Raw genomic sequence first — 61,337 nt, forward strand, 5'->3', positions numbered from 1 at the left:
TCATATCATAACAATCAATAAAACAATCAATCATGTTCTAGGGAATCGATTTCAATCTAGTGATTATGAGATGATCAATTTTAGGTTATACCAATTTTAGGGTTTATCAAGAACATTGGATTTCCATAATAATGGATTAGGGTTTTAGGGTTTGATCATTATGTTCTTAGATTAATCGGTATACCTATATTTTAGGGTTGAAACCGGACCACCAAAGAGAACGGATGAACCTCGAGCTGGATGCGAGCAGGAACGGGACGCGTCTGCTTCCTATCGGGTTCGCGAGCTGCTTCCTATCGGGTTCGCGAGCTGCTGGTCGGGATTGCGAGCTGGAGATGTCCGAGATGCAAGCTGAGGACAGATGTGATCATCTTAAGCTGAGATTGGATGAGTCTGAGACGGTAATGCTTGCTGGAACGAACGGTATGCGATCGGGTTAGGGTTTAGGTGCGATCGTCGGCAAGGTTAGGTTTTAGGTGGTTGGCGATTTAGGCTCAGGGAGTTTAGAGAATGTTCGTACTGATAACGTGTTGTAATTAGAAGATTGAAGACTGAATAGTTCTGTGTATTTCATTAATGAATAAGACATCCCTTATATAAGGGTTACAAGATAGAGATAAAAGGAAAGAGTACAAATCCTAATCCAACTAGATTTAGGATAACTACTAAATACATAAATGAAAAGATTACATATACAAGGAAAAAGAAATAGGGTTTCCTTTTCTCTAAAGCTTGTGGCCGCCTCTCTCTCTTCTCTAAGGCATGCGGCCGCCTCTCTCCCCTCTCTAGGGTTTCGGCTATGTCTCTTTCTTCTACGGTTTGGGCCGGTTATGGACCGGGCCGGTTATGGACATTCATCACTTGATTTATAAAAATTTCCAAATTTTCCCATAAGATAAACATTCCTCCACTATCTTTTTTTTTTCTCTTTTAAAACTATTAGCGGATAACAACAATTAGATCATCATGACTATAATCATAGTGTTGTGAAACAATAGGTTTAGAGCTGAATGATTATGTATTTCATTAATGAATATGTGTTCCCTTTATATAGGGGATTACAAGATAAGTAAAAGGAAAGTATCCAAAACCTAAACCAACTAGGATTTAGGAAAGACTACTAATACATAATATGGAAAGGTTACAAAGAAAGGAAATCCTAATCATACAAGGAAAAGGAAACACATGAATGTGTGGCCGCCTCTCTCTCTCTCCTCAATAGGCCGACTCTCTCTCTCTCCTGCGGATGGGCCGGTTTATGACCGGGCCGGTTATGGACATCCATCAATTGATTTATAACACTCCCCCTTGGTTGCCATAACCATACAGGGATTGTAATACGCTTAATGTTGCCTCATTAAAACCTTATCATGAAAAACCCAGTGGGACAAAAATATGATGAAGGAAAAATAGTACAACACGTACTACTTCCCCTGATGAGAACCTCAGTGGAGGTCTTTCAGCCTACGCATCCCAATCTGATGTGTGAGCTTCCTGAATGTACAGGTTAGAAGTGCCTTAGTAAATAAATCTGCCAAGTTATCACTAGACCGTACTTGGATCACTTTGACCTCTCCGCTCTTTTGCAAATCGTGGGTAAAGAAGAATTTAGGCAAAATATGTTTTGTCCTATCCCCTTTGATATAACCATCTTTGAGCTGAGCAATGCAAGCCGCATTGTCCTCGAAGATAATGGTCAGCTCTTTGCACTCGAACATCCCACAATCTGATCTGATATGTTGGGTCATCGACCTCAACCAAACGACCTCGCGGCTGGCCTCATGAATGGCCAATATTTCCGAGTGATTGTATGATGTGGCCACGATGGTCTATTTCATGGAACGCCATGATATGGTCGTACCTCCATGTGTAAAGACATATCCTGTCTGTGATCGAACTTGATTAGGATCTGATAGATATCCAGCATCAGCAAAGCCAACTAAACCATCCTTATTATGGTTAGTATAAAACAGACCCAAGTCTTTCGTTCCTTGTAGGTAACGAAGAACATGTTTGATCCCGTTCCAGTGCGTAAGGGTCGGACAGGAGCTGAACCTGGATAGTAGATTCACGGCAAAGGCTTTATCAGGCCGTGTATGAGTTGCCAAATACATCAAAGCTCCAATGGCACTGAGGTAAGGCATTTCGGAACCAAGGATATCCTCATCGTCCATCTTGGGACGGAATGGGTCAGTGTCCGGGCCGAGTGATCTCACGACCATGGGACTGGTCAGAGGATGGCAATCGGCCATGTTAAACCTCTTGGGTACTTTATCTGTATATGCCTTCTGATGCACAAGGATACCATCACTTATGTACTCAAGCTGTAATCCCAAACATAATTTTGTTTTCCCGAGATCTTTCATCTGAAATTCTTTCTTAAGGTATTCAACCGTTTGGGAAATCTCACCAGAGGTTCCAAGGATGTTCAGATCATCAACATACACAGCTATGATCACGAACCCTTGATTTTCGAATTTCTTTATGAAAATACATGGACTGATAGGGTCATTTCTATATCTCTCTTTTACTAGGTACTCACTGAGTCTATTGTACCACATCCGTCCGGATTGTTTCAGTCCATAAAGAGATTTTTCCAACTTAATACAATGTTGGTCTCGAGAACTCTCTTTGTTTTTCAATTTAATACCCTCTGGGACTTTCATATAAATGTCATTATCCAGTGGACCATAAAGGTATGCGGTTACAACATCCATTAACCGCAAATTCAGACCCTCTCTCACAGCCAGACTTATCAAAAATCTGAAGGTCGTAGCATCCACCACAGGGGAGTATGTCTCCTCATAATCTATTCCAGGTATCTGTGAGAATCCTTGTAAAACAAGCCGGGCTTTATACCTCACGACTTCTCCTTTCTCATTTCTCTTTCTCACAAAGACCCATTTGTATCCCACTGGTTTAATATCATGAGGTGTTCGGATTATTGGACCAAACACACCTCTCTTTCTCAGTGATTCTAACTCCACATTTATGGCTTCTTTCCACTTAAGCCAATCTGATCTTTTCATGCATGCATATATAGACGTGGGTTCTTGATCCTCGATATCCATAAGTTCAAGTGCTACTTCATAAGCAAATAAATCATCCATGTCGACATGTTTTCTGTTCCACTGTTTCCCAGACAAGACATAATTCATTGAGATCTCATTATTATCTGCACCATCAGTACCATGAATCTTGGCGTCCCAAGAATCATTGTTTGGCACATCAGGGCCGGCAACTTTGGTGGCATCAGGTCCGGCCATGTCTAAAGCCGGGTTGGTCGCGGCCACATCACGAGCTTGATCGGCCACGGCCGTGTCTGGTGTCTTATGAACCTCGGTTGCACCTTTCTTTATTTTCCGAGGGTTCTTATCTTTGGAACCTATTGGTCTACCACGTTTCACACGCTGGCTAGACTCTGTAGCAACTTGATTGTGTCACTCTTGAACATCAATTCTTATTGGTGCATTAGCAGCAGGTATGTATGACTTGGTCACACTTTTTAGGTCAGCAAAGGAATCTGGCAATTGATTAGCTAGCTTTTGTAAATGTATAATCTTTTGAACTTCAAGATCACACACTTGAGTTCGAGGATCTTGCCAAGAAATAGATGTTTGATTCCATGAAATTTCTTTTATCATTTTGCTGCTATCTCCCCCTAAGGTCGGATGTTCGGATTCATTAAAATGACAATCCGCATATATGGCCTTAACCAAATCACCCGTAGTTGGCTCAAGATATTTTAAAATCGTGGGAGAATCAAATCCGACATATATCGCCATCCTCCTTTGAGGTCCCATCTTTGTTCTCTGCGGTGGAACTATAGGAACATAAACGGCACAGCCGAATGTCTTAAGATGAGATACATCTGGCTCATGACCCGTAAGTAATTGTAATGGGGAATACTTATGTTCACTTGATGGCCTGATGCGTATGAGCTCGGCCGCGTGAAGGACCGCATGTCCCCACGCTGAGACCGGAAGTCTCGACCTCATGAGTAATGGTCGAGCTATGAGCTGTATGCGTTTTATAAATGACTCGGCAAAGCCTTTTTGTGTATGTACATGTGCCACGGAGTGTTCCACACTTACCCCCATGGACATACAATAGTCATTAAACGCTTGGGAGGTAAACTCACCAGCATTATCAAGACGTATAGTCTTTAATGGAAAATATGGAAAGTGTGCTCGTAATCGAATTATCTGAGCAAGCAACCTGGCAAAGGCCAAGTTCCTGGTCGATAGGAGACAGACATGCGACCATCTAGTGGACGCATCTATGAGGACCATGAAATATCTAAACGTTCCACAAGGTGGATGTATTGGTCCACAGATGTCTCCTTGAATTCTTTCCAGAAAGTTTATAGTCTCTTTAGTGACTTTAACTGGTGATGGCCTAGAAATGAGTTTCCCTTGGGAACAAGCAACACAAGATAGGTGCTTAGGGATGAATCGTTTCTCTTTAAGGGAATGGCCGTTCGAGTTCATAATCAGTTTACGCATCATGGACGACCCGGGATGACCCAGCCAGTCGTGCCAAAAAGTGAAGTTATCGGTTGTCTCTTTATTAAAAATGGCATTAGCTTCGATCATACTGACTTTAGTGTGGTAAAGACCAGTAGATAGTGCGGGGATGCACTATAAGACTTTCTTATTGCCATGGACGAGTTCAAAGATTTGAAGAGATTCTTTGTTTCCCTCGCCCTTGGTTTCAATATGAAATCCATTCATTCGAATGTCTTTAAAGCTTAATAGACTTCTCATAGAGTTGGGAGAATACAAGGCATTTGATATCTCAAGATGTGTACCCATATGCAACATGATACTAGCCTAGCCGTGCCCCTCTATGAGGCTGGCAATACCCGCAATGGTTGAGATGTTGGCGTTCTTAAGAGTTAGATTTATGAAGTATCTCTTATCTTTAAGAATCGTGTGGCTTGAGCCACTGTCCACAACGAGTACATCCTTGTTCTCGTTCATTTCTAAAACAAGATTCAAAAGGATGCAACTTAAAGACTTCATATATATAAGGAAAGCTTTTATTTTATTATATAGATCTTTAAAACAAGTTTAAAATAAAAGACAACAAAGAATTTAAAAACACCAAAACATAGAAATCAGATTATAATGTCGAAATCCCTTCAGTGTTCAAGACAATCCGAAGTTTCATAATCCATAAGATCGTCCTTGTCATGATCGAAGTCTTTTTCATTGTCTTGACAAACCATATGGGCTTCAGGATTCTTCCCCTTCAAACTCTCTTGATAAAGCTCAACAAGATGCTTTGGAGTTCTACAAGTCTTAGCCCAATGATTGTCCATTCCACATCTATGGCACACTGATTTACTTGATTTGGTCGAAAGTTGAGGCTTAAACGAAGATCCACGTCCACGACCATGGCCTCGTCCAAATAAGCCACGATCATGTCCATGATCTCGTCCATTCTGATTACCTCGTCTGCAGCCAGAGGAACCTCGGCCACGGCCACGTCCGTATCTACTTCCTCGACCACAGCCATAATAGTCGTTTCCTTGGACATGGTGGGACTCTTTATCGTCCTCAGTGTTGTGTGCTTCAGGTGCTGCTGCTGAGCTAACATGTCTCATCTCACTGTTTCTCATTAATAACTCATTATTTTGCTCAGCAAGCAAGAGACAAGAAATAAGATCAGCATAGGTCTTAAAACCTTTCTCTTTGTACTGTTGTTGTAACAGCACATTGCTTGTGTGGAAAGTGGAAAACGTTTTCTCAAGCATATCCTGATCCGTAATATTTTCACCACACAGTTTCAACTTTGAAACGATCTTAAACATGGCCGAGTTGTACTCGTCCACGGACTTATAGTCTTGGATTCTTAGATCCCTCCAATCAGACCGAGCCTTTGGTAGGATCACCGTTCTCTGGTGATCATATCTTGATTTCAATTCGTTCCAAAGCTCTAGTGGATTCTCAATGGTTAGGTATTGATCCTTGAGACTCTCAGCTAGATGGTGACGAATGATCAAGATGGCTCTATAACGATCTTTCTCATTTGAGTTGTTGTCCTCGGTGATACATTCACCGAGACCTTTGGATTTCAATATGATCTTGGTATCAAGTGCCCACTGAAGGTAATTGTCTCCAGAGACATTTAGGACAGCAAAATCCAAGTTATTGATTTTCGACATCTGAAATCATAGATAATATAGGTCTTTTAGAAATAAGGTTTTTAGTTTTAAAAACATTCAAGTAAAGCCTAATGGCCAAAGTATATGCCTTACGGCCAAGAAGAAGCCACACGACCAAGTATAAGCAACACGGCCAAGATTCAATTTAGGGTTAATGCATATAGTTTTACATGTAATTGCAATCCTAAAGCGGTTGGTTTCTATCAGTTCATGATTCAATCAAGACAAACAAACAAACCAATCGGCCAAGTAATAGAACAAGCCACACGGCTATTTAGTTCATTTCAACATCATCCCTAGAATTAGATCTAAGTTCAATTGCAATCAATCAGTAGTGATCAGGTTCGGATATGGATGCAACAAGGCCACACAGCCACGGATGATGATCTCGAACAATTTTAACCAAGAATGTATTAAGGCCACACGGCCACAATCTATTTCAAAGTGATAAAAACTAGATCATTAGGGTTTTAACCAAGTCAAGCAATTTAGATTCAGGTTTAAACAATCCTAATGAATATTTTCTAGGTGATCAAACAATTAAGTTTCAAATCAAAATTAAAACCGATTTTCCAATTTAGGGTTTTAGGGATTTCGAAACTTTGATCTTTGATCAAAGGGATTTGATTTGAGATTCAAAACCTTTAAGGTTATGATTTTAATTGATCAATGGATCAATCTCGATTTAGGGTGTAGGGGATCAGACTTATTCGAGCTCCGATTTACTCTTTTAGGGTTTGATCTATTATCTTAGGGTTTTATCTTAGAGATTAGTTTTTAGGGTTTCAATCTTTACAAACAATCCAAATTCAATTCTCATGTTCTTAGAATTAGGGTTACCTTTTGTTTGCAGATTGTAGAAACCGGACCACCAAGAGAACCTCGAACGGACGCGAGCTGGAACGAGTTGGAGTTGAAGTCGCGCGAGCTGATCGCTGCCGGGTCGCGAGCTGGCTGATCGGGGAACGTGAGCTGCAGCTGTCCGGGATGCAAGCTGAGAATGGATGGAGCTGAGGTTGTGTTCGTCTAGTATCAGAAACACCTTAGGGTTGAGGCTGATCGGATAAACACGAGCTTGAACGCTTGCAAGAACAGATTAGAGTTCGTCGGGTTAGGGTTCAAGGTCGCCGGCTAGGTTTTATGTTTAGGAGTTTTTCGATTAGGTTTTTAGGCTCAGGGTGTTTAGGGACTATCGTGCTGATAACGTGTTGTGAAACAATAGGTTTAGAGCTGAATGTTTATGTATTTCATTAATGAATAAGTGTTCCCTTTATATAGGGGATTACAAGATAAGTAAAAAGAAAATATCCAAAACCTAAACCAACTAGGATTTAGGAAAAACTACTAATACATAATATGGAAATGTTACAAAGAAAGAAAATCTTAATCATACAAGGAAAAGGAAACACATGAATGTGTGGCCGCCTCTCTCTCTCTCCTCAATAGGCCGACTCTCTCTCCTCTCTCTCCCCTCCGGATGGGCCGATTTATGATCGATTATGGACATCCATCAATTGATTTATACCACATATGCGATATTTATAAGATTTTTCAAGATTTATAGAATATTAGAGGGACGTGATTTCGTACTATAAAAGTAGAAACATTTATTGATTATATCAAGAGTATCTAAATAAATATAATATTAATATTTCACTAAGATTTGATTTTAATTAAATATATCAATCACAAAATGACAAGTATCGAGCAATATTTTACACTTTTGAGTGTTTTAAGTAATAATTAGTTTATACTTTCCTATTCTTTTTCTCCTTTTCAACAATTTTTCATTTTTATAAATAGCGCTATATATTTGTACATGATTTCTACATGCAGGGGGTGATTGGTAAGTGCTGTGAGTGCTTTCCACGTCTTATTTTTTTTCTACATCCACTTTAGTTTACCAATCATGCTTTATGAAAAAATTTAAAGCTACAACTATAAAAACTAAAATAGAAAACAAAATAGCTTTAAAAATCAATTTTTCTAGAGCTTTATATTTAATGCTCTGGAAATAATTAATCTACAGGTACAACAATAAAATATACAGCTATTATTCTAAACCCAAAAAATAAAAGCCACTTCACTTACTAATGATCCCGTAGATGTCTTTGTTTTGATGGAAGAAATTCGTTGAGTACGATGCAATTATGTGTTCTTTTGTTTTAATAACCTACCGTGAAGAGACACACTCTGATATAATCGTAAATATTTTAAATATAAAATTTACATTTTAATATTATATAATATATTTTTTATGTTTTTACTTGACATTACCAATATATAAAGATTTTTTTTATTCATTTTACTTTGTTATTAATTATTATTACATACTAATATGGTATTAATTTTGGTATAATAAATTCATAATCATAAATAATTAAATATAATACCTTCAAAATATATCTTTTTTAATTTCTACAATTTGCATACAAAATATTTTTTTTAAATTTATATAGTTATACTATAGAAAAGATATTTGTTCAAGATCATTTATATTCCTTGTTGTGTTTAAAAAAATATCCTTTAGTATCTATAAATTTTAGTATATAGCATGATTTATAAGTAAATATATTTTTATGTTTAAATAATTTAGACTTATTATTTTGGTAGATTTTATACAGGTTTTACGAATTTTTACCCGCCTTAATGGTGAATGATTTTTTTAATGATTTTTTTAAAAAAATAAGTTCATTTATCAGCTTAATAGAATTTTATATTTAGTTCATATATTCATTCTATTTTAATATAATATAGACTGTAATTAAAAGTTAATGGAAATAACATACAAATTTTATTTTTATTTTATAATAAAATCTTAATTAACATTAATTTGTAATAATACTATACTACTAATTACGAAATTAATTAATGCATTATTTTATAAAAATATTTAAAAATTTATTAAGATTTTGTTAGATATTTTACTCAACAGAATTTTTATAATTAAAAATAAAACTATGACATTTTTATAGGTGAAGTTGTTATATGTGTTGATTATATAAGATTTGTTATCTCAATGATGCCAAAATATCAATAGAAATAAATGAAATGATTTTTCTAGGGAAGGTCCATTTTAAAAAAAAAAATCGCACATGAAAAGAAGTTGTGACTTCTATTTTAATATAATAGATTCTATAACAGACGTTAGTTTCTCTCCAATGTATATTTCTATTTCTTCTTCTATATATGAATATTCTTAAAAGATCCTTTTTATTTTATTGTATAAGTAACAAATTTAACTTATAAATGTTGCAAATTAACTCATTTATTATAACTTTTGATTTTTTATAAAATTGCAATATTATTTAAATTAAACATTTTATTACAAAAGACATTAGAAAATAATAATAAAACAAAATAGACATTATCTAAACATCATCATTACTATATTTTTTTTATAAATGATCAATTAATGCATTTCAAAGTGAGAATGGGCTTCCTTATCTTTGATTTTGCTGAATCGACTTAGAAACTCTTGGAACCGGTTATCATACTTTCGATTGTCGTTGATTCACCAATCTTTATGTACTCATCAGGAAGACCGTATGCTAGCATCCGAAAAAGAGAACTTATGTTTTGAATAGATGATAATCCAAGTCTACTCATAGTATCCCTTCGTTGTGTGAAGTAGCTGTCACAACCTTCAACTTCATGAATGATGCGGAGGAATAAGGAACCAGACATACAATACCTCCTCCAAAACAAAATATCATTGTATTTTGGAGTTTCCGAAAAATAATCATTGAACAATCTATCATGGACATTTTCTCGATCGCGGTGGATAGTTTTCTTGTTGATTAAGAAGAAATTGTATAACTGAATTGTTATTACAAATAACAAGTTGCTCTGCTTCTTCTTCATGGTCAAAATTATTGAAAATTTCCATATTTTCATCATCTGAAGAGGATGATGAATGGTGAAAATTTGGCAAAGTAAAATTGAAATTCATTTCTGTAGATTAAAAATGACAAAACATACTAGTATACCATTATTTAATGTACAATTATTTAAATATAAATGATTTAAATAAACATTTGTTGGTTAGTTAAAAAAGTAACATAAAATATATATACAAAATTATATTGGAAATGTAAACTGAAACTTTTTTGAAATAAAAAAAACAACGCTAAAATGACACTTTTTGTAAAACAAATAGAGTAAATCTCTATCGAAATTATCATGTTAGGTGTCATGATACCCAAAACCCTTACTTCCAGAAGGACATTCAGTCAGGTTCACTCTTTCTATCACAAAATCATAATTTATACTGGCCATGGAGTGAGTATTCATCTACTCTTCCTCTCCCGGATTGATAGATAAGTGGAAACTTAATGCACACTGCGAAGACATTTATTCTTCAGGCTAGTCAGCTCAAAGGAACGGATAATATCGAAGCTATATCCAAACTAGCAACACAAAAAACTTATCTAGGTTGGTATACTTATATATCTTTCTCTACGTACTCCTAGTCTCAGCTTAAACTAAGGGTTGAACTTTGATGTTCTTTTTTAATCTTGGGGTAAAAGAAATTAACTTGGAAAACGTCTTTGTGGTGGAAACCAGGATAGCAAAAGATGTTTCTGCTTAAGCTGAAAGAGAAAAGGCAAATCCAGTGAGACTATAAGCAATAAAATGTATAATTTGTATTCGGTTTTCTTAGAAGAATGTGTTTTCGGACACTTAATATTTTTGTTTACCATCGCGGATTCACACCCAAGTTTTAGAGCCTCTAACACCTAACAGAATCATTACAACTCAGTTACATTCATTTATATACTAGCTTATAAAGACTATAAGTCCAAAAATATAACAAAAACCTGAAATATCCAAATTTATTTCATTCATCTACTTAATATTGGTTTCGTCAAACCATTTACAAAACAAAAATATCTGTGACTAAAGTGATAATCTGCTCTTCTTTGCCTTTGCAGTGTCATTTCCATTTACTTCTTCGTCAGCTTCACACTCTCCATTGCTCCCGACCTCTGAAGTACTATTATAGTCCACGAAGGTGATGGGACTTTGTCTTTTCCTCTGCTTTGTCTCTGCACTATCATTTCCATTTAGGTTTTCTTCAGCATTGCAGTCACCATTGATCCCAACCTCTGAAGGGACGACATCACTTATCACAGCAGGGAGGAATGCATTCGCTATTTGTACCATATATTTTTTTTTTCATGAGAGTTATAAACCAAAAAATGTCACAAAAGTTAAAGGGCAAATCTCCAAAATAGCACATTTCTAAGTTTATATCACAAAAATAACACTCAAAAACTAAAATGACCAAAATAGCACCTGTTTATCCTTTGAAAATTTTAATTTTTTTATTTTTCAAAATTTGAAATCTTATCCCCAAAACCTCATTTCTCAACTCTAAACCCTAAACCCTAAACTCTAAACCCTAAACCCTAAACCCTAAACCCTAAACCCTAAACTCTAAACCCTAAACCCTAAACCCTAAACTCTAAACCCCAAACCCTAAACCCTAAACTCTAAACCCTAAATCCTAAACTCTAAACCCTAAACTCTAAACCCTAAACCCTAAACTCTAAACCCTAAGTTTGTGACTTTTGATAAAACATTAAGTGCTATTTTTGTGACTTTTGACCTTGAGTGCTATTTGAGAACAAAAACTTGATTTAGTGCTATTTTTGTCTTTTTCTCAAAGTTAAATGTTATAAAGATTTATTTCATAGTATATACTTAGAAGGAGAGAGATTTGTAATTACCTTGTTCATGTATGACTGCTTTGAAAACCTTTTCCCCATCGAGTCCAGGGGCGGAGGCAGATAATTTTTTTGTTGGGGGCACGAGTAAAATTAGTCAATGGATCAAACGTATATTTGATCAAAACAATGGGGGCGTATTAATTTATTCACTAATTTACATGGAATTTTAAAAAGTTGTTGGGGGCAAATGCCCCCCTCTCATACAATGTGGCTCCGCCACTGATCGAGTCCCATCTCAATAGCCATGGACTTGGAACAACCAGCTCCAGAGTTACTCTAGCCACAGCCAAAGAAAGATGAAGAGGAAAGAGAAACATATGTCTAAAATATAAGATCCAACATTGTGATGAAACTGCAATAATAGTAAAAAAATCAAAACATTAGAATCTCAACTGTGTATTTGGAGCTAGTATCAATAACCAGGGAACTATCTCCATCTTGGTCCTGTAAAAAAATATTAAATCAAATTGATTGATAAGCTTATTAAGCATATAGTGCAAAAAGGAATAGAATTCAAGATGGATTCACACCATTTTTCTCTTCTTCCTCTCAGCACAATAACCTTCATTTGTTTCTTCTCCTGCTTCATTTGTCAGAAATTCAAAGAAAATCACAGGCGTAGTCACATCTGCGTCTTCAGCTTCACAATCTCCATAATCCATCCCACAATCATTTGTCAAAAGTTCAAAAAAAAGCCCAGACGAAGTCACATCAGCTTCATTTATTTCTTCGTTGGCCTCACAATCACTGCTGTTACCTTCATGTATTTCTTCTTTGGCTTCATTGTTCACTCCACATCTTTTTATAACCCATTTGCCGTCGCCCCAGACCGAAAATTCAAAGAAAAGCTCATGCGAAGTCACATCTTCTTCAAAGTAAAAGAAGTGCTTACAAATGTACAAATGCTCTGTTAAAGGGCTATATATATCACTGATTTTGCGTGTGTGCATGACCACGTGATTATGTTTGTCCCTTATCCCAAGATATATGGACACCTTATCAACATGTTTATCACGATATTTCTCCTCATCACCCCAATCCTCATCATCACTATATTCAAACAGCATCTCTACGTCATTCTCCTCATTCTCCACCAAAATATATGGCCAGCTTTCTATCACAGTGTCACTCTTACAACCCAGCAAAATGCAAGCCTTAATTTTCAAGAAAGAAGGGAAATGCCTTTGGTTGAACTTCAATATTAGGGAACCTCCATTAGCTTGATGAGTGAAGCAGATAGGTATTTCTTTGCCGGGCAAGACATGGGTGTAACAGCCAGATGACTGGATGATGAGATCTCTAGCATCTTTCTTCAGTTTCAAGCAGTTTGCGAAATTGAGTTTCATATAAAGTTTGCTGAAGGAGCAATCTAGCCTCTCTAGAGACTCACAATTTTCCACATTTAGATCTGATAAGGATTCTGGAAGCTGTGGGAGCGACACGAGCTTTTTGCATCCCTTTAGTATAAGTTGACGAAGACGATACTGCCTCATGATTGATGAAGGCACTTCTTCTATTGCAGCTCCGCTGAGAACAAGAGACCTTATGTTTGTGGACATCTCAGGAAAAACTTTTAAGGATGGGCAGCTACTAAGAACAAGACTATCCAAAGATTTCAAATTTTCAATAGAGGCTGGTACTTTCACTAAACTTGAGCATCCACTAAAATTTAAACCAGTGAGATTAATGGCGTTTCCAATATAGAAAGGTAGCTCCACCAGACTTGAACAACCCCTGAGATCTAAATATTGGAGATTAGTTGAATTTCCAATACAAGAAGGCAGCTTCATCAGATTTGAGCAATTTTTAAGATATAATCTTTGGAGATTAGCTGCTTTCTCAAAAGAAGAAGGAAGTTCCACCAGACTTGAGCAACCCGTAAGATTCATTTCTCGGAGATTAGTTACTTTTCCAATAGAAGAAGGAAGTTCCACAAGACTTGAGCAACCCCTAAGATTCATTTCTTGGAGATTAGTTACTTTTCCAATAGAAGAAGGAAGTTCCACCAGACTTGAGCAACCTCTAAGATCCAGTTTTTGGAGATTAGTTGCACTCCCAATAGAAGGTGGAAGTTTCAACAGATTCTTACATCCATCAAGATGTAATTCTTTGAGACTAATGGCAGTTGACAAATTAGGAAGCTCCTTCAAGTTTTTCGAAAAACTCAAACTCATCCGCTTGAGATTTCGAAGCGACTGTTCAAAGAAATAACACAAACACATATATATACACTTAATTAGCACTATAACACATGATAGCGTAGAAGAAAAATATCAGATTTTCGTGCTATTAGAGTATTTAATCAAATAAGAAAAACAGAGTGGCAAGGTCAGTCTGGTTTTCGTTAAGGTTAAACTGTTCAAAAAATAATAATGACAACTCTACAAAAGAAAAAGATCATAGATTCTAAATAAAATGGAAAACAATATACATAATTACTTACTTTAATTCCTTCCCACAACTTTTCAAGCTTGCTGTGCAACATGTTTAACTTCACAAGGAACTCCACGTTGACAGGAGAAGGCAAACATGTCATCGGATAATAATTCCAATCTAGTAATCGAATTTTTGGAGAAAGATAGCTCAGACCATGTGATAGACGCGCTTCTATTCTTACGAATTGGAGATTAGTCATTCCTTCAAACGCTCTCTCATTTATATTTAGTTTATCCCCATTCCCCATTTCAATATATATGCCTATGACACTTCTACGACCCTGGAAACGAAAAGAGAATTAAAAAATAAGTAGGGATGATTAGCATTTAGTTAGACAATCTCAAATGTATATTTCTATTTAAACAGATTAACTCTATAATAGATATGAAGTTTATTTCGATGTTTAGTCTCCAGCCATGCGTCATGGCGATACAAAGAGAGTGCTTTGTGTACGAAGGGAAAAACAATAGTGCAAAAAACATACATAGATTAGAAGTTTAGGAACCAAACACAACAACAGAGTACTCACCAGTGAAAAGAAAGAGGAGACTAAAACGTCAAACACCAAACCACGAATTCACGTGAATAGGGAGAAGAACAATAGCACATGGAACTCTAACTTTAAACTTAGGCTATGGTATATAAGACCAACTTAGGGTTTGCAATCTAACGGTTTAACAATTTAATTTTGACAAATCAGTTGTGTTTGAATTAAGATCAATAAGGCATCTCTCTAAGAGCTTTAAGCTTAGTAAGAAAGCGTAGAAAGCGGTCGGTTTGTGTATGCTGCCACGCTTTGAGGTGCTGAGGCGAGGAGAACATGGCCAGTCCTCGCCTTGTGCCATTGCTACAAAAGCTATTGCTTTTTAAAACTAAGGTTTTGACTCTAAATCAACATTATAATAGGACACTTTCAAGGCTCCTTAAGGTGTCCACGTGTGCACTTAGTGGGTCCCACCTTATTATTTTTTTTTCCCAAACCGCGTGGGCTAAATGAAATGGGCTTCGTGTTTGTTCATAGCTATTGAATGGGCTTAAGGGTTGCTCCTGCGTTTTGGTGAGAAGAAAGACCGACCCCTCGCCTTCTTCCAGATCCTTCACCTATGGTCGATTCCTCTTCGGTCTTATCGGATTAACTCGATCTTTATGGCTGTCTTAAGTTCCTCGGACGATAAAACGTCAACCTCTAACGCATCCAGAAGACCATATATATAGATTCTTCATGAAATCAGGTATCGCCCTCCTCGCTACTTTTTTCCTCCCCTTTGTCATCCTGTTTCTGAATTCGTAACGATAATGGCTTCATCCGCAACTCCAGTCGTTAACGCCGCCGCCGCCGCCGTCGGCAACCCCACGTTCGACTCTCTTCGTCTCGGAAGATCTGCTCAATCTGTTGTTGGTCGACTCATCCGGTTTTGGGATTCCCGGAACATTAGCAAGAATGGAGAGTTTATGGGGATAACAATTCTACTCCTCGATGAATTAGTAAGGATTGTTTCTGATCCAACTTTTTGCTTTTCGGATTGTTGTAATGAAAGACTATTAATCTTCTTTTATTTCTTACAGGACTCGGTGATTCACGGTTTCATTCCAGCTAATCGGGCCAACCATTACCGGTCCTCTTTGAAAACCGGTTCTATTGTCAGATTGGACCGTTTTGACGTGGCAAGGGTGGCTCACACGTATAAGATTACTGAGCATCAGTACGTCATCCGGTTCATTCCTTCAACGCGTGTTGTTGAGGTCCAAACGGATGCCCCTGTGATCAAGTTGGACAAGTTTATGGTTAGGCGTTACGAACAGCTTCAAGTGCTTGCGAACACCAGTTTAGAGCTACCAGGTCTTTTTTTTTCTCCGCGCAACTTTGAATTTCATCATAATGTTGATTGCTAAAGTAATTTTCTGATTCGCAGATGTTGTTGGTGAGATAAGATCTGTGCAGGGGTCCGATCTCAGAAACCAAACAGCCACAAGCAGGGTTGTTGTCCGCCTATTAATTGAACCGTACGTTGTTTTAGACATCCACTTAAACTTTTGTTATAGTCTCAAATTGTGTAGTCTGTTGGTCCACTTGAACTTTCGTTATAGTCTCAAATTGTGTAGTCTGTTGGTAGGAATTATAACTGTTTGGTTTTGTTTATATGTGTAGTTGAAACCGTATCCTTATTGTTTTCATAACAGGAACGTGACCGTGTTCATGTCTTTATGGGATGAGGCTGCATCAGCTTTTAGGGGTCTCTTGAAAGCTGGGGATAAATCACAGTCCGTGATGCTGGTGACCACAGTTAATCCTAAACTCTTTGGAGGTAAGAATCATCTGGTTTCTAATCCATATAATGTTTTTATATATTTTCCTCACAAGTTTATTCTCTGTTCAGGGAATCTGTATCTCAATTCCACACAAGGGACTAGGTTCTTCTTTGACACCAGTATCTCTGAAATAGCAGAGTTTGTTAGCAGGTAAGATAATCAAACTTAAATAGTAGCTAGCAAAATCTCAGCACGTCTTAATCATAACAACATGCTATATCCAGCATTGGATCTACACCACCTCAAGATTATACATGTGTCGACACGCTTGAAGGAGTCAAGAAGAAGGAGCTTGTGTCAATAGGGGATCTCAACACATTCATCTCGAACTCTAACGAACAGGTTGTTGTCTGCCTTTGTTTACTCCAATATATATATTCACTATTTTTTATACTTTCAATTGACTAAAATATTACTTGTGGGCAGACCCAAGAAGCTGATTTCCTCTGCAAAGCCCAGATTGTTGGTGTCATTCAGGAAAATGGGTGGTTCTTTGTGTCTTGCACTGGTTGCCACAAAAAATTGGAAAAACGTGGGACGTCATTGGACTGCAGCAGATGTGCAACTTCTGACGTGACTGGTGTTGTTAACTTTGTGTAGTCTTTAACATTTGGTTAAGCGGTTTCACGTAAATATCCATTTACCAGTCCATTACTCAACGTAAGGTTCCGTGTTGAGCTTGCTGTTGATGATGGCAAAGATAGCGCAACGTTTGTTGTCTTCGATAAGGAGATGAACAAGCTCACCAAACAGGAAGCTGCTGTGCTTGCCCTGGATGAGGTATCTCCTTCTTCCCTGGAACCATTTTGGTTTCTGTACGCATTTAGTGTAAGTCAATATAACTTGCGATAACTGGCCGCTTGCTGCAGGTTTCAAACGGTGGAGAGGAGTATCTCCCAAGTTGTCTTGAAGAGCTAGCCGGGAAGGAGTTTGTGTTTCAGATCCGTGTAACACCTTTCAACTTCACTCCCAATCACCGTACCTTCACCGTTGCCACCATCTCTGAAGATAGCGAGGTTGTCTAATTTAACTTATCACTATCTTTACTGACTGGACTCTTTTTAAAAATATCACTTTCATGTATCTCAGGCACACTCTGAGAACAGTGGAGTTGACACAGGATTGGAAGCTTCGTCTTCGGGCCCGTCTGTTTTGGGAGTCAAGATGAGTGAAGAATATGCATCAGGCAATCATCCAGGGAATGCAGACGCTCAGCAGAAACGCAAGCGTGGCCGTGAGTAATTGGGAAAACATATTCCTACAAACCCGTCATCAGTCTTATTTGTCTTTTTTAAAAAAACTTCTACTAGCTATGCTTCTCATTATGAGCTTTGATCTCTGTCGTTATCGTTTTGATTTCCATGGATATTTTCTTCTTTTCTGGATTATTAATGAATCTTTGACGGGTTAAATTTGATACATAAACCTAAGAGTACTGTTTCGTAAAAAAATTGATTTAATATAGAGAAAATTGGCGGTAAATCAGCCGGAATATGCTTAGTATGGATACATGAATCCGTTAGTTGGCCTAGCGGCAGTACTGAATGTTTCTCACACACGACTACCCGAGGTCGCCAGTTCGATACTCGGGGGTAGCGGGGTGGAACTGGGTTAGCTAAAAAACCCCTGCGTCAGGTGGGCTACGGCCAGTACTGAACGGGATACGGTTTCTGGCGAGGTGGCCCCTCGGGGTGAGCCCAGTCACTATAAAAAGTTCAACCTATACAGATTTGAGAACATCAGGTGGCCTAGCGGCAGTACTGAATGTTTCTCACACACGACTACCCGAGGTCGCCAGTTCGATACTCGGGGTTAGCGGGGTGGAACTGAGTTAGCTAAAAAACCCCTGCGTCAGGTGGGCTACGGCCAGTACTAAACGTGGGATACGGTTTCTGGCGAGGTGGCCCCTCGGGGTGAGCCCAGTCACTATAAAAAGTTCAACCTATACAGTTTCAACCGGGCCTCGTGGTCTGGTGGTATAGGAACCTCGGCTGAGGTGTCCGCCATCACGAGTTCGAGCCCCGGCCACAGCGGATTTAACATCCCTTCCGTTGGAGCGCTGGACCCCCTACGGGGGGATAGTTGGGAATGTGGCTGCCCAGATACCAGAGTTATAAAAAAAAAAAAAAAAAAAATCCGTTAGTTTGATCAAAGTTATATTTAATCTAGATTGCTACACCATGGATGCACACTTTTACGGTAACTTAATGCACTAAATAATTAATAAATCTTCACCATTAATATTATAGGTATAAGTATTTCTATAATAAGCATGTAAAGTAAACACTCCCATTACGTCGAAAAGGTCCACACAACATTTCCAAAACTTTCATGCAAAAATAAATTTACGACTCATTATATTAACTTTTTTCTTTCGAATAGTTAACCAACACTCAGATATGGCCTTTTCATTTGGACCTGAAAAACCGACCCAGCACTGACCCCCAAGAATCCAACCCGGAACCGAAACTAAAATTAACAAATACTGTTGGTCCAAATTTCTTTTTCACAACAGAACCAGACCTGAAACTACCGAACCGAATAGACATAGCCCCCGAAAAATAAATCTTAATAGATCCAACCTAGAAAAAACAGTTATGTACCCGATTTAAATACATGTGTATCCAAAACTATAGTTTTAAAGAAATATGAGGCTTCCAAATTTTAATTTAAATATTTTTAACATGTTTTAATTTAATTATTCATAATTTATTAAAAAGATATTTGGTTCAATTTAACAAATATATGTTTCAAATCAATATAATAGAGTTGAATATGTCATGTCGTTTTCAGACATTAGATATCCGAATCCGACTGGGGACAATATGAATCCTAAAATATTATGGATATTTAGTCGGTATTTTATTTATAGAACGAATCAGCCCTAAAATATTACGGGCATTTTGTTGGTATTTTAATTATAGAACCAACCAACCCGTATTGATAAATTTTTAATTGAAATATCTATTAATAATATCTTCTCATAGTTTACGACTTCCATAGGCAAACTCTGCTGTTTCAACGTTTAACAAATTAGGTTTTCATTCAACTTCTCCTCTTCTTCTTCTTCTTCTTTGCCTCAAAACTCTTTAAATTTTTAAACTTTATCTCCCAATCGATCCGTATACTTCCGTTCATTATCGTCATAAATCCCACAATAAAATCTAAATTCATTTCAAACAATTCAAACCTCAACTCTCCATCTCCCGTATCAGAAAATGAAACCGTCAGTTGAACTGGAACTATATAAATTAGAGAATTATAAGAGGAAGATCAACCTACTGATCCCGTTTCTGATATCCTCCTTCCTCAAAATTGCGAAATGGCTTCGTCTGCTACTATCGATTCTCAACAACCTCTTCCTCACTCCCCCTTCGCTGCGCTTCGTCTGGGTAGATCTTCTCAATCTATCCATGCCCGCCTGCTCCGTTTTTGGGACTCCTCAAATTTCAGCAACCCCAATGAATTCAAGGGAATCACTTTGCTTTTCCTTGATGAGAAGGTATACTAATCTTCCCCAACAAGCTTTGTACATCGATATCGGTTTTGTTAAACTTTAGAAGTACTTGAGTTTAACTCATCATAAAATTCTGTAGGATTCTATGATCAACGGCATCATTCATGCTGAACAGGCCAATCACTACCGTCGGTCCTTACAAGAAGGTGACATCTACAGAGTTGCCCACTTTGAAGTTGGAATATGCCCACATATGTACAAGAGTACAGAGCATACCTTCCTAATCCGATTCCTCGAAGAAACAACGATTGATTCAATCATCAACAATTGTCCTCATATCAGCCTACAAAAATTCATGGTTCGCAACTATGAACAACTCCAGATCCTTGCCAACACCAATTTAGAACTCCCTGGTATGTTTCCAACAAATTTCATACTTAACTCTTCTAACATTCCTTCTTAATATATTATAAACTAAAAACTAAACAACTTAAGCTTTTCATCTAATTTCAGATGTTGTTGGTCAAATCCAAACGGTCAAAGGTTATGACCTTAAGAACGCTGAAGTCATTTCCCCACTTCTCATACGTCTTCGCATTGCCCCGTATGTACACTGTACACTCATATCTCTTAATTTGAATACTATGACTTATGCTCTCCATGATGAAGCATGTCTACGTAAATTCGTGACAGGAACATCGAAGTGGACGTGTCTTTATGGGACACAGCTGCAGCAACGTTTAAGGCAGTCTTAAACTCAGGAGAGAAAGCCTACACTGTTATGGTGGTCACAAGTGTGGCCCCAGAAAAAATAGGAGGCAAGTTAGATAGAAAAACTATGGAAATTAAATTGATGAATTAATTAACCAACTAATTCTCATTATACAGATAAGCTATACCTTAGCTCCACCCCAGCAACCAGGTGTTTTTTCAGCCCCACTCTCCAAGCCATCACAGACTTTACAATGAGGTACAATTTCCCTTTTTATGATTTAAACTATGTTTGATGTGTGCCTAATTAAACAATCACACCATTTCTATTCCAGCTTGAGAGGTGCAGTCACCAATTTGGACGACAACACGGAGAACGCTACCTGGCCCCTTAGCTCAATTGGAGATCTCAGCTACTTCCTCTCCAATCCTACCGACCAGGTTAATCATATATACATGCTTACAACATAGTCATAAAATCTCTACCCCCTTCAAATTATAATATAGACTTAAATATCTTTCTTCTTGCTGGAGACACAGGAACCTTATTTTGTCTGCAAAGCCCGGATAGTTGACGTCTTAGGCCAACATGGCTGGTACTACGTTTGTTGCACTCAGTGCAGCAAAGAAATGGTGAAATCAGCTGCCTCTCTCCGCTGTGACCAATGTGGTAACACCAATGATAAAGGCCATACTGATACTTCGTATAAACCCCAAATGGAGAATATGAAGAAGTCCGTCCTGTCTCTGTCGGATGTGATGTAGTGGGTAGAGCAGGTGAGCTTGTGATGTAGTGGGTAGAGCAGGTGAGCTTAACCTGCTGTGATGTAGTGGGTAGAGCTTAATCTGAGTCTTTTATATAAACATGTAAAAAGGGCTAGTCTTTGGGTAAGGTAAGAGAGAGTCAATAAAGAACACGTTTTCATCTTACAGCCAACCCAATGTTTCATAAACGGACGAAACACTTCGACGTCGACTACCATTATGTCAGAGAAAGGGTAGCAATGAAGGCTTTGGAGGTGAAACACATTCCTGCGACGCTGCAAATTGCAGATGTCTTTACCAAATCCTTGTCGCAGGAACCGTTTTTCAAATGGCGTAACAAACTTGGTGTTTCCGTGCCTTCTACGCCAAGTTTGAGGGGGAGTAAAGGCCATACTGATACTTCGTATAAACCCCAAATGGAGAATATGAAGAAGTCCGTCCTGTCTCTGTCGGATGTGATGTAGTGGGTAGAGCAGGTGAGCTTGTGATGTAGTGGGTAGAGCAGGTGAGCTTAACCTGCTGTGATGTAGTGGGTAGAGCTTAATCTGAGTCTTTTATATAAACATGTAAAAAGGGCTAGTCTTTGGGTAAGGTAAGAGAGAGTCAATAAAGAACACGTTTTCATCTTTATCTTGTCTTTGTTTCTTGCCTTTTACAAATGACACCGGCGTTGTTAGGTAATAATTTTAAATCCTCAGTTTTAAAAAAAAAAAGTCAAGATCTCCGGCATTGAGATCAGTCATATTAACGTTAATCACATGTATCGTGTTGAATTGTTGGTTGATGATGGGAATAATTATGCAACTTTTGTGGTGTTCGATAAGGAGATGCTCGAGATGACTAATCAACATGCAGCTACTCTCTTTATGAACGAGGTTTTATTTTCCTCACCCAAACATTTGTGAGAGCTATTACAGTCGCTGAAATCTGTTTTGTACTACAGGTCAATGTTGGTCTTGACGACAAACTCCCGCAATGCGTATCAGGACTTGAAGGGCAAACTTTTGTTTTTCATATACGTGTCAAGCCATGCAACTCCACCCAGAACTACAGTCCCTTTACTGTTTCTGCTATCAGTCACAATATTGACACCAAGGTATGAGACTATATACTTACCGAACTGTCTTCATCTCACTCGATTATTTAAAGTCACATCTATACTTCTCTCCAGGATTTCAACATCAAGGAAAGCCCCTGTGTTGATCTTAGATGTGATGAACCATCCACTCCCCCTCCAGCCAACAACACGTTAACAGCTGAGGTTGAAGAAGGTGAACGCAGCTGCTCCCGTGAGTGAATGCTTGAAAGCAACCAAAGCGTCAGCCCAACTATGCCTCCAAGTCTTCCTCAGTTTTAATATTACTATGCATTTCAAGTTTAACTCTTTGCAACCTCTTACTTGCAACGTTCTTTTAAGAACTCATTTCATTAATGTACCTCATTAGAGGATAACATTTTCATCATTTTAATTGCTTTAAGGGGATGACGTATTATATACAATCGCTGTTCAAAAAAATTCTTAAAATTTCTTCTAACTTCTTCTAAGTTTAAAAAATTAACCAAAAAATTTACAACCCCATCACCAATTTCAACTTTAGCCACTCAAGTTCTTCTAGGTGACACATAACAAACTTCAACTAATTATTAGGATTGTTCATATATTGAGAAGCTTCACTAATTACTTAATCAAATAACGGATTCGTTTAAGTTATTAAAATAAAACAATTGAATACCATTGAAAAACCAAGATTCGTATCATTGGTTCTTTCTGTGTTAAGAATCCGCTTTGTTTTGTGTTTCCTTATTGCAATAAATAAAAAATGCAAATAGAGTTGCTAAAATAACAAAAATGGTGATAGCATCTGTTTTAAAACAGTTTCGACCTACCACCTCTGCGTTGGTTCCAGTACCACCTTTAAAAATTCAAGCTAGGTCTTTAATATAATTTCAAGCTATTAAATTAAAGAGCAAATAATAATACCCTTACGGTGCTGAAGACCTAAACTGATGAAACAACAACATTGAAACTCATAAAATTATGTAATCTCCGGAAACGTGTTCTACACGTTAAACAACTAGATAATCAAACTATAACTGAAGCAAAACGTTGTCGTTTAAGTCAACAGAATACAAAATTAAACTTCCCCCAAAATCACGTGAACCTGATAACACAATTGGCTGCGTAAACAATCCCTCTCTATCTTGAAGTTTATTTATTAAGTTGACCACAGTCGAATAGATTTGTTTTAATTAATTGAAGGCCCACAAGTACACCCAATATTAAGCTATAAATCTTGAAGATCAACATACATAGGTTCTGAAGATTGCTGTAAGTAAAAATTTTAATTCCACAAGATAATTGCTACAATAACTGAATCTCAAACGTCATTTTATCATCTCATAATATTTTCTACACCATACATCATGATATTAATCATCTGATAACGTAAAAACACCAAAGTTAAAACAAAAGACGTGCTCTCACCGACAACCAAACGTTACGTAATCAAACACTTCAAAAGAAAACTAAATTAAAGCTCCTACTAAACTTCTGGAATACAAAGTAGCTTCTATATTTTCACAACGAATTCAAAGTAGTTTAAGATGCGAAAAAGGAAATCATCCCAGGGAACATCACCTGAGTGGAACAAACGTCACAAAGAAAACACACCGCTCGGATCAGCCACAGCTTCGATAATCACTGGTTCCTCCAGCGAGCTTCCAAACCGTAAAGGTCAGCTCCACCCATAAACTCACACTTAAAAAAACTACTGCTAACATCTACAACACCTGCAGCTGCCCAGAAAAGAGCAAGGGAAATGCGGCGAGCAATAATCCTATCAAAAAAACAATCCCAAAACAACCAAGTAAGTAAGGAGATATTCCACCATAGAAACCTTCTATGTATAATCGAAATTTCTCTTACTGATTTCAACCAACGTCTGTTAACGTAGGACCCAGTCTCCGCTCAAAGGGAAAGAGGTCACAGTCTCAGGAACCCGCATCTAATGGAATCCTCGAATGCCCCTTCTGTCATGCTCTGGTTTGGGAAAAAGAAAAGAAAGGGACAAGAGGTCCAAACAGGACACCGCTATTCTCAATATGCTGTCAACAAGGTAGAGTGAAACTCAAACCAGAGACAGAAGCTCCTCCTGCGTTGAAATCACTGCTCTTCACCTCCACCCATTTCCAACATGATATTCGAACTTATAACTCTATCCTCGCATTCACCTCTATGGGAGCCCAGATTGATCACTCTGTAATGCACAAGACGGGGCCTTTTACTCTAAGAATCCATGGTCAAAATGCCCACAGGATCGGCTCTTTGGTTCCTCAACCAGGACGACGTCCACAGTTCAGTCAGCTCTACATTGTTGATACGGCTAATGAGGTTCAGAATAGACTTTCAACTGTCAAGCGCACAGGCAAAACAGGTCAACTGGATCCTAATATTGTGAAACTGCTGATAGAAACAATGGACGCTCACAACTGCCTTACTAAGATATTCAGAAAAGCAAGAGACATACATGAAACTGACAGTTGCCAAGATTTCAGTATAAGACTAACTAGGATAAGACCCGCGCCTTGCGCGGAATTAAGTTATTATTTTTATTATATTTTGGAGAATGAAACAATAGTTTGGCTTCATTTGAATTAGGGGTGTTCAATCCAGATATCGGGTTGGTTTCGATTCGGTTCGGTTTTTTTCGGTATTTTGGTTAGTAAAATATAACTACTATTCTAAATCCATATTTACTTTGACTTTAGTCTTTCACATACTTTTGAAAGATTTCAACTGGACAACTAAATTGATCAGCCAATCTTGTTGCTTTAAATCATTAGTATATATATATATATATATATATTATTTAGTTTGAATATTTATTAAATAAAAATTCATATGCGTTATATTTTATGATCATTTGTAACTTATTATAATAAAAAAAATAATCTATTGATCACAAAATTTTCAGAGTGAGAATCTTCAAATTTCTAATAATATATAGATGTTTTGAAAAATTCAAAATATAAGAAAAAATATAAATGTTTTTATTATATATTTAATATGATTTTTTAATATCTTTTAATAATATAAAATTAAAAAAAGAACTAAGATACCAAAATTGTTATCAAATATTTATTATTAATAATAATTAATTTTATATATACGTTAATCATATTAGGTAATTTCGTAGCTTCTAATTAAGGAAAGAGCAAAAACAATATTTGGTAGGTTATTTATCAATTCGAATATTCGATAGTTAGTTTAATAAAAAATATAATGTAAGTTAAGATGGACCAACCTATTTTTTTAAGAATAGTATATTTTATATAGTCATTTATTAAATGAGAATTTATAATCATACACTTCTATGATCATTCATATCGTTTTATAACTGAATATTTAAATCATCGATAACAAAATTTTCAATGTGAAATCTTTAATAAGTTTATAATTTATAAATGTTTTTGAAAATTCATTGAAAGTTTTAATATTAAAATATTTATGTAATCTTATGGTATATAGTTTAATCTATATATATATATATATGTTTTATTATTAAATGATATTTTTTACTCATATGGTTTTAAAATCATGTGTATCTTCTTATAATATTAAATAAAAGTTCATATTAATACAATTTTATGATCATTTGTAACTTATTATGACAAAAAAAATAATCTATTGATCACAAAATTTTAAGAGTGGTGATCTTCAAATTTCTAATAATTTATAGACGTTTTGAAAAATTCAAAATATAACATATAAAAAAATATAAATGTTTTTTATTATATATTTAATGTAATTTTTAATATCTTTTAATAATATAAAATTTTTAAAAAGAACTAAGATACAAAAATTGTTATCAAATATTTATTATTCATAATAATTAATTTTCACATATATGTTAATCATATTAGGTAATTTCGTAGCTTTTATTTAAGGAAAGTGCAAAACATTTTTTGGTACGTTATTTATCAATTCGATAGTTAGTTTAATAAAAAGTGTAATATAAGTTAAGATGGACCAACCTATTTTTCTAAGAATAGTATATTTTATATAGTTATTTATTAAATAAGAATTTATAATCATACGGTTCTATGATCATTCATATCATTTTATAACAAAATATTTAAATCATCGATAACAAAATTTTCAATCTGAAATTTAATAAGTTTATAATTTATAAATGTTCTTAAAATTCATTGAAACTTTTAATATTAAAATATTTATGTAATCCTATGGTATATAGTGTTTAATCTATATATATATATATATATTTATTTTATTATTAAATGATATTTTTTACTCATATGGTTTTAAAATCATGTGTATCTTCTTATAATAAAAATGTTAAACCATTGATCATTAATTTTTAACATAATAATTTTAATAGTTTTAGTCATTTATTGTCGTTTTTAAAAATTCAAAATATAACATATACGAAAAAATCTAAATTTTACTTTTATAGCTAATTTGATTGTTTAATTTATTTTAATAATATAAAATTAAACAAAAAATGATGGAGGATATATAAATTGTTATCAAATCTTTATTATTAAAATCATTAATTGTCATATATATATTAGTCATTTATGGTAATTCCGTAGGTTTGATTTAAGGAAAGAAAATAACATATCATATCATTATATCATATAGTTTGACCAACTTATGTATCTAACAACATATAAAAATCAAATGTGGACCTACTTATTTTTCAATTGAATGTAATTGACTACCTAATTGAGTGCCACCTATGCATTGGGGCCTATTTTAATTAATACAAAATTGAGGTTACATCTTTTCAAATGTTCCTCAATTAATATATAGGGGATAGGCCAGTCAAAACGTAATCGTCAGTATGATATGCCTCAAGCGGATGAGATAGCAGGCCTTATCGTTGGTGACTTTACACAGGATATGGGCGAGAGAGATGTAGTTGTCCAACACAAATCATCAGGACTGCAGCATATAAGTGATATGCACCCACTCTTCATGACTTTGCAATATCCAATTCTGTTCCCGTACGGACAGATAGGCTTCAACGAGAACATACCTGTCACGAATACTGATGGAAACACAAGGAGAAGGGAATACATCACAAAGAGAGAATATTTTGCATACCAGCTGCAAACTCGCTTGGCAGAAGGCATGGTTATTGTGAGATCCAAAAGATTACTCCACCAGTATATCGTTGACGCTTACACATCCATAGAGCAAGAGAGGTTGCGGTGGTTCAGATTGAACCAGAAGAAGATCAGAGCAGACCTATATAACAATGTACAAGATGCTGCCATGAAAGGGGATACGGACGCAAAATCAATAGGAAAGCGAGTCATATTACCCGCAAGTTTTACAGGGAGCCCACGTTATATGGCTGAAAAGTATCATGATGCGATGGCAATATGTCGGTGGTATGGGAATCCAGACTTATTCATCACCATTACAACCAATCCCAAATGGGATGAGATATCTGACCACCTTAAAATGTATGGCTCTGATGACCCTAATGATCACCCAGACTTAGAAGCTAGGGTGTTCAAGATGAAGCTTGATGAGTTGATTTCAGATTTCAACAAAGGCATCTTCTTTCCCCGTCCCAAAGCAGGTATCATTCTGCAAAAAAAATTGTTTTATTATTACACCAAATCAATTCACTGACCTTATAATTTCACTATACAAACTAACCATATCTGAACAAACATATCTGACCTGTTATTTTTTAAAACTCAGTTGTCTACACAATTGAGTTTCAGAAGAGAGGGTTGCCACATGCTCACATACTTCTATGGCTTGACGGTGACTTCAGAAATCCAACAGCATCAGATATTGACAAAATCATCTCAGCAGAACTCCCAGACAAAGAAAAAGATCCAGAGGCTTATGGTCTGGTGGAGCAACACATGATGCACGGCCCCTGTGGGGAAGACAGAAAAGCATCTCCGTGCATGGAGGATGGTGTTTGCAGTAAAAAAATTCCCCGCAGCTACGTTTCACACACTCAAGTTAATGAGTCCGGCTACATCTTATACAGGCGACGGCAGACAGAACAGTTTGTTTACAAGGGAAACATCAAGCTTGACAATCAATTTGTTGTTCCCCACAATCTCCAGATCCTGAAAAAAATACAAGGCACATGTCAATGTCGAATGGTGCAACAAATCAAGCGCAATCAAATACCTGTTCAAGTACATTACAAAGGGTGTTGATAGATCATGCTTCAGGTTCCAAAAAAACCAAGACCAGTCTACTCAGTCGGAGACAAACAAAAAAGAAAAGCCGATCAATGAGATAGATAATTATTTAGACGGGAGGTACCTTTCAGCATGTGAATCGATGTGGAGAATATTTGAGTTTTCTATTCACCACCACACCCCAGCGGTTCAGAAAATGCCAGTACACCTCCCTGGAGAACAGACGGCTATATTTGAAGAAGATGAGGACCTTGGGAATGTCGAGAACCGGTACCTACATGGCAGAACTATGTTAACAGAGTGGTTTGAAATGAACAGACTCTACGAAGAAGTCAGGAAATTAAAGTACATTGAGATGCTACTTATGTTTGTCTGGGATAGTTCAAACAAGATCTACACAAAAAGAAAGCAGAAAGGGACCATTGGACGGATTGTAAACATTAACCCAGCAGCTGGTGATAAATATTACTTGCGCATTTTGGTCAGCGTAGTACGAGGCCCTACATGCTATGACGATTTATATTCAGTGGGTGACATCAAATACAATACCTTTCAAGAAGCCTGCTATGCAAGAGGCTTGCTCGGCACAGACAAGGACTGGCATGACTCGATGTCAGAAGCATCTCAATTCTCATCGCCAAGATCTCTTCGCTACATGTTCGTACTAATCCTCGTCTTCTGTCAGGTCTCAGAACCAAAAAAACTATGGGACCATTCTTGGCAGGACATGGCAGAAGATGTTCTCATGCAGCAACGACGTCTACTTCGTTTCCCAGACCTCCAGCTATCCCCCAATGAACTACAACAGTACACACTTATTGAAATAGAATGCTTGCTACAAAACTTCGAGAAGTCGTTAACTGAGTTTACGGTGATGCCACTTCCAAACAAAGCTGTTATGGACCAAATCAAACATAAAGCTATGGCGAGGCACGACCAGTTTGACATAGCTGAGGAGGCCATTATCCACGAGAAGCTTTTTGACAAACTCAACCATCAACAACGGGCAGTATATGATGCAGTCATCAAGTCCGTTTTTCAGAAGGAAGGCAGGTTATTCTTCCTCTATGGAGCAGGAGGTACAGGAAAGACATTCCTATACCGAGCCATCATAGCAGCTTTGCGATCAAGCAGCAAGAAATTCATACCAGTCCCTTCCTCAGCAATTGCCGCTCTTCTACTGCCTGGTGGTCGCACAGCACACTCCAAGTTTAATATTCCACTTAAGCTTTTTGAAGATACTTACTATGAAGTGAAAGCTGGAACAATCCTCGCCAACTTCCTCAACGAATCAGACCTCATCATCTGGGACGAAGCTCCAATGGCACATCGCCACACGTTTGAAGCTGTTGATCGTACTCTAAGGGACATTTTAGCAGTCACAGATAAAACAACGTTGACAGAACCTTTTGGTGGCAAAACAGTACTTCTGGGAGGTGATTTCCGCCAGATTTTGCCAGTTATTCCCCAAGGTACAAGACAAGATACAGTCAACGCCGCTCTCAATCGATCGCACCTCTGGAACAACTGCGAAATTTTTCTCCTGACGCAAAACATGCGTGTAAAACCAGAAGAAAAAGCTTTTGCGGACTGGATTCTTGAGGTCGGTGATGGCAGAGCAGCAAAGGAACCTCAGATCCTCGACGACTGTGCCCAACCAGAAGATCAAATTCTCATAGACAAAACTATCCTTCTGCCTATAACCTCCACTCCTTTGGAGACTCTATGTTCTTCTGCCTTTTCAGATTTTGCAAACGACTACAAGGATCTGTACAAAATCAGAGAGACTGCCATATTAACACCAAGGAATGTCACAGTTGATGAAATCAACAATTATTTGGTATCAAAAGTTCCTGGAGAAGAGAAGGAGTACTTGAGTGCGGACAGCTTTGCGGAGGAAGAGCAACATTCAGGAGACTTAGATATGACATACCCGGTGGAATATCTAAACTCATTGGAGTTTCCAGGTCTACCAGCGCATAAACTACGTCTGAAAGTGGTTGTCCCAGTCATGCTCCTGCGTAATCTGAACCAAAAGGAAGGCTTATGTAACCGCACAAGACTAATAGTGACACACTTGGGGGAAAAGGTTATTAAGACAGAAATGCTCACATCAACCACCAAGAGAGATCCTATTCTGCTACCACGGATCATATTGTCACCACCAGAATCCAACCATCCATTCACCTTGAAGCGACGCCAGTTTCCGATAAGGGTTTGTTATGCGATGACAATAATAAAAGCCAAGGACAGACTTTGTCACGTCTCTCTATACTTGCCTAAACCAGTCTTCAGCCATGGTCAGCTATACGTGGCACTGTCAAGAGTTACAACACCCAAAGGACTCAAAATTTTAGACTTGAGCAGAGATGGGGATGGGAGTAGAACGATATCTAACATAGTCTACAGAGAAGCCTACAACGGACTGCCTCAATCTACCGGTATGTTATCTTCTATCTCCACCTATGCGTTAGGCGTCTCCTTATACTTTCCAATATTATATAAAACACTTACGTTCGAAGCAAATCAGATTAACTAACACAACCTCAAATCTTAAGTCACACAATCAGATATTCAGTTTAAACGTACGTTTTTACTTTGGTTCATCAAAGATGACAAACTAAAGGTTCATCTCAATATGTCTACATCCTCCATATCTATCAAGATAAAAACATTCAGAAAGAAAATTAAAGAGTTTAAGAATCACTGAGAAACTAACATGAAAAAACAAATTTGAGAACGGCACAGACAGCACGAATTGTGAAGCCAAAGCTTAATAAAGTACAGCGTTTTAGGGTCCCGTTATACTTTTGTTGTTTCTCTATTAAAATTAGTGAAAAAAAACCAAAAATTCAAACCTTCTCTGTTGCAGGTTCAGACGATGACGAAACATCAAAGGATCAATGAGTACGGATTGATGCCGACTCTGCCTAAGCTAATGTGAGCAAATTCTTCTTCAATTACGCTTTAGAACAATTGCCGTAACCCAAAATCACCGCCTTAAACGCCAATCAGGACAGGAATCGCAGGCAACGGTGAAGCTCCCCCGACGACGGAGGAAAAAAGACGACCTAAGGGATTTTTTTAAGTATCAGAACAAATGTAAATTCAAGGCCCACCACAATTCGAGCCCAACATTTTTAAACCCAATCCGTTTTTGGGACGACCAAATATGCTTTGATATGTTGAGCATACAAACATTTAAAGAAACAACATTATATTTTCCCAAACAGAACTAACCTACAAAAAAATAGTTATATAACTATTTAATTAAATAAATTTCATAAATTAATACTGTATTATATAAAAAAAACCATTTAGTTGACCCACTTGATTATTTATCCTCTCACCACAAATTAATTAACTATATTATTAAATTATTTTAACAATTACTAAACTTTATGTCAACAATTTACAACCGTTATGTTTTCAGGTCCATATAATTTTTCATTTATTTATTTTTCAATGTTACCACCTTTTACAACATCCAATTACAAATGATAACCTCATTGGTGAAATAAAAAACTATTAAAGAAAACAAATTTCTAATATAATATCATTAAACGCAATCTTGAAATAATAGATCAAACAGTGATTGTAAATATATTAAGCATAATCTTCTGAAACAGTAACAAGCCAGCATAATAAAATAAATAAATTAATAACAGTCCATTTACTCCAAGTATTTAACGCCAATGAATAAATGAACCATATAAACAAACGTCAAAAAGTAAACAACAAAAAAAAAAACACACACCAACCATCTATAAAACATATCTATGACACCCTACCTTCAACAAACACCACAAGAATGAATAACAATCCATTTCTTTCTCATCACTTCACCCACCGAACAATATCTTCAAGAGCAAATCCACAACGAACACTCCAAGTCTATCCACAGACCAACGATACAACAATCCGACATCAATTTCCAAGTTCGATCTTTCATTGACAATCAAGGTAATTTCAACGATTCAACAATTGAGACGATGGAATTCATGTTAACATACCATGTCATTCATCATCCCAACCCAAAAATGTGTTCATCTACAACGTATCCGGCCCCGCGCTTGCGCGGGGGCTATGCCCCTAGTACTATTAAAAAGACAAAATAGCAATAAGTTGGAAATACCTCATCAAATAAACTCAATTTGTAATGAGCAACGAAGTGAGCGAAAACTTACTGCTGCATCATCATCAATCAATTCTTCTTCGTGATTCAAAAATTGGTGCTGTCCACGCTGTTTACGATCAATATCTCTATCCAGCTGGACTATATAGCTAGAAAGTCGTCACTTTTAAATTGATCTCTTTCTCTTTGTGAATTAGGGATAATGAAGCGGCAATGATTGAAGAAATAGCCGTCCATATTTCAAACAAGTTGAATATTGCTACACGCTGTCCACGCTGTTTACTTCATTATCCCTAATACACATTTAAAAGTGACGACTTTCTCTTAGCTATATATATAATTCAAATTTTATAATATACAGTTTGATGCTAGAAGAATACAAACATGTTTGTTATATATATGGTAACCGGCGATTGTGGCCACACCCTCCAAAGCTTGTCTCCATGTCTCAATCTTCTCTTTGTTTTCTCCTTGACAGGTTTCTTCAAAAACCTTCCCAAAATCTCCTGTCTGCTTCTTTACATCAGTTGGATTCACTTTATAAAAAATAGTCATCACCATCTGACCCAATTCTCTGTTCATGATCTCCACCAATTCCTCAAGACACCACGACGAAGAAGCGTATCTTTCGGAGAGCAAGACGATGGCAATCTTAGTTAGATCCTCCGATCGCCCGTTTGAGTTCAGGACCGATGGATTCTCCTCTCTCGATCTTGTTTTTTTTGCTAACCGAGTATTCTAGCCCCACCGAGGTGGTCCAGACTAGAGACCGAAGTGAGCATGGACGCTGCCAGGGCGTCACCATGTGGCTCACCGTGTAACGGTCTTCGGTCTCGGGTGCTACAGCCCACATGTAAATTCCGCAGTGGCCAAGGCTCGAACTAGGGGAGGGCACTCCAGCTGGAGCTCCTATACCACTAGACCAAAGCAACTTGGTTAAACATGTTGATTCCTTTGTTTCTGAACTCCTTCAACATGTGACTGAGAAAATTTTGGCGTACATCTTGCCCGTGGAAGCTTGGAAAGACATCGTGATCCCAGTTTCGAGGCAAAGAAGACGACGAAGAAGCCATTAGTACGATTTAGATAACAGATCTATTTTAGCGCTGTGTGGGCGTAAGGATCAACAAAGAGACTTTGTATACTTAACAACATAGAATTTTATTTTTTATTGACTGGAAATAAAGTTTTATCTTTTCATGGAAAATATGAGCCACAACCCTAACCATGTAGATTCCACCATTTATTGGAAATTGCTGAGTTATTACCTCTAGAAGAAGAAATTGGTTTTGGCACCACAACACAAGCAATTTCAACGAAGAACACTAGCAATTTTTGAGAATCCTACCTGCTTCTTCGTCTGATGTGAAAATGGGAAGGTAAATGATGGTGAGATAGGTTTAAATCGGAGGCAGTTATTAGATGAAACACTGACAAATAAGGAAATATAATGGTGTTTAAAAAAAAGGCAGTATAATGAAATAACTGGCATAAATACTCAATTTGAGATTTGTAATTTAGGAAATACAACTAGTGTTGCCTGTGCATACGCACAGAAATATTTATTCTACAAATAAAATTAGTTACATACATATAATTAACATGTAAAAAGTTAGCCAAAAAAAATTAAAGTTAGCATAAAAGCATTAACACATTTATCACTGATTAACGAAAGACATAAAAATTAAGTTAGATCTGTTAAAAAGTTAAGAATCTTATTATAGAAAGCTTGGTTCTTCAAAGTTGCTAATTAATATGATTGCGACATGTGTCAATTAATTTATTAAGATTGTGACATGTGTCAAAAATATGTTACAATTCTCTTTTATTAAGATTTAAAAAATTTTAGAAAAAAAAAATTATTATTACATTTTTTTGGACACTAGAAAAGAAAAATTATTAAAAAATACAGGTTATTATTCTTTTTAGGAGTTAAGAAAAGGAAAATTACTATCACATAGCCTTTTACAATTATAGTAAATTTAATTTTTAAAAATTCTATAAACAAAGAATAATTGTAAAAAGCTATTTGAAAGTTTTTTTTCTTTTTAAAATATTTTTTATATTTTTCATTTTAAAGATACTTAAGAAATCTTATTATATAAAGCTTGATTCTTCAAAGTTGCTAATTAATATGATTGCGACATGTGTCAATTAATTTATTAAGATTGTGACATGTGTCAAACATTTTTTTAGACACTAGAAAAGAAAAATTGTTAAAAAATATAGGTTATTATTCTTTTTAGGAGTTAAGAAAAGAAAAATTACTATCACATAGCCTTTTACAATTATAGTAAATTTAATTTTTAAAAATTCTATAAACAAAGAATAATTGTAAAAAGCTATTTGAAAGTTTTTTTTTCTTTTTAAAATATTTTTTTATATTTTTCATTTTAAAGATACTAAAGAAATCTTATTATATAAAGCTTGGTTCTTCAAAGTTGCTAATTAATATGATTGCGACATGTGTCATTTAATTTATTAAGATTGTGACATGTGTCAAAAATATGTTACAATTCTCTTTTATTAAGATTTAAAAAATTTTAGAAAAAGAAAATTATTATTACATTTTTTTGGACACTAGAAAAGAAAAATTATTAAAAAATATAGGTTATTATTCTTTTTAGGAGTTAAGAAAAGAAAAATTACTATCACATAGCCTTTTACAATTATAGTAAATTTAATTTTTAAAAATTCTATAAACAAAGAATAATTGTAAAAAGCTATTTGAAAGTTTTTTTTCTTTTTAAAATATTTTTTATATTTTTCATTTTAAAGATACTAAAGAAATCTTATTATATAAAGCTTGATTCTTCAAAGTTGCTAATTAATATGATTGCGACATGTGTCAATTAATTTATTAAGATTGTGACATGTGTCAAACATTTTTTTGGACACTAGAAAAGAAAAATTGTTAAAAAATATAGGTTATTATTCTTTTTAGGAGTTAAGAAAAGGAAAATTACTATCACATAGCCTTTTACAATTATAGTAAATTTAATTTTTAAAAATTCTATAAACAAAGAATAATTGTAAAAAGCTATTTGAAAGTTTTTTTTTCTTTTTAAAATATTTTTTATATTTTTCATTTTAAAGATACTAAAGAAATATTATTATATAAAGCTTGGTTCTTCAAAGTTGCTAATTAATATGATTGCGACATGTGTCAATTAATTTATTAAGATTGTGACATGTGTCAAACATTTTTTTGGACACTAGAAAAGAAAAATTGTTAAAAAATATAGGTTATTATTCTTTTTAGGAGTTAAGAAAAGGAAAATTACTATCACATAGCCTTTTACAATTATAGTAAATTTAATTTTTAAAAATTCTATAAACAAAGAATAATTGTAAAAAGCTATTTGAAAGTTTTTTTTTCTTTTTAAATTTTTTTTTTTATATTTTTCATTTTAAAGATACTAAAGAAATATTATTATATAAAGCTTGGTTCTTCAAAGTTGCTAATTAATATGATTGCGACATGTGTCAATTAATTTATTAAGATTGTGACATGTGTCAAAAATATGTTACAATTCTCTTTTATTAAGATTTAAAAAATTTTAGAAAAAGAAAATTATTATTACATTTTTTTGGACACTAGAAAGAAAAATTATTAAAAAATATAGGTTATTATTCTTTTTAGGAGTTAAGAAAAGGAAAGTACTATCGCATAGCCTTTTACAATTATAGTAAATTTAATTTTTAAAAATTCTATAAACAAAGAATAATTGTAAAAAGCTATTTGAAAGTTTTTTTTTCTTTTTAAAATATTTTTTATATTTTTCATTTTAAAGATACTAAAGAAAAATATTATAAGATAAAATATTAATTTTTTTAATAAAAAATTAAATAAAAACGAATTATAAAATCCTACGAGTACAAGAAATTATCTAATAAAAATAATAGAAAAACTAACTATAAAATAAGTGATATTCCTTTTTTAAAACCTAAGAAAATAAAAATGTAAAAGTACTCTTATTATTTTCATATAAATAACTAACTTTCCTTTTTAACAGATAAATGTATACTACAAAAATATAAACCAACATAAATATTATTTTCACATCTATATTTAGGTTTAAGATTCTTCATATTATTTTCATAAAAAATAGTATTGACAAGAAAAATATTATATGAGTATTTTCTTTTAATTTCTTTAAACAACTCAATTTTTTTTTTCATCCTTATTACATCTTATGATGCTAACACAAGTTTTTTTTTTAATTATGATGTTTTTATCGTACATAAGTATGTGTAAATATGAGGAATATATGTTTGTATGTATAAGACACAATATATAATTAACTAAACATAATGTTTTTATTGAAAATATATTAGTTGTATAAAAATCTTAAAAAACAAGAACGGATTATAGTTGAAATTTTCCTTTTTAATAGATAGTTTTGTGTTAAAAAATTATAAACCAAAAATAACTTCAAATATTTCACCCGATATGATTGTGACATTTGTACAAAACAAAACATTGTGTATGTATTAATAAAAATCTATCATTATTTGAAAATAATTTTTTTCGTAAAATCCTAAATAAAAGAAATTTGAAAAATAACTTTCGCCTCTTTTAATCTTAACCAAATAAGATTTTGTTTTCCTTTTAAATCATGACCAAATAGAATTGTAAAAGTAATTTTTACTTTAAAATTTAATGATAAATATAATAATGAAAATATTTAATTAAAAATTAGTGATGTTGAGAAAACGAATTTTGAAAATAATATGATACTGAAAATATTTAATTAAAAATATTAGTGATATTGAGAAAATGAATTTTGAAAATAGCAAGTTTTAAAAATAGTTAATATTTGCTGGAAATAATTATTTGATAGTATTTTTATATTCTAAATCCTAGAAAAAATAATTATAAAAGATTATGTAATTTTAATTTTCTTTTATAACACAGTAAAACTGTAATAAAATATTTGATAGTTCTTTTCCTTAAAAAAGAAAATCCTAAACAAAAGAGATTTGTATCATATTTTTTATTTCCTAACCAAAAGAGAATTGTAAAAAGTTATTTGATAGTGTAGAAAATTTGATGATGAACATGATACTAAAAATTATTTAATTAAAAATGAAGTGTAAAAATAGTATTGATATGAATTGTAAAAATCATAATTTAAAAGTATTTAATAGTAACTAAAAATAATTATTTGATAGCAATAAGATTTTTCTGAAATTCTAAACAAAAGATAATTGTAAAAGTTTATATGATAATACTTTTCATTTTCTATAATCCAAAACAAAAATATAAAAAACTATTTGATAGTTTTTATTTTTTTAATTGTAAATAAAAACGAGAGTTATAAAATATATTATTTTCCTTTTTTAAAAAATCCTAACAAAAGTAAACATACGTATTTAATAGTATTTAAAAAAGAATTTGATGACAAGTATGATGATAAAACTATTAAATTAACAAAAATCAAAACTTAGGATGTTGTCGTGATTGGTATTTATGTGTTTGGTTATACGAAAATCAAACACATGTTTGATATATATATTTTCATGTTTGCTCATAAAAAATTGATTATTATTATTGTCACCGTACATATGTTTAGTCAAAAACAAATCAAGCTTCATCGTTATCTTATTACATTTTATTTTATTTTAACTATGTAGTAGTTTATAATTCATTTTAATTAAAATGTTATTATGAAAATATATCATTAATAAATCATGTATCAAGAAAATTATTTAACATCAGACAAGTTTATTAAAACACTAAATTAGTACATAAGAAAGTGTATAATGTGGTCATTGCTTCTTGGTCTTATTTAACTTCCAAATTTCTTTTTATTTCATTATAATTATTATTTCGGGTTGGATCCGGTTTAAATTTTTACGTTTGGATATTTTTTCTAGCTCTAACAAATATTAATTGAAACTTATGTGTGAAAACGAGTTCTTAACTATAAAATAAATTTCACATAACATATGCCAAAACAATTTTAAAACAATAATAAAATGATTTTTTAATATTTTTTATTAAATTAAAATATCAAATAAAGCCCGTTGCAACGCACGGGCCCAAATCCAGTGTAAAATAATTTGAGTAATCAAAATTACTTTATATGTAAGTTTGAAAATATGTGATTTTTAAATCTAGATGATACATTATACATCAGATATAGAGAAAATGAGATATCATATAAAATTAGGTCTAAAGTGTATTTATAATAGCTTAAAACTCGAACCGGGTCGACCCGACAAACCCGGGTTCGACCCGGAAAACCAAATGGAAAAGTGGTCTCGGAATTGGCCGCGGACAGGCTTGACCCGCGGCCGTGGTCCACGGTTCACCCACTCCATATTCGACCTCTCGGGATGCAATCCGCGGACGGAGTCGACCCGCAGTCGACGTCCGTGGTCCACCCTCGTCCAATTCCGCGGACAGCCTTCACCCGCGGCCGAAGTCCGCGGCCTATCCACGCGAACCTCAAGCTCTCTGGTCCGAATCCACAGACTGGTGTTGTCCGCGGTTTCCGTCCGCGGGATGGTCCGTCTCGGCTGATCTCTCAGGAGCAATTCCGCGGCCTGGTCCAGTCCGACCTGGTCGTCCGCAGCCTGGTCCATCTTCTTGCCTTTGCCACTTTTCCTCATGCTTGCCCATCAAACTCTCCAAACTTCAATTTGAGCTTTTCCAAACCTCAAATACTATACATGCATATGCTATGTACCTAATTAGACTCTAAATGCATCTTAAATGATTTAAATGAGTAAGGAAATGATGTTTAAAACCATGCAAAATCTCAAGACATCAAGCTCCATCTAGAAGAATTGCATGGGTCTTTAATAGCTCATTTACTGTTTTTTTTTTTGTAATATCCTCATCTGCTCTTCTAATGCCTGAACAATATGTTAGAAATGTTTTGAGTATAATGGAGTAATAATGACTCCGAACAATATGTTAGAAATTTTTTGAGTATAATGGAGTAATAATGACTCTGGAGGATTAAGCACAAACCAAAACATATAGTTGGGAAACACAAATATAATCCAGTAACATCTTCAATTTGTTTCCTGCAAAAAAAGGTGAAATAGTTGAAGATATGTAAAGACGATGGAAGAGATGTGTCTAAACCTTTACCAAATGCAACTACTTAGAATCAATGAATCAGATAAATAGCTTTAATAAATGACCAAAAAGAGGCTAGGGAGAGCTAGGAAAGGTGAAGTTCATCGTGAGTTTAAGCCGAAACGGTTTAGAGATCGAGGTGGTTTTGGATGACAAACTGAGGATTTTAGAAAGAAAGATTTGTGCTATTTTGAATTAAGGTTTTAAAATTGAAAGAGTATACTCATATTCTGTTATCGATGGGGAGTTTTATTATTTGTTTGTAAAATCCAAGAGATTAAGATAGGAGTATGGAAAATAAATCGTGGATGAAGAAAACAGATAGTGGGTAGTTGCATTTTTTCTCAATATTATTTTGTTTTAAATGATTTTTTCTTAATTTTGATAAACAGTAAGGTGGCAGAATTTGGTGATTTGTTTGGTCAGATGACTTGTGCTTTAATATATAGAGGATGTTTCAAAATCCTTTTGTAAAGAACAAAATTGGCTTGACGGCGTTAATGTCAGCGTCTTCCTTTTTCCACCGGCTAGTTTGCATTTTTCTTTTAATTTAATATTTTTTTATCAAGCTTAGATGGTATTTTGATGGCTTTATCGGTGAAATAGCCATATTTGTATATGAAATTAAGTGAATAGCATTTATTTTGAAATAATTAAATGACACTTTTTTGTACACAATCCATCCGGTTATGTCCTTTTAAGTAGCAGGTTGTTAATTACATTTTTTAAAGTGACACATGAATATTATTCCAAATGAAAGAAGAAAGAGTCATCCACGTGTACCTTTATTGATCACATACATATTTATGGAGTATGTTATTCCATGTCACTGAAGTAGTATAAGATTATAACTTAACCTACAATCGCTAAATACTAAACATATCCCAACCTGATCTCTAATCCCACTCCAATCTCTAAATATTAAACCCTAATTTTTAATCAGTAAACCCTAAATCCAAATATAAACCAAAAAACCAAATATAAACCCAAAATCCAAATAGAGTGGAACAAAATAAATAACATAGTACATATTAATTAAACTATGAAATATCTACAATTATATGGAATAAGTTAATGTTGATCCCAATCATACCCCCTTACCTTATAAATACTAAACTTTAAACTCTAATCACTAAACCTTTACTCAAATATAAACCCGAAACCTAAATAGAATGAAACAAAATAAATAACATAGTACATATTGGTGAAATTATGAAATGTCTATGATTACATGGAAGAATTAAATCTCAACCATACTCTATCACCTTCTAAATACTAAACCCTAAACTATAATCACTAAACTCTAACCTAAATATGAACCATAACCTAAATATGAACCCTAAACCCAAATATTAAAATCTAAAGGTTACACAATATTACGTAATATTAAATTAAATTATGTAATATTAAACTACACAATATAGATCATAGTACGATTTTTACAGGTTCAAAAACATGTAACGATAGTTAAAACTTAATAAAACTAAAAGTTATATATCTAGACAAAATATATCACTTTTTAGTAACTATCAAATGGAGTGGAACATGATAAAATAGTATAGTAAAAGAGATGATGTGATTCTAAAAATACCACGAGTTACTTTGCGCACAACTAATAATTAAGATTTTTTTTTCTTTTTTGCAGATTGCACCGGTTGATTTTGGGGGCAAAACAACATTATTGCATAAAATGAAATGTATGTATAGAAAAGATAGAGCATTTAGCTATTTATCCAATTATGTTTTTTTTCTCTGTCATACAGCCCAATTTTCTCATTTTGATTGCTGATAAGAGATGAACTGATTTTAACAGCTAAACAATAAACATAAAATACAATAATAGCAGAAATTAAATAAGATAGTTTTACATAAGAAGTCTGACAGAGCAAAACTTGAATGTGTTGGTTGGAGCCATCGTGACCGATTACTGCAACTTAGTCACCTTAGATTGTGTCATTAGAGACCAATTGTCACATATGACTACGAGAAATACCAAAGACATTTTCTGGTTTCGTACATTACCGTTACACAAAATAACAAAATACTAAATAATAAAATAAATTGAGACAAATATCTTATATATTAAAACATAAGTAAAAACTTTGATTCATATGTGATTTTTTTTAAAATAGACCTAATCGACATATTCCTAGAAAGTGAGGTTACATTTAATCTCTAATTTTACCATTTAAATTTTGGGCATACCATAAATTTTTATTGGGCTATTAATAATTGGATTTAAACAATAGATGATCCATTGGATTTATCAAAAAGTATAAATTTAATAGATATAATTTAATGTTGTAATACTTCCATATGTTAAATATTTAAATATTTGTGGATGTTAACTTTTAAAATTACAAAGATTTTTTTTTAAATAACAAAAATCATATTATTTAACAATGATTAATATTTTCTACCTTAAACCAATGAAAACAAATTTTAAATTATACATTTTATTTTAAAAATTAAACAAAAACTAAATGTTTAATTATTTACTCGATAATATAAATCTATGAAAGCGAAAATTTTAATTTTTTAAAAACTTTCTAAATTTCTGAAATGTTACAATATCTTTGAATATGACAATAAAACAATATTTTACCAATCTTTGTATATATAGTTACGATTTTAATAATGAAATAATAATCCGAAAATATATATATATATATAGAAGAAGATACAAATACTTGTGAAAGTTTGAAATAATCTATTCAATGAAAAAATATACCGTAAACTTATTATGTTTTAAAAATTGATAGACACATATATATTATAATATATACCAATTTAGAATTGAAAACAAAATATTTATATAAAAATAAATGAAAACAAAAACTCGCGCTATTGCGCGGATCGAGATCTAGTTCAGCTTTACAGGAACAAAAAAACATGGGAGAAAATTAAAAGAGATTTACTATAAAATAAAAATTAATTATTTTATAAATATATATAAATTCTAAAAAGGGCAATTCTCTCAATTAGCTCTTTTTAAACTTTTGTCATAAAAATATCACTAAAAACAATGACCAAAATTGTTTTTTTTTATTTTGAAAATTTTAATATTTATTTTTATTTTTTAATTTGAAACCATATCTCCAAAACCTCATTTCTTAACTCTAAACTTTAAATTTACATTAGTTAACCTTAAGATGTAAAAATGTATTTTTACGCTTTAATAAAACTTATTTTATTCATTTTTCGTCGAGGACTATTTTTGTGAACATAAACTAAAAAAAAGATATGAATTTCTCTTCTAAAAATGTAAAACTATGACACACTATTAAAAAGTATTTATAGATTTCTTAGTGATATTTAAGAATTATATTATTAATTTATAAAAAGTTAAGCAAACTGACATAAACATATTGGACTTTGATAACAAATGTTTGAACTTCGATTGTAAACTAATAAGAAAAAAACTAAAGACTTTCGTTACCAAGCGAAAACCATGTCCGCCGTGAAAACCATCTCCTCCGTCATGTTCGCCTCTCTCCTCCGCTGTGAGAATGACCCGTCTGCCGGCATTAAGCTTTTCCAAAACCCTGATCCAGAATCAACAAACCGAAAAGACCCTTCAGATACTCGCTCCTTTGCTACGATCTCATCATCACGAAACTCGGTAGCTCCAAGATGTTTCACGAGCTAGACCAGGTACTCCTCCAGCTCAAGTCCGATACCAGAACCGTCCCAACAGAGATTCTATTCTGCAACGTGATCAATTACTTCGGCCGCAGAAGATTACCCACTTGTGCGCTCCACGTGTTCGTCGAAATGTCTCAATACCGATGCCAACGCACTGTCAGATCCGTCAACTCTCTGTTGAGCGCCCTCTTAAAGTGCGGAGCTTTCGATAAGATGAAGGAAGTTCTTTCGAGTATTGATAAGTATGGTAAGCCAGACGCTTGTACTTACAATATACTGATCAATGGGTACTCTCAGAGCGGGTGTTTCGATGATGCCTTGAAGCTGTTCGAGGAACCCACCGGTGTAACCTTTGGGACGCTGGTTAATGGGTATTGCAAGAACTTTAAGGTGAAGGAAGCGTTGAAGATGAAGCACGATATGTTGGAAGTGTATGGAGTGTGTCCCACGGTTCATACCTATGCATCGTTGATCAAAGCGTTATGTCAGATTGGTGGACTGAGTTTGGCGTTTAAGCTAAAGGAGGAAGCTTACGAAGGCAAGATTAAAGTAGACTCAGCTATCTACTCTACGTTGATTAGCTCGCTTATTAAAGCTGGAAGGTCAGATGAGGTCTCAGGGATCTTGGAGGAGATGAGAGAAAAGGGATGTGAACCGGATACAGTGACTTACAATGTGCTGATTAATGGGTTCTGTGTTGAGAATGATTTGGAATCAGCTTATCGAGTTCTGGATGAAATGGTTGAAAAGGGTGTGAAGCCAGATGTTATAAGCTATAACATGATACTTGGTGCCTTGTTTAGAATCAAAAACTAGAAAGAAGGAGCTTACTTGTTTGAAGATATGCCTCGAAGAGGTTGCGTCCCTGATATTTTGTCTTATAGGATAGTTTTCGATGGGCTTTGCGAAGGTTAACAGTTCGAAGAAGCAGCGGTTGTATTGGACGAAATGATGTTCAAAGGTTACAAGCCTCGCAGGGATAGGCTAGAGATATTTCTGCAAAGGCTATGTGAGAGTGGAAAGTTGGAGATTCTCGGTAAAGTTATCAGTAGCTTGAGTAAAGGGAATGCTGTTGATGCAGATTGTTAGTCAGTGATAATGACTACAGTGTGCAAAGAACCTGTGAAATCAGCATCTGTTAATATGTTGTTAAAAACATTGAAGGAAGAGGGTCTTTCATCAACAATGCAGCACTGCTAGATCACTTCTCGTGCAAGGTTAGTGTTGCTGTGTTGGGTGGGCAGAATGGATTATCTGCAGACACATGAGTATACTATGCACTATTGATTTAGAAGGTGGAGATTCGATGATATCCTAAAAGGCGTTGGTAGACATCTGAGTCTCTTTTGTTGATGATAGTGAAGACATGAAGTTGAACCTATTGCTATTTAAGGGTGTTTCCGTCATTTACACTTTTTCACGAGAATGTGGTTCCCTTAGTTCGGTGGTTTTTGTCTGACAGAGTTCTTCCTTCATCGTCTACTGCTTCTCTCTGCTCAGTACTTCTCTAGCCTATCGATTTTCCACAACTCATTCATTCATTGCCAAAGTCATCTCGGATTAGCTCTTTGACATGAGCGTCGAACTCTTCTGTCTATAAAAGTTCTGATTTTATTTTGTTCCTGTAAAACTGTTTGGCTTCCGGAGTGAATCTTGGAGTGAAGATGGTGGAAAAGAAGAAGTCGGTTCTCTACCATTATCCTTGCCATGATTGTGTGGCCGCTCATCGCTACTTCTCAGCAAACTCAATCCCTTCGCTGTTTTTCCCAAACACAGTCTACTCTCTTGCCCCGGATCTTTCATCGCAAAACACCTTCCCAAATCTTTCTTCAATGCGGCTATCTTGTTGCGATCTTGGCCCACAATTAACATATCATCAACATAGAGCAATAATACGAGAAAGTCGCCGCTCTCGTACCTCTTTATAAAAACGCAATGATCATTCTTGGTTTTCTTGAAGTTGTGATCCACCATGAAGGAGTCAAACTTCTTGTATCATTGTCTTGGGGCTTGCTTGAAGCCGTAAAGACTCTTCTTTAATCGGTACACCAAGTCTTCTTTTCCTGTTCCTTGAATCCTTCAGGTTGCTCCATATAGATCTTCTCCTCGAGTTCACCATGTAGAAAGACCGTCTTGACATCGAGTTGTTCAATCTCCAAGTCTAGAACCGCTGCTAGACCAAGAACCACTCGGATAGAGGACATCTTCACCACTGGAGATAATATTTCTTCAAAATCTATGTCTTTCTTCTGGTTGAATCCTTTCACAACCAATCGAGCTTTGTATCTTGGATTTGAGTTTCTCTCCTCATACTTCAACCTGTTCACCCACTTGTTCTTCAAGGCTCTCTTTCCTTTTGGTAGCTTCATCAGCTCATAAGTGTGATTATCATGCAAGGATTGCATTTCATCTTGCATAGCTTCAACCCACTCATCTCTATGAGTGTCTCCTATGGCCTCCTCATAGCTTTGAGGCTAGAGTGACAACTAGTGTGTCTCAACTCTCCGGTAGTGAACTAAGGAGTAAAAGGGCTTGCATTTCGTCTTCAACCTTCATATCAACTTTGTTAAGCTGATTTACAATCCCCTTGAAATTGTTCAAGTGCTCCATCATGCTCTGGCCATCCTTGTACTCCAACTTTACCAACCGTCGAACAAGAAAAGTTTTGTTTCGAGGTGTTTTCTTTTGAATCATGGATTCAAGTTTTGTCCATAATTCAAAAGCATTTGTGTAGGTAGAGACATGTTCAAAGAGAGATCGGTCGACATACTTGCGTATTACGGCAACCGCTTTTCTATTAAGAACCTCCCATGCTTTATCATCCTTTCCTTCCGACTTATCCTTCATGATGATGGGCTCATCCAAATCCTTGCAATAAAGGTGATCTTCCATCATCGGTTTCCAATAAGAAAATTTGTACGTCGTGAGCTTGAACATGTCACCTTCAAAGGTAACGGTGGCCTCCATGTTCACTACTTCAAAGATAACGGTAACCTTGCTCTGATACCAGCTGTTGGGAAAGTTAGAGGATGATATTTTCTCCGAGAGGTTAAGATGGAATGTAGACGATTTATGTTTGAGATAGCCTTTGTATTTTAGGAAAGAGATTTTCTACTAAAACTTTTGTTTGGAGATTTCTTGGAGACTTTTAGAATTTTTTATGAAATGTTTTCTCTCTATTATTTTTCTTGATTCTTGGATGATCATACAAGTGAACTAAACACACCTATTTATAACTAGAGGATGGTTAATCCTAGCTAACTCTAGAACCATCTCTTGATCTTATCCTAAACATGTTCTACAAACTTCTTCTTCTACACAATTCTTCTTCTATACTTCTCCACTTTTCTTTAGATGTTTCTTCTTCTTAGGTTAAGGCTTGATTATGATTTGATTAGTTTGGACTTAAGGAGGGAAATCCAACAGTTTTCAATTCTGATAGAGATTTGGCCGGAACGCTAGAAAGTATCTCAGCTTCCAGATCGTTTGGGAGATGGGCTATTAATTTTATTTAAAGGCCCAACAATTTATTATTATCAAAGACCATTAGTTTTATAACATGGTGGAGAACAATGTTATTCTCGGGAGTTCCGATCCGATACTCGCATTCTCTTCTCACTCACGTTACAAAACTGGTACTTTTGTCATACCTTGATAATGGTTAAGGTTAAGGCTGAGACTTTGACCAAACAGAAACTAGCCGAACCAAAAAAATTCAAATTTTCAATTCCTCAATTCAAGTTCCAGTAGGAGTTCAAAACGGATATTTCATTGTTCCAGTTCAACGATTTTAGAGGTTGGATCCAACGAACACGAAAAAGAAGAAACACTAGACTAAACTTCATCTTCTACCTAGTAAAACGAATCATGTAACAACGGTTTTGTTCATCAAAATCCCAATATATCATAAATAATGTTTCGTCGTTTTAGAAGTTGGAGACGCAAGGGGAGTAAAGATGATTAATAGATCATCGATCTAATTTCAAAAGCAACAGAAGACCAGAAAGTGGCTATAATGAAGCAGAACAATGTAATTGTGTTAAAGATGGAATGTTCGAAACGTGGAGAAGAAAAGCTTAAACAAGAATCAACTAAAAGAGAAACAACATTTTCAAACAATCTATGCTCTCGAAGGAACATCAAGTAATTCATTTAAGGAACAACCTTCTTTTCTTAGTGAATGCGAACTAAGCTTGGAACATAAGTGATGAGGCATGGCCAGTTGAAACAAGATGCCTTTGCAGAATCATTATAAACTTGTTCAAACATATCCTCACCAATAATGTAGATTCTCGTATTATATTCATCTTCCACATAGTTTGTATTAGAACAAATTGCCACATTGCTCTCCTCGTCCCTTCCAAGAAGCTGTGGCTCCTCCACGACAAGTCCTCCTCATCAACAACCTTATTGCTCACCCATATCCTCATCACGTTTGATCTGCCATCAATGTGTAACACCGAGAGTTTTTCATCCCTAACAACCAAAAGAAAAGAAGAAGAAGAAGAAGAAGAATTCCTTAGTTGAACTGACTTGATAATTTTATATTCTCCATAGACGGCTAACTGGTACTTAAAATAATTTCGTACTGATAAGATTGGCGTTCTTTTCTTTTTCTAGAATTGCTTTCGAGATTTTTTATTCATGTCGACCTTCTTATTTTTACTTGATGCTAGGGTTTCTTAAGGCTGATCTTAATTTAAGAATGAACTTTTATGAAGGTGCACAATAAATCAAACATTGGAAGTGGACATGGCTATAAGCAGAACAATAGATTTGAACAATACCCAAAGCACAGAGAAAAAAGAGAAACAAGAAAATCATTATCAAGCATCAGAAGAACATCACCAGAAAGTAATTCATTTATGGGCTAGCCTCCATTACTCTGCCCTCTTTTCTAAATGCGAACCAAGCTTGGAACATAAGTGATGACAAGTGGCGAGTGAGAACGAGATGCCGTTATAGTACCGGTATAAACTTCTTTAAGCATGTCCTCTCCAATAATGTATATTATGGTCGTATAATCTTTTCCTACGAATTCTATACCACAACACAGTATTGCCATTTTATTCTCCTCGTCCAACAAGAAGCTTCTGAAATTCTTGTTATAGTTATCAAAATCCACTTCCAAGACCAAGTCGCTTCTCCAGGACAAGTCTTTATTAGCATCCTCACTAATCTTATTGCTCAACCATATTCTCATCGCTTCTGACCTGTGATATGACAGGTAATCTGAACTGTCATCAATTAGTAACACCGAGAGTTTTTTCATCCCTAACAACTAGAAAGAAAAAATCTATGCACAAATCTCTCTGTCTGAATCGGAAGAGGGAGACGCACAAATCTCTCTGTGGTGAAATCAAACTTCATCAAGAAATAATCACTTTCATAATGTCCAGCTACCCACTAAGTGTTTCCTTTCAAAGATATGCCATCGCGAAACATAATGTAGTCAAGAGGGAAGGAATCAAGAACCCTCCAAGAATCAGAGCTAAGCTCATAGATCTCACACTGAGGAACCCAGACATCCTGGTCGTTTCGATAATCGAAACACCTCAAGATTTTGTAGCTATGGCCTGAAGAAGAAGATGTGCTGTATCCTAGAGCATAGGTTTGATTAGTGTGGAAACTAGTTCTTGCTTTGATATTCCTCGTTTGGCCAGTGCATGGGTTCCAAACCACAAGTCTATCGTTTCCCAATGCAGAACATAACATTAAACCATCGCAGTGAAATATCTCAGCGAAGTTGAAATCTTTTGAACCCTTTAGACTTTAAGTTTACCAGAGACCTCGATAGGTGTATTGACCATGGTATCGTGGAGATCTCCCGCGACCAAACAAACATCACCATGATTGGTCAGTAAAATCGACTCTTTTACAGCTCGACCTAAATTCTTGTTCTTCACCACGAACTTGGGTTCTCTAAATAGAGCGTACCAACGTTTGCAAGTCGTTTTCAATCTCGACAGAGATTTGGCCGGAACCCTAGAGAGTATCTCCGCTTCCAAATCGTTTGGAAGATCTGATATCATCGTCATTGTCTGTGTTCTAATCCTCTGACTTCCCGACGAAGAAAGCTCCTATATATAAAGGTAGGTGTTGGAGTTGTGATCTCGTCGGTAAGTTTTTAAGTATTTCTCTCAGAATCAAGACTATTGCTATATTCTCAATGAATATCTTGTCTCTTGGGAGACTGACTACATACTTAGAGCATGATTAACCCCACCTCTTAAGTGAGCATGATTAACCCCACCACAATTTTTTATAAAACCACCTCTTCCTTCTCTTCTGCAAGAGGCAAGTTTAGTAGGGTTTTGTACTGTTTGCGGGCTTCACTGACACATGACGGCCCGCGATTGGTTCGTTTTTAATTTAAAAAATAAAAAATAAAAATAAAAATAAGAACCCAAATGGGGTTTTAGAGTTAATGGTGCTCTTATAGGATTTATCTTTGACATATTTCTTAAAAGTTTTAAGGAAAATCTAACAATTTCCATTTAATAGAAAAATTAATTAATATATTTCTATTTCTTATATTTATTTTTCATGTGCATTGCACATGTATCATTAACTCATACTAGGTCCTCTCTCCGCGCGTTGCGCGGAAAAGTGTGGTGATAGTAGAATTTTAAAAAGAAACAATGATAAAATTGTTTAAAATAAACGTAAGTATGAAGAAAGGTGTATGTATGAAGAGAATTATGATTTCGTTTTTTACCTATAGTGCTAGACTTACCTGTTCAGCCTTAGACCAATCGTGGCATCAGCATTGATTTTGAGTTAGAATAAACATTCATGTTTGTTTTATTTAATATTGGACTGACTTATTTACCTGGTAAGTAGGTGGGTGTAGTGGATAAGCGCAATAGATTTTTGTAATTCTAAAGAGAGAAGTTGTGAACAGGGAATATTGGACCGATGTCTGTAACTCCCGATACTATTGTCTTTCGGTTGATCTGAATGTAGTACGGCAGTTGGGTAAGCTTTCGATGTCGTAAATTATGTATGACTGAGAATCTTGAAAATTCATACGTATCTCCCTCAGTTAAATTTTTTGGATCATTTGGCTGAATGTTTTTGATGAGCCAACCTTCTAATAGCTGGCCCTGGATGTGGATAAATTTTGTTGTACTAAACCAATTAAGCAAATAAAGAGTAGTTTAAACCAAATATGTTTGATTGGAAAATATATATATAATATTGCTGAATAGTTTTGTTATTATTGCTGTTAATCTTATAATATTACGTGCTATTATATATAGTCCATGGGTATAATTTCACTTTTCTCTGTAATCTTATTTATCTCTTATATTATATATGTATGTATATTTCCAATAAATTGTGTTAAAGGTGTTATTTCCAATAAATAAGAAAACCATGATATAAGCTTAGAAAATGATATTGTGGTAGTTAGTGTGTATAGAGTTCAAACGATATATGTTTCTATATATATCTTATATTTATATATATATATATTATAGTTCAATCTATAATTATATTCCCCAAATAAAATAATATTTGATTATAAAGTATAGGAATAATGTTTTAATTTTTTTTTGTAATAGATTTACTAATTTTATATATATTACCTGGTACATATAATATACATTTAATAGAATTTAACTGTGTCTATTATAGTTACTTAATATTTTCTACGCAAATGTTTACCATATTATTTAACTTTTTTTAATATAAATCTGGGATGGGTTTAATATGTTGTGCTTAGTATTGGAATAGTGTGAGAATATAATAATTTTATGTTTAGCATAAGTATATTATGATTGGATGTTTACATTTATTATAACTTCTAATTGATAAGAGTAGAAAGAAGCTGGGCAAAATGTATTATCATTATATTATTTACATAACGTATTTCTTTATAAGAATGTGTTATAAACATACAAAAGTTCATTATATTATTTACATTACGTGTTTCTTTTGAATGAAATAAAATAACATTGAACCTTTTGCATTGCTGTCAACCACATAGCAGCCTGTGAAAGACGCCTCAGTATCATCCAAGCGATGATACATAAGTTAACCAAAATCATTTTGATGCATGTTCAGCTATAGCATATGTCAAACATTTTATGCTTTGTATATGAGTATCGCAACAAATAATCAGAGCAGAATCAAACATAGAAAAAGGCAATAACATGAGTTCAACCAAAAAGAGGTTTTAAGAAAGACATTCAATTGTTGCAAAGAGGAAGTTTAAAATTGAAAAGGAAGAAAGCATAAACGTCTAGAAACCATAAGTACTACCATTTAAATTATTATAGCCACATCCTAGCCACATTTGGCTCGCTTAGGATTCTCTGCTTCATCATTTTCAGCAGCTCTTTTGACCTTCTCAACATTAGAGTCCATGGAAGGATCATCTTCAGCACCTCCATCATCCAAAGTTTTCTGGGCGGCTGTGACAATCACATCTTCCTCCAACTTGCCTTCAACTTCTGGAGCTTCCGACTGGAGCACCTTTGTCACAGTCAAAGTATGGGTCTTGCCATCCAAATTGTGATTTGATACCTTCACAATGAACTTGCGAGTCTGTCCTATGGTATCAGACAGCGCTTGAGGAACTGGAACCATGTGATCATCTCCTACACTCTCATTGGCCTAACATACATTTAATCAATTGTCACTACACATTTCTAAATAACTTGTAAGAATTCAGTTTCAAAAAGACAAAGTTGATCAGGTCTGTGATTACCTCGAAATAGCTCTCAACCAATTCAGCTGCCTTCTTTCCAGTCAACTCTTGACCAGCATCACCAAGGAAAACAAAAAAAGCCTGGTCACTCTCATCGTACACAAAAATCTTGGCTAGAAACCTGTGTCATGAGCATATTTATAATGAATACGTAGAAAGGATGAGTATAGGTGAATTTGGTTCACTTACTGTGGAACACCGACAATATTGCTTTTCCCACACTTCTTACACATAAGGGTGGTAGGCCCTTTGGTTGCCTTAGTGTGGCACACACCGCATCCTATGTAATACTAGCTTGAACCGTGCACAACATTAGCAACTGTTGCTGTACACTCAAACCAAGCAACCTGTAAAATGTTTGAAAATTAAATGAGAAACAAAGTCTATCATAATTAAAATCTGATCAAATAGTAATAAACTACCTTGGCAGCTGCTTGCTTCATATAGGAAAAGAGTTCGCCTATGGTCACAGTTTCAGTTTTAGTGACAACGTCTGCATCAACTCTGTTCGCGACATCCGAGTTTGAGACCAACCTGAAGATAGTGTCAAAGAATTAGCACTATAATGGAAAATAAGGAAGGATATGTATATACAGTATGCTTACCAAGTGAGATACTCTTGGGTTGCTTGGACATCACTGTTCATAAATACCCGTGATGAAGTCATGGAAGATAGAGTTAGGGCACCTATACCAGTTCCAACGATGTAATACAGATCAAAATTCTTGGCTAAATGAGATGAAGAGACTACGCTCATCTATAATTTAAGATACCCATGCCATATTAAGTTACTCACAACTAATTCTTCACGGATTTAACAAATGATCAAACCGTTAAACTACAAATCCTATCGATTACAGCTCTATCCATCAAAGCTAAACTAACCAGATAAGAATCACTAACCATCCTATGTATCTTCTTAAACAATAAACAAAAGTTATATACAAACCTCCAAAACGTTTCGGGTTCAGCGTGGTGACTAAAATAACTTTTGCAGTTCCTCCAGTTGCTTTAAAGTTTTCACAGAAGTCCAAAGCAGCTTTGTCCCATAGGTATAGCTTCATCACGGGGCCACTACAACATCCAGACACGCGTGCTAAGAGAAACAATATATGAAAATGGAAGAAGATATGTATTAGCTTACTCATGTGTTTGAACATGAAGCAAAACGCGGCGGGTTGAAGCTATCTCGGATTCATCCAGCACGAGACTCTCATGGGGAACCTCACCATTCACAAGTTTGATGTGGCCTACATAGTCTGCAAAAGACACCAATCAAAATCAAGACTTTATATACTATATTCGCAGCAATCACACATATAAGAATGGACAACCCAAAACAAAACTAAAGGTCATCCTATACAAATGGTGATGGTGTAGAATGATGGTGAGAAATTACCATAGAGATCTCCTTTCAAGTCACAGGCAGCCTCGAATTCTTCATATCCATAGAACCGGAAACGGTCATCAGGGAAACACACTGGACTGTTATCCAGAACAGACAAAGCAGATGTCGATGTGAAGGTGAGAGTGACACTCGGCTCAGCTACTCGGTACAGAGTCTTATTCTTAGACCCGAAAAAATTGTTGAGTCTGTAAATGCCACCCGCTTTCATGTGTGGCAAATAAGTATCGATCCTTGCAGATGGGATGAAGCCCTGGATAACAGTTCCCTATTAACAACATTGAAGAGTTATATTAGAAAAGCTGGACAGGAAATCTTTAGAAAGATGACAAATATGTTAAAGATACCCATCAGTCGATATAAACTCAGCAAGTTCTAACAAATATTGATCGTAAAAGGTAGAGCTAATGATTACAAAATGCGAGACAGTAAAAGAATTAGCTTATGTGGTTAAACTATCAAGCACGAACATTCGATTATAAATTAAATGCATCAATATAGAGTAGGCATAGACATATAAGTTTGAATCTAAAATGATATATTAGCATGTAGTCTAAACAATTTGTTAACTTATAACATAAAAAAAACTCGATTTATACCTCTTCGTCAATGAGAAGCATCTCGAGTCCGAGAAGAATTTTCTTCAGAACATTCCGAGCTTCCCAAAAGTGGATCAACCGAAACCTAACCTCGCCTTCATGAGGACCGAATTTCACATCTTTGAAGAACATCACTTCCACAACGTTGGCGGAGACAACGGCTTTACCCCTGACGTCAGAAGAAACAGCGGACTTGCCTCTAACGCCGGAGGATACACTTGTCTTTGCCCTTTCAACTGTCGGACCTGCAGAATGAATACGATCGTTTTTATCGTCAGAGAAAACACAAATCATCAGTTTTTTGTAATAATATAACGAAAGACACAGGCTCACTTACCATTAGGTTTCTTCGAGTTAGATACGCCGGTGGAGACGCCGGGAGAGTCACCTGTCGTGTCGATGGGCTTGCTCAGACCGGGCGAAGAGACAGACGCATCGCCTTTGGATTTCTTCGAATGGGGATCGCCAACCGAGAGGCCGGAAGGCTCACTGTGTTTCTTCGAACTCGCATCTCCGGACAACGTAAATTTTCCGGTCGAACTCATCGCGATATCCAAGTTCGATCGAAATAAATCTCGGATTAAGAGTTTTGTAAATGAGATCAGAACGCAAAAGGATTAGAGAATCCATAAATCAGATTAAATATACAAAGGATTTGGGGGACGTATTGATTGATCGTGGATCAGATCGCGAAACGGAAATGAAGAGAGGAAAACAAAAGGTCTCACGATTCGATCTAACTATACGGGATCTGGAGAAAAGAGAAAGGGAAACGTTGAGCTCTCGCATCTCAGTTCTCGACGGAGTGAAGAAGAAGCCATAGCAATAGAGGTGGGCTTGATGGGCCAACACATTAACGTTCTTTCTCTTCAACAAAAAATCGTAGCCCAACATCACATATCCGATATGACGTGTCAAAAAAAGAACTTCTGATTGGTTGATTAAACTGTCCGACGTGGACAGTCTCTCTGATCAGTATATCACCCTTTTAATACTTGTTTGATATTCTTCTTTGTGCACGTTATTCTAATATGTCCTATAACTTCCAAATTTATTATGCCCCAATTATAAAAATAAATTTTTTTTATACTGTGACCATAAAAAACATATTCAACTCATATCTGAAATTTTCTTTATTAAAGTAACATTATATTTCATTAGTAATATCCAAGGTAGTAGTAATAATGAAATATGATGTTAATTACTAATGAAATATGATGTTAATGAATTGATGATAAAAAAAAAAAATATGTCCTAGAACTTCCAAATTTATTTTTATATGCCCCAATTATAAAAACAAATTCGTTTTGATTTAAATTTAAATACAAAATTTGGTGCTTAATGAAATCATCTTATTACTGACCCAACCTAATGTATCCGACCCGACTCCCTAACCAACCGGATACTTTAGTGGGTCCGTCCAACCTATTCTATCGCTTCCCCTCTGAAATTATAAAATCCTCCGACTTTTCCCTACTTTCAGATCCCGACGACTCAGAATTTAAACCCGGGAGCTAGTCACTCACGGTCAGTGTCACAGCCTTCCTCTTTGTTCTCTTTCGATTCGTTGCATCCGTTCGAAACGAGTGAGTTTTTCTGTTAGTTGCGTTATCTTCAGGTGCATCCATATGTACGTAGCCATTGGTACAAGAACGAAAAGTTTAGTATCAGAACGAGAAGCTTCAATGGTTTCTGGATGGGGTGAAGGCACATCCTATTGAGCTCAATCTTGTTGGAGCGCATTGCCATCTAGGCTCTTCCATTACAAAGATTAGGTGACAAGTAATGTCGAATCTGATGCGTGACAAGTAGTGTCACATATCTGAAGTGGTCTTGAGTGACAAGCCTTTTCTTCAACGACGTATTTCACATGGTGCATAGAACAGGAACTACTTAATGGGTTCTGTGCACCTCTTCACAATATTGTTGTAATCATGCTTGAGAAATATAAGTTACAATGTAAATTAGTATTGTAATAGCAAAAGTTCCATAGATAAAATAATTAAAATTATTTTAATTATAGTTGCTATTTTCTAGGATAAGAAAGAGCCAGAAGAGAAAGAACAAAAATCGAGAAGAAAAGATATTTGATCGAAGAAGGAAAAAAGCAAGAAATTGCGACTTAAATCTTGGATGTTCTATTGTTTTGAATTTGTCTTGAATTGTACTTAAAACTTGTATGTTTGATGTTTAAATCTTCTAGGTTTGTAATATATTTGGATTACTAGTATACAAAGAAATAATAATATGTGTAAAAAAAAATTGGATTACTAGGTTTACTAGTTGTTATTAATATAAATAAGACACTTAAGTGAAAAATATATTTAACACATGTCTAAAACGTATAAAACATATTCAATACTATGACCATAAAAAACATATTCAACTCATATCTGATTTTTTTTTAATTAAATTAACATCATATTTCATTAGTAATTAATATCCAAGCTAGTAGTAATAGTACGACGTTGTCCATAGTAATGCTTTTGTAAATTTTAATTTTTATTAGTAATACCATGTAAAAACTAAAAAATTAGTAGTAAAACCCATATATATAGACAGCTCTAGATCGTATAGAACATATTGGTAGATTTTTTTTCCGAAAATAAATATTTTTGTGATTCACCTTATTATAGCTTTACCATCAAGACATTAGCCATATAAGTATTATGATTTTTCTTGTAGAAATGATAATTTAAAAAAAATCTTACAAAATTTAAAGATTTCATGCCTATTTATTTAAATATTTATTAAATTTATTTTTGAGATTAATTGTTGATTTAAAAGAATTTTTATTTTTATTTTATTAGTTATAAAATATTTTTTTACGATAAGTGAAAGAATTGTTCCCGTTAAGAGACGGTTTCTTATATTCCACTAAGAATTCCCTCTAAGAACCCCCGACCCCCAGATATTTAAGAGCCGGTTCTTAGTTTTTTTAGTTAAAAGTTAAGAAACGGTTTCTTATATTCCACTAAGAATCCACTCTAAGAACCCCCCCCCCCCCCCGTTAAGAGACGGTTTCTTATATTCCACTAAGAATCCCCTCTAAGAACCCCCGAACCCCAGATATTTAAGAACCGGTTCTTAACTTTTTTAGTTAAAAGTTAAGAAACGGTTTCTTATATTCCACTACCCCCCCCCCCTCCCTCCCCATTAATCATGCTCTAACTGAAGTTTCAGAGGGCGAGTGCTTAAGAAGAAGAAGAAGAATAATAAGAAGAAGAAGAAGAAAGATCAGTGGAAGAAGAAATCTTGCGACGGAAGAAGAAGAAGAAGAATAAGAAGAAGAAGAAGAAGAAGAAGAAGAAGAAGAAGGAGGAGGAGGAGGAGGAGGAGGAAAGAAAGATCAGTGGAAGAAGAAATCTTGCGATGGATAATGATGAGAATCACTAGAAATGATCAGTTACTTTACTGAGATCTTATCTTCTTCGAGAAGCCGCTGAATTCCTTCTTGGAGCTCATCAAGGGGGATCTCCATGCTAGAGTCTCCGCTTTCAACCTAACCATCCTCGACACCACATCCTCAAGAGGAAAAAATGTTCCAAATCTCCGAGACAACAAATGCAGTCAGTTTCGCTATTTTGTTCTTGGCAAGGTTTATAGGCTTCATGGTTTGCCAACTTCAATCGTCTCTGACTGTGATACTCGATTCCTTAGCCATTTCTAGAGGTCTCTTTGGAAGCTTCGGGGAAAATCCCCAGAGATGAGTTCAGTTTATCATCCCTAATTGGACGGACAGACAGAAGCGACAAATCACTCATTAGGTAATCTTTTTTGTTGCATTGTCGGTGATAATATTAAGTCTTGTGACAACAAGCAGGGTCAAGCAGAGTTTGCGCAATCATGCACTACACCATAGTTTGTGCTTCTCTCCTTTTCGGGTCATCTATGGAATCGTCTTGCGCTGTCCTTTGGATTTGATGCCTATGCCGGATAGGACACACCACCACGGAAAAGTTGTGGACTTCTTCTCCGACCTGCAAGATATACATCGGCAAGCTCAGTTTAACTTGAAGTCTCGGCCACAAAATACAAATCAGCAGCTGATAACAAAAGGTGTGAGGTTATTTTTTCACCGAGAGACTTGGTTTGGATATATCTAACGAAGGAACGACTTCCTTTAAGAGAGTATAGTAAGCTGGTAAAAGAATATTGATCATGTGGAGATTTTGGAATGCATTAACCCAAACGCCCATCGTGTGCACCTTCCCTCTCATTTGCGCATCAGACGTGGGTGAATCTTTCTCAACCGGGGGGGGGGGGGGGGGGGGTTTGAATCTTTCTCAATCCTCCATCCTCATCGACGGCCAATTAAAATTTTCAAGTCTAGTATTATTGGTTTATATATTCTCACATTCTTAAAAGATAAAATTTTCAAGTCTAGTATTATTACTTTAGGACATTCAAAAATTATTCATTGTGATCATTTCTGAAAAAAGTTGCTAAAGAATTCAAAAATATTTATTATTTTATTATTTGCGAAGTGATTTTTTTCTTTCATGTTAAAAGTTAAAACCCATAAAATCTTTATTACACTTAATAAATAATTATATTAAACTTTTTAATATATAATTATCAATAAATTAAAAACGAATTTTGTTAATTTAATGAATCATTATCTAAAAATATTATATATTATGTTATCCAAAAATATCTTAGATCAAAATATTTTAAAAATAAATATAAATCTCTGTTGTGCTACAAAAATAATATATCTTATTATATAAACGGAAATTGCCATAAACACCACATTCATATTACCACTTTTCATGTTTACACTAATCACTTTTACCCACACTTTTAATGAAAGGTAGAAGACACTTAGAGTTTAGACTTATATAAATAATCTAGACTTAGAGTTTAGAGTTGAGGAGTGGGGTAGAGTTTTTGGAATATAACATTTAGGATTCTAATAAATATATAAATAAATACTTAAAAAATATAAAACAATTTTTAAAAAATAGTTTCAAACATAATTTTCGATTTTCAAAAACAAAATTAAAAAAAAAACTTCAAAAAAAAAATTATAAAAAAGTTCGAATTTGAAAAAATATAATTCGAAAACATAAAAAAATTTATTTTATTTTTATTTTTTTGTTTACTTTTTTATTATTATTTTTTATTTATTTATTTTAATAATGATTTATCATATATATAGAGAACAAGAGTATAATAGTCTTTTGCCACTTAATAAAGAATGTATTTTTGAAAATGTCCCTTTAGTGCTGGTAAAGATGAAAAGTGGTACCATGAAAGTGATAAACATGAAATCCTGGGCATTTTAACCTGGACCCGAAGACCCGAACCGGAACTGACCCAAAAATACCCGACCCGGAACCGAACCGAAAATTTACAAGTACTTTTTGGGTCTAAATTTTTTTTACCCGAAAGAACCGGAACCGAAAAGGAACCAACCCGAATAGATCCAGACCCGAAAAGAACCGACCCGAATAGACCCGACCCGATAAGAACCGATTTGTACCCGACTTAAAAACATGTATATCTAAAACTATGATGTTTTTGTGTTCTATTTTATATATATTATTTTATGATTTAGTTGAAATATCTTTTGTTAACAACATTTGTTATTATTTTTTAACATTTATTAAGTAATATAAAGCTTTAAAATGTAATATTTAGAGTTTTAAATGTTTTATTTTAATTATTAATAGTTTCATTTAAGTTGTTTTGTAAAATTTTAGATATATATGACAAATATTCAACTTAAGTTGATGGAATTGGGTACATCATGTTCTTTTCAGATCCTAAATACTCGAACCCGACCGGACCCGATATGGACTCGAAAAATTACGGGTATTTTATGGGTATTTTAATTATAGACCCGAACCGATCCGGACCCGAGAAGAACTGACCCGAACCCGAACCGAAAATTTCTAAGTACCTATTGGGTCTAAATATTTAGGACCCGAAAAGACCCGACCCGAAAGGAACCGGCCCGAACCCGACCCGAAAGGAACCGGCCCGAACCCGACCCGAAGACCCGAACGCCAAGGCCTACATGAAATTTCTCTTTATATAAATCCCTCTTTTATGTATATATATTAATGTTTTCAAGTTTATTTTGCGTAATAAAAGATTTTATTAAAAAAAATATTGTATATAATTTTAATAATTAATTAACTATTAAATATTTCAAAAGCATAAAAAAAATTTATACTAATAGTTTTTGAATTGATGATATATCTATTTAAATTTTTTGTAAAATTATTAAACCCGCAAGTGTGGACACAACACCTAATAATATTTTATTTTCGTAGATTTTAGTAATATACAAAATTCTCTGCAGCTCTAAGTTTCTCAATTTAAAGAACTAGAGGAGTACTCCACCCGTAATCTTTGATCTTGTCAAGAGAATCGTCTAAATCGAAGCCTAGTTCATACGAATTCTTGCGAGGTTGTGACCTCATCTCATAGCTACCGTTACTCTATCGGGTTATATTTTGAAGTTCTATTTGAAAAAAATACGTTGGCGTCTGTATGAAATAAGGTGGTCAAATTTTTAATCATCAACAAAAAAAAACAAAAAGAAGAAACACTGGATATATAAACATCTTTCCAGTAAAACGAACTATGTCTACTACGCAAGGGAACAATTGAGTAGAGAGGATTACACTGTTTCATTTTTCGATGATTTTAGAGGTTGAAGACGCAAGAGAACAATTGAGTAAGGATGATTAATTAGATCATGATTAAATTTCAAAAGCAACAGAAGCGAGAGTGGATATAAGCAGAATAATGTAATTGTGATAAAGATCCAATGTTCGAAAGAGTGGTGACAATGAAAGCTTAATCAAGTATAAACAAAAATAGAAACAACACAGTAAGTGATCTTTTTTTTTTTTTTTGACAACATCACCTAAAAACTAACTAGAAACTCCAATCGGTCTAACAAACCAAACCGATGAGACTGAATCGACATAAAGCAAAGATAAAGGAGAACTCCTCG

General features: G+C 34.8%; 5 protein-coding genes and 3 pseudogenes across 10 annotated transcripts; 5 read left to right on the forward strand and 3 right to left on the reverse strand.

Annotated features, from left to right (window-relative positions):
- Window positions 1–12,099: 12,099 nt before the first annotated feature.
- Window positions 12,100–14,437, reverse strand: LOC125588383 (disease resistance protein TAO1-like). Its single transcript, XM_048759701.1, has 4 exons — window positions 14,345–14,437; window positions 12,432–14,096; window positions 12,295–12,345; window positions 12,100–12,177 (listed from the first exon to the last, which is right to left on the reverse strand). The coding sequence occupies exons 1-4, from the start codon at window positions 14,435–14,437 to the stop codon at window positions 12,100–12,102; spliced, it is 1,887 nt and encodes a 628-aa protein (XP_048615658.1).
- A 917-nt stretch (window positions 14,438–15,354) lies between these two features.
- LOC125588836 lies at window positions 15,355–18,077 on the forward strand. 2 transcript variants are annotated; one of them, XM_048760700.1, is made up of 10 exons: window positions 15,355–15,569; window positions 15,656–15,822; window positions 15,904–16,177; window positions 16,251–16,341; window positions 16,519–16,643; window positions 16,716–16,797; window positions 16,872–16,989; window positions 17,074–17,427; window positions 17,517–17,663; window positions 17,737–18,077. In XM_048760700.1, exons 1-8 carry the CDS (start codon window positions 15,560–15,562, stop codon window positions 17,245–17,247), a joined length of 1,041 nt encoding a protein of 346 aa, XP_048616657.1. In that variant the 5' UTR covers window positions 15,355–15,559; the 3' UTR covers window positions 17,248–17,427; window positions 17,517–17,663; window positions 17,737–18,077. The 2 variants fall into 2 exon arrangements, with proteins under 2 accessions (XP_048616657.1, XP_048616656.1); XM_048760699.1 differs by lacking the exon at window positions 15,355–15,569 and having other exon boundaries at window positions 15,582–15,822.
- A 1,578-nt stretch (window positions 18,078–19,655) lies between these two features.
- LOC125588835 lies at window positions 19,656–22,206 on the forward strand. 2 transcript variants are annotated; one of them, XM_048760698.1, is made up of 8 exons: window positions 19,656–20,149; window positions 20,244–20,517; window positions 20,618–20,708; window positions 20,798–20,922; window positions 20,993–21,074; window positions 21,151–21,256; window positions 21,356–21,503; window positions 21,968–22,206. In XM_048760698.1, exons 1-8 carry the CDS (start codon window positions 19,970–19,972, stop codon window positions 22,042–22,044), a joined length of 1,083 nt encoding a protein of 360 aa, XP_048616655.1. In that variant the 5' UTR covers window positions 19,656–19,969; the 3' UTR covers window positions 22,045–22,206. The 2 variants fall into 2 exon arrangements, with proteins under 2 accessions (XP_048616655.1, XP_048616654.1); XM_048760697.1 differs by lacking the exon at window positions 21,968–22,206 and having other exon boundaries at window positions 21,356–21,745.
- On the forward strand, window positions 21,757–23,111 carry LOC125588837. 3 transcript variants are annotated; one of them, XM_048760702.1, is made up of 4 exons: window positions 21,757–22,257; window positions 22,405–22,455; window positions 22,524–22,676; window positions 22,752–23,111. In XM_048760702.1, exons 2-4 carry the CDS (start codon window positions 22,408–22,410, stop codon window positions 22,875–22,877), a joined length of 327 nt encoding a protein of 108 aa, XP_048616659.1. In that variant the 5' UTR covers window positions 21,757–22,257; window positions 22,405–22,407; the 3' UTR covers window positions 22,878–23,111. The 3 variants fall into 3 exon arrangements, with proteins under 3 accessions (XP_048616659.1, XP_048616660.1, XP_048616658.1); XM_048760703.1 differs by having other exon boundaries at window positions 21,758–22,257; window positions 22,408–22,455; XM_048760701.1 differs by having other exon boundaries at window positions 21,758–22,455.
- A 5,190-nt stretch (window positions 23,112–28,301) lies between these two features.
- LOC106381731 (ATP-dependent DNA helicase PIF1-like) lies at window positions 28,302–34,179 on the forward strand. Of its 2 annotated transcripts, XM_048760695.1 has the most exons (3): window positions 28,302–32,740; window positions 33,110–33,222; window positions 33,391–34,179. In XM_048760695.1, exon 1 carries the CDS (start codon window positions 28,920–28,922, stop codon window positions 31,314–31,316), a length of 2,397 nt encoding a protein of 798 aa, XP_048616652.1. In that variant the 5' UTR covers window positions 28,302–28,919; the 3' UTR covers window positions 31,317–32,740; window positions 33,110–33,222; window positions 33,391–34,179. The 2 variants fall into 2 exon arrangements, with proteins under 2 accessions (XP_048616652.1, XP_048616653.1); XM_048760696.1 differs by lacking the exon at window positions 33,110–33,222.
- Window positions 33,221–33,985, reverse strand: LOC125588838 (annotated as a pseudogene).
- Window positions 34,180–43,303: 9,124 nt separating the features above from the next.
- On the forward strand, window positions 43,304–46,560 carry LOC106351574 (annotated as a pseudogene).
- Window positions 46,561–48,924: 2,364 nt separating this feature from the next.
- LOC125588840 lies at window positions 48,925–49,688 on the reverse strand (annotated as a pseudogene).
- Window positions 49,689–61,337: the final 11,649 nt, after the last annotated feature.

Source organism: Brassica napus, chromosome C6 (genome assembly GCF_020379485.1).
Source record: "Brassica napus cultivar Da-Ae chromosome C6, Da-Ae, whole genome shotgun sequence".
NCBI classification, from domain to species: domain Eukaryota; kingdom Viridiplantae; phylum Streptophyta; class Magnoliopsida; order Brassicales; family Brassicaceae; genus Brassica; species Brassica napus.

Coding starts and splice junctions, on each gene's coding strand:
- LOC125588835 (XM_048760698.1), top strand. CDS start 19,970: ATGGCTTCGTCTGCTACTATCGATTCTCAACAACCTCTTCCTCACTCC. Junction 20,923..20,992: donor GGCCCCAGAAAAAATAGGAG/GCAAGTTAGATA, acceptor CTCATTATACAG/ATAAGCTATACCTTAGCTCC. Junction 21,504..21,967: donor TGGTAACACCAATGATAAAG/GCCATACTGATA, acceptor GGGGGAGTAAAG/GCCATACTGATACTTCGTAT.
- LOC125588383 (XM_048759701.1), bottom strand. CDS start 14,437: ATGACATGTTTGCCTTCTCCTGTCAACGTGGAGTTCCTTGTGAAGTTA. Junction 12,346..12,431: donor AGAGGAAGAAGAGAAAAATG/GTGTGAATCCAT, acceptor ATTTTTTTACAG/GACCAAGATGGAGATAGTTC. Junction 12,178..12,294: donor ATACTAGCTCCAAATACACA/GTTGAGATTCTA, acceptor GGCTGTGGCTAG/AGTAACTCTGGAGCTGGTTG.
- LOC125588836 (XM_048760699.1), top strand. CDS start 15,634: ATGGCTTCATCCGCAACTCCAGTCGTTAACGCCGCCGCCGCCGCCGTC. Junction 15,823..15,903: donor TTCTACTCCTCGATGAATTA/GTAAGGATTGTT, acceptor TATTTCTTACAG/GACTCGGTGATTCACGGTTT. Junction 16,990..17,073: donor TCTCGAACTCTAACGAACAG/GTTGTTGTCTGC, acceptor ACTTGTGGGCAG/ACCCAAGAAGCTGATTTCCT.
- LOC106381731 (XM_048760695.1), top strand. CDS start 28,920: ATGTGGAGAATATTTGAGTTTTCTATTCACCACCACACCCCAGCGGTT.
- LOC125588837 (XM_048760701.1), top strand. CDS start 22,339: ATGTATCGTGTTGAATTGTTGGTTGATGATGGGAATAATTATGCAACT. Junction 22,456..22,523: donor CTACTCTCTTTATGAACGAG/GTTTTATTTTCC, acceptor TTTGTACTACAG/GTCAATGTTGGTCTTGACGA. Junction 22,677..22,751: donor GTCACAATATTGACACCAAG/GTATGAGACTAT, acceptor ACTTCTCTCCAG/GATTTCAACATCAAGGAAAG.